General features: G+C 37.9%; 2 protein-coding genes and 1 pseudogene across 19 annotated transcripts in view; 1 reads left to right on the top strand and 2 right to left on the bottom strand.

Annotated features, from left to right (window-relative positions):
- LOC104610874 (protein Iojap, chloroplastic-like) overlaps window positions 1-155 on the bottom strand; it is a 4,053-nt gene extending 3,898 nt beyond the window's left edge. For 11 of the 17 annotated variants that reach the window (XM_088899738.1, XM_019196725.2, XM_088899736.1 and 8 more), the window contains exon 1: window positions 1-155. This exon is cut by the window's left edge and continues 581 nt beyond it. The gene's annotated coding sequence lies outside the window, so the exon portion shown is untranslated. The other 6 variants (XR_737536.2, XR_737533.2, XM_088899735.1 and 3 more) reach the window with 5 other exon arrangements.
- A 13,705-nt stretch (window positions 156-13,860) lies between these two features.
- LOC104594706 (plant UBX domain-containing protein 7 pseudogene) lies at window positions 13,861-15,475 on the top strand (annotated as a pseudogene). Its single transcript, XR_016084497.1, has one exon. The product of XR_016084497.1 is annotated as a plant UBX domain-containing protein 7 pseudogene (transcript).
- A 12,317-nt stretch (window positions 15,476-27,792) lies between these two features.
- LOC104594711 (uncharacterized) lies at window positions 27,793-32,204 on the bottom strand. The gene is made up of 2 exons (XM_010255146.2): window positions 29,046-32,204; window positions 27,793-28,442 (listed from the first exon to the last, which is right to left on the bottom strand). The coding sequence occupies exons 1-2, from the start codon at window positions 32,200-32,202 to the stop codon at window positions 28,066-28,068; spliced, it is 3,534 nt and encodes a 1,177-aa protein (XP_010253448.1). The 5' UTR covers window positions 32,203-32,204; the 3' UTR covers window positions 27,793-28,065.
- Between the last annotated feature and the right edge of the window lie 39,885 nt (window positions 32,205-72,089).

Genomic DNA, 72,089 nt, shown 5'->3' on the forward strand with positions numbered 1-72,089 from the left:
CCTATTTTCAGAGAGAGAGAGAGAGAATGAGAGATTGATCGTTCCCTTCGTCAAAACTAGGCAACACGAATTTTGTCGAATGCGGGAGTCCAGAGATCTTATGGAGTTTAGATCTCGCGAGTTATTTAAACCGGATAAAATCCGGTTCAAGCATAAAATCCGGCGTGCGAGTTATAAAGACCGCTGCTCAAGTTTTATTTTAATTTTCTTGGTACGTTAACTTTCTTTATAGCTTAGATCATTTTTCTTGTAGTGAAAAATGGTAATAAAATAATTTAAAAAAATAAAAAATATTATTTTTATCTTTTATTTACCCTTCAGCCAAGTGTTAGTTTTTAAGTATTTAATTTGCATATGTTAATACATTTTCCCTAATGTTTCTCCTGCATCTTAGAAATTCTAATGAAACTTCTCATTTTGAAGAATTAAAATTTTTCCTAAAATGGAAATTCCTCACCTTGTCAACCACAACTCATGTTGGATCTCACCTAAGTGGTGTAAGTGGCAGAAGTCCTATTTGTCCATTGGGCACAATGTAGGGACATATCTTCTATTAAATAATGAAAACAAAACACAACATCTATCAATTTTTTTTTCTCACTTCTAAAATCCAGATTTTTCTTAGCCTTCCCTAACCTTATTCATAATGCCAATCACCTTTTTTTCTCATTTCAAGGAAAAACAACATCTATCCATAGACCATGTGGACAACATGAAGACAATTGCAGTTGTTCTTTGATTATTCTTTCAAAACGTAAAGCTTCTCTGCTAATGTGATGAATCATGCTTGGTGATCCATGTTACAAATCTTTATATTGTAGGGTTGTCCTTCGAATAAGAGTTCTCTTCAAAGGATTTGATACCGACTTTTGGAATTGGAAAGGTGTTATTGTTTGTGCCTCTAGATGAAATGGTTTTAGAACTTGGAGACTCAAAGTTGTATTTCGGTGGGGGTGTTCGGGAGAAAAACCACAAGAGAAGATGAAGAATTGGAAAGAAAAAGAAATGGCGGTGGAAAAAGAGGGAGTAATACCACCGAAATCAATATCAACAACAGAAACAAAAGAAAAAGAAATAGCGAATAAAGCCTGGAGGAGCACTTCAGTGGTGGAGAGGTTAATGGTAAAATGCAGGGTTTCGATTGTGAATGTGAAACATAATACCAAAAATAAATTGTGGATAGGGCTCTTTCATGGCAAATACCCGTTGCTGCTGATATTTTAGAGTGTGGACAGAGCTGGTCTACGATATAGTATGAACTAATCCCATCCATGCCCAACTGAACTGCATATTCATCCCATGGCATGAACCAAACGGTCCAACCACGAGATGAATACACTACCGAACACTGCCAAAATTCTCCGCCAATAGAACAACCGAATCTCCTTCGATGATAATACCATTGAAAATTTGAAATCAAGTGATTGGTGAAGTCTGAAGCCATATTGTTCACATTATTTTAATTGAGTTTGGATCATTTAACCATAAAGCGCTGGTCACATCTGGTGCACAAGACACCATAGTCACACAGGATCTTGTAGCAAGAAGATTCACAGTCTCTTTAGCAAATTAAACAAAAGAAAAAGAAGAATAAGAAAAACAATCTAGTAACTTCCAAGACTTATCGGGGACAGGATGATGAACTGAAGACACATCATACACTTATAGTTTGTTTGGTTGCTACGACACAAATGAGAAATAAAGAATATTCGGGTTAGGTTCTTTGAAACTCGTGTTTGTTTGATGGAATAGTGTGAGAAATAATGGGACGTCACTTCATAAAAACAAGGATGAGTAAAGGTGTAAGTCAAGCCGGGGCCGCTCATGGCCCGGCATGACCTAACACAATTTTGGCCCAGTCTGGCACGAAGAACCACGGGTCGTGTTGGGCCTAGTATGGAGGTCTGTGCCATGTTGGGTTGGGGGTTTGAGGCCCATGGGCCAGTACGGCACGGCCCACCACGGGTCGACACGGCACAGCTTGCGGGGCGGCCCGCTCGGAATATAGTCGTTGCCCCCCAAAGGGGCCCAACGGCTAGTTTCGGCCTTTTAGAGGGTTTTTTTACAAAAATACCCCCTAATAGCTATAAACAAACATATTATGGGGGGTATTTATGTATTTTTCTTATGGGGGTTGAAAAAATGACATTAATGCCTACCAACAGCTATATAACAACTAGTTTAGAGGGCTTTTTGGGTAAAGTTATAAATAACTTTTCAAGAACCAAAATACCTCTCCTAACAACTAAATAACAGATAGTTTTTTAGGCATTTTAGACAATAGAATTATATTCAATTCCTATAAATAGCCCTATCCTCTACCATTCTCATCACACCAATTCAACAATTCTCTTAATCTCCTCTCTCTCTCTCTCTCTCTCTCTCTCTCTCTCATACTCATACATTCTCAATTCTCTGCAATCTAAGTAGTTCTGATTAGCTCATTGTCTGATTCTACATTCTCCAATTCTTAAGTCTCAACTTTATTAAAGTTTCGACTTTCAACAAGAAAAAGGCTTGCTCAACCAGCTCAAGTATCTCAATTTGGGAGGCTTGGACGTTGAAAGGCTTCAACCATTGAAATCAAGTTGGGATTTTGAACCGGCAATCCGAATAAGTCGAATTAGATTAATTTTTATTTTTTTAGAATTAAAAAATGGCTGACTCTTCTGAAAACCGGTTCCCCAACATATTTACCATGGATGATATTCAATCGCATCATGATAATGTTAGCACTGATGCGATTGATGTCGATGGAAGTGAAACTTTCACCCCCAATACTGATACTAGAGGGAATTTTCAAAGTAGAGGATAATGAGGGGAAGGGGAAAATGGTCATTTGCCAAAAATGTAAGGACTTTAGTTATTGTAGCAAGGGTGGTATGGGTCATTTGATCAGGCATCTTCTCACACATGAGTGAGATTAATATGAAGGGAGAAAAACAACCTGAACATAGATTGGGAGGGGGAGTAGTTTTGGTACTTTTAAATATTTACAAGAAAAAATGAGACGAGAAATTGCTATGTATATTGTACATGCAGAACAACCATTTATATTAGCTGAATATCCAAAGCTAGAAAAATGGTTGCGTAGTTTTGTAAACCCACAATATAAAAAAGTTTCTAGGAATAATATAAGAACTGATGCTTTAAAAAATTTTTATTCATATAAACAAAATTTAATTTCTTTGTTAGAAAATCTTAATTCTAAAGTTGCAATTACTTCGGATGTTTGGACATCCAAATTTAATTTTAGTTATATTTGTGTTACCGGCCATTTCATTGATGAAAATTGACTTTTGAATAAAAGAATTTTAAGTTTTACTAGGCTAGAATGGCCACATAGTGGCCCATCTATTACTACAAGTATTTTAAATACTTTGCATACTTATGGAATAGAGAATAAATTATTTTCTATTAGTTTTGATAATGCCAACAATAATGATTCTGCAAGAAATATTTTAAAATCTCAATTAAAATCATGCTTAAATGGTAAATTATTTCATATTAGATATGCATATCACATCTTAAATTTATGTATTCAAGATGCCTTGAATATTATTTCTACTCATATTTCAAAAATTACAAATTATATTACATATATATAAAAGTTTAGGGGCAAGAAAACAAGAATTTAAATATTTATGTCAAAATTGTGGTTTGAAATATAAACATTTTATTTTAGATGCAAAGCATAGTTGGAATTCTACCTATATTATGTTAGAAAGTTGTGTATCTCATTAGGGCTGTTCATAAGAAGGCCCAACCCGACCAAACCGATCAACCCGGACCGACCCAACCCAAGTCGGCCGGGTTTTCATCAACACGGGTTGGTTTTTGGTTGTGCAAATTCCTAAACCGATGATTCGGGTCGGTTTCGGTTTTCACACAATAAAACCGAAACCGACCCGAACCGAACCGATTTAGTTCCTAGTTCAAACATGAAGTTCCAAAGCCCATTAGGCCACCTAGTTTTTGAATAGTTGCAAGAAACTTTGGATTAGTGAATAGTGATTAATGAACAACTTTTGTGATTAACTTTTCATTTAAATTTTATCATAGGAGATGGCTGAAATGATGCTCAATTTATGATTATTTTTAAAATTAGCAAGGTTTTATCACAGGGATGAACTTAGAACCCAAACCGATCCAAACCGACCCAACCCGACTCAAACCGACCAGGTCGGTTTTGCTTAACACTGGGTCGGTTTCGGTTTCTATGTCAGGTAACCCGACCAGGTCGGGTCGGTTGAAAAAACCGCAATAAACCGACCCAACCCAACCCGTGAACAAACCTATATCTCATAAACAAATTATTTTTTATTTTTATAATTTAAAATGCCTAATGATATGATATTTTAGGAAGATTGGGAAATGATAGTCTATATAAGAGATTTTTTAAAATATTTTTATGATGCAACTAATGAATTATCTGGAATTTATTATCCAATTAGTTGTAATTTACCTTATCATTTAATGGTAATTAGTGATTGTTTTGTAAAATATAGAAATAACCCACAATTTTAATGTATTGTTGAAATTATGGAAAATAAATTAAAAAAAAATATTGGGATAACATTTTCTCCCCTTTATTGTTTAGCTACAATATTAGACCCTAGGATTAGGAAAGATGGTTTAGATATTTTACTTGAATCATATTGTGAAAAAATGAATATTGATATAGAAAATAAAAAAGAAGAAATTAATAATTTATTATTTGAAATGTACAGTTTGTATGAATTTGAAGTTGTAAGAAATATTCCTACAACTTGCTCATCATCTTCTTCTACTTCTGACCTTGAGCCCAGTAGTAGAAGAGAAAAACTTTTTTATTTAATAAGTAGAAGGTAGAAATCTGCTAATTTTACAACAAGTTCATTTACTGAACTTAATTTTTATTTACAAGCAAATTTTTCTAATTTAGGTGAAGGGTCAAATAATTTTGATATTTTAGCCTGGTAGAGTGAACATTCAAAAAATTATCTGGATCTTGCCGCCATAGCACGTGATCTACTAACCCCTCCAATGTCTACAGCTCCATCGATGTCTCGTTTTAGTGCAAGTACTAGGGTGCTGGATGACAAAAGAAGTTGTATGAACGATGAGAGTATAGAGATGTGCATTTGGTTCAAGGATTAACTAGATGCAGAAGATAGATTAAAAGACAAGGGAGGAAAGGATACTACACCAGATATTTCACCCAAAGCAAATGATGAAAGTCTTGAATGATGATTCCTGAATTTGACTACTTATATAGAAATTTTTATTTTTTCAAATTATTGTAATTTTATTTAATTTATTTTATATATATTTTAATTTTTTTAACAATGTAATTTTGTATTTTCAATTTGGAACCATATTTTATTAATTTATTCCATTTTCATATTGCATTCATCCAAGTATGCAATGATCCAATCATTGTATTTGTAATCTGACCTTTCAATTTTAAATGAAATAAAATTCCTATTTTTCTTCCAATTTGTTATTCCATCATTCTTATTTCAATTTGGTTAAGTATTTTTTTTATTTATGTGTTAGATAACTTAGATTTCTCATTTCTTAATTATTTAAATAGTTCATAATTCCCAAAGTTCAAGGGAAAGTTAAATATTTTAGTTTTACAATTTTACTTAGAAAAGAAATCAAAATTTTCAAAAAAAAAAAACAGTGCAGCCCGATTCGGCCTAGGCCCGAAGGCCTACCTCGTGGCCCAGCCTGGCACGGCCCAAGCCCACAGCACGGCCTACAACCCGGTCCGCAGCACGGCATGGAACGGCATGGGCCCGCCTGCGCCTTGGCTGTGGGCCGTGCCGGGTCGACCCCCAAAATTTCCATTGGGGAGGGCGGCATAGCACGACCTGCCTTTAGCACGGACCACCCATGGGCCATGTTGTGCCAGACCACTTTACACCTCTAGGGATGGGGGGTCTCACTAAAATGGTGAGACCCCGATGAGAAAAGAAAACCTCACGACTCAACACCTTGTGATGGCCGCCACTAAAACCAACCTGAACATGTCGCTGAACACCAATACTTGCCTAACCATCGAGAACAACGCCGGACTAAACTCCCGGCGACCACCATGACTCGCCCACCATTTCAATTGATGGCCTGGTTTTTGACCCCCAAAGGCATCTCGTTGAACACGATTCTGATGCCAAAACTGTTATGGGCCCAGGCGTAGGATCTCGTTACGAGGCGGTCCACGGGGAAAACTCCTAGCCTTCCTTTGCGCTTCCCTTTGCGTGCTGACCCTATGGTGGCGAACTAGGGGGGTGATTTGTCCAAGAGATCACCCGAACTCTCATTACACCTTTCTTGGTTGAAAACTGAATGAATTTATTTCCACTCATAGCTCCTTAAATAGGAGATTACAAAGGGAATTCCTTGTTGGATTTGGCTAGACTGGGGAATCCTTAACAAACTCAAACTCCTACTTCTAAACAGATTGCCTTCCTCTAATGATAACACGACTCCTACTAAGAACAGATAAGATAAGGATAAGGCAGGATGGAAAGTGTAGCTGCGGATGGCAAGCTGAGCTGTTGTGGTAGGATAAGGTAAGACCCACCCTGATGAGCTATCATGTGGGCCCCGCTCTACTGCTGCTGCCAATGGTGCGTGCGCTTCATGGTGCTGCTGCCGTGGGTGCGTGTTGCTGTCGTGCGGTGTGTGCTGCTGCCTAGTGCCACTGCCTATGACTGTGTCGTTGCGTGCCGTCGGGCGGTGCGTGCTGCCTATGACTGCGCCGCAGCGCGCTGCCGGGTGGTGTGTCCATAACATCACACCCCTCCTGGAGCTGATCGTAGGGTTGGAGCTTCAGCCAAGCGAACTGTCCCGGCTCGAAGGTGACTTCACGGTGGTGCTGATCGTAGGCGTGCTTCATGTGCGCCTATGCCTACTGTAGGCACAAGGAAACTTCGGCCAGGAGGGCGTCGCGATCTTGGAGGTTGTGATCCACTTCTTCCAGCCATGTTGAGCCAGGTTCGTAAGATAAGAGACGGGGAGGGTCTCTGCCATATACCACCCGGAAGGGAGTCATGCCAAGGGAGGAGTGGTAGGACGTGTTATAACAGTACTCGGCCCACGGAAGGCACTCCACCCAGCGCCTGGGTTGGTCTCCCACAAGGCAATGGAGGTACATCTCTATTGTCCGGTTCAGCACCTCTGTTTGGCCGTCAGTTTGTGGATGGTAGGCGGAGGAAAAGGCTAGGTCTGTTCCCTGCAGTCGGAAGAGCTCCTTCTAGAAGGCGCTGGTAAAGATTGGGTCTCTATCACTTACAATGGATTCGGGTAGCCCATGTAATCGGAAGATGTGGCCGAAGAAGGTGTGGGCCACTGAAACCGCGCTGTAGGGGTGAGATAAGGGGAGGAAGTGGGCATACTTCGAGAAGCGGTCCACCACCACAAATATCACCAATTTCCCTCACACCTTGGGAAAGCCTTCGATGAAGTCCATGGAAATATCTGCCCAGATCTGAGTGGGGAGGGAGAGGGGTTGGAGAAGGCTTGCTGGGTGCAAGTTTTCCCACTTCTGCTGCTGGCACGTTGAACAGTTCTGGATGAAGTCCCGTACCGAAGCCTTCATGCCCTGCCAGTGGAAATCTGCATGGATGCAGTGCAGTGTTTTCTGGATACCCTCATGCGTGGCGTTGTGTATGCTGGAGATAACGGAGGGAATTAAGGGGCAGTCGGTTGGAAGATAAATTCAGCCCTTGTACAGTGCCAACCCGTCCTGCATGTTCCAATTGGAATCAGTCGTTCCCGCCTGTATTTTCTTGAGCACATCGTTCCATTCGGGTGACTGTGGTAGTTCATTCCGAATGTCTTCCAGCAGGGAGGCTCGGGGCTGTGAATTTGCATGGAGTAGCATGTCGTCTTCTCGACGGGACAAGGCATCTGCGGCACGGTTCAAGGCCCCAGCCTTGTAGTCTACCCGAAAGTCGAATCCAAGGAGTTTGCTGACCCAATGCTGCTGTGGCGAGGTGGTGAGCCGTTGTTCCAGCAGATATTTGAGGCTGTAATGGTCCGTCTTGACTATGAAATATCTTCCCCATAGGTACGGCCTCCAGTGCTGCACTGCCTTAGCTAGGCCAATAAGTTCTCGTTCGTAGGCGGGCAACTTAAGGTGGCGATCGGCCAGCTTGCGACTGAAAAAGGCAGTTGGGTGCCCTTGTTGCTGTAGTATCGCGCCTATGCCAGTGCCGGATGCGTCACACTCCACTGTAAACTCAAGATCAAAGTTTGGCAACTATAGAACTGGTGTGGAGGAGAGGGCTTCCCTTAATTTTACAAAGGCTGCTTCAGCTGTACCGTCCCAGAGGAAGGCGTTTTTCTTGAGCAGACTTGTTAGTGGGGCTGCCAGCAGTCCGTAATTGTGAACGAACTTGCGGTAGTAGCCTGTCAGCCCTTAGAACTCGCGGAGGGCCTTGGTGGATTGCGGTCTGGGTCATTCTTTGATGGTCTGAATCTTGGAGTCATTCACAGTGACCCCTTGACCGATAATCACATGTCCTAAGTAAAGGACCTTGCATTCCCCAAAGGATCATTTTGACCGTCTGAGGAAGAGCTGATGTTGTTGCAGGAGTTCAAGAACAGTTCGCAGATGCTGCACGTTTTCTACCCACGATTTGCTATAGACTAGGATGTCGTCGAAAAATACCAAGACAAATCTGCGGAGATGGGAGTGAAACACCTCATTCATCAGGGCCTGGAATGTGGAGGGCGCGTTGCTAAGACCGAAGGGCATGACCAGGAACTCGAAGTGGCCATGGTGTGTTCTGAAGGCCATTTTCTCCACATCTTCTGGGGTCATTCGGACCTGAAAGTATCCTGATCGGAGGTCTAGCTTGGAGAAGTACTGTGCTCCATGGAGTTCGTCTAACAGCTCATCTACGATTGGGATGGGAAACTTATCGTTGACCATCCGACTGTTAAGCTCTCTGTAATCCACACAGAATCTCCAAGTCCCGTCTTGCTTGGGCACCAAAAGAACTAGGGAGGAGAAGGGGGAGCGGCTGGGGCGGATGATCCCTTGCTGTAACATGTCTGCGCACTGCCTTTCTATTTCATCTTTCTACCGATGTGGGTAGTGGTAGGGCCTGACAACAATGGGATCTGATCCAGTTATCAGAGGGATTCGGTGGTCGCAAGCTCTGGGAGGGGGAAGCCCTTGGGCTCCTTGAGTACTGCAGAGAAGTCCGTAAGGAGCCTTTCCATATCCGTTGCGCGTGAGTCCCCACCTTGGAGTGTATGTAGCTGCGCCCTTGTTCTTATTCTGGTTCCCTGCCATGTGACTGGTTTGCTATCCAAGTTGAAGGTCATGGTCAGGGCGGCGAAGTCCCATAGGATTGGTCCAAGCGTGATCAGCCATTTAACACCTAGGACGATGTCAAATTCGTCCAAGGATAGTACGAATAAATCTGCTTGGAAGGACTCTGTTCCGACCTGAATTCTGGTGTCCTTGCAAATTCCGGGGCAGTGAACTCTTTCCCCGTTTGCCACGGCCACCGGTAATTGTGGTCTTCTTTCCATGGGCAGTTCTAACTTGTGAGTCGCCTGTTCGCTGATGAAATTGTGGGTGCTACCCGAGTCCACCAAAATACGGACTGGCCGCTCTGCTATCAATGCTCTCAGTTGCATGGTTTGGGAAGTCTTGACCCCCGTGATGGCATGGAGGGAGATTTCTAGTTCTGATGTTGCAGGTTCGTCCTCTTCCTCTTCGGGTTCTTCTACTAGGAGACGGAACAACTTCTTACACTTGTAGCCCGCAGAATACAGGTCATCGCAGTTGAAGCACTGCCCCCTTGCGCGCTGTTCTGCCATTTCAGCTCGGGTCAGCCGCCTAATGGGGGGTGCAGACCTACTGCTTCCTATGCTTGATGCTAATCTGGAGGGGTTGCCCACAGGCAGCCTTGGTTCTCTACTGGTGATCGAAGAGGAAGTCACTCCTGCTGTCTTCAAAGGCGTCCAAGTTGATGTCGGTCGTCCTATACTGAAGCCCCCGTGGGAGATCTGCATCTTCCTTTCGAAGGCATGTGCGAGGTTCACAACTGTGACTAGATTAGGGGGGTGCTGCATCTCGACATCCACTCTTAGGGGTTCCACTCGCCCTGCTGTCAACATGTTGTCTTGCTGGTCTGGGCATACCGAGGCTACTCTGGTGAGAAGGGTTTGGAACTGGCGCTAATAATCCGCCACAGTCCCGGTTTGCTTGAGGTTGATTAGTTCGCCCAGCGGGTTACTTGTCAGCGGGGGTCAAAACCGGAGGAGGCAATAGGATTTAAATTGTTCCCAACTAAGCCCGGGTTCTTCCTGCTCTAGACGGTAGAACCAGAGCTGTGCCTCTTCGGTCAGGTGGAACGCGGCCAGGCTGACCTTGTCCTTCTCCTCCGTGCGTTGATTACGGAAGAATTGCTCACAGAGGTACAGCCATCCCAATGGGTCACCGCTGCCACTGTATGAGGGAAACTCCAGACGACTGTATTTGGGTATGACCACTGCAGCTGGGGTGGCGTCCTGTCGTTCACCGGAGCCCTCGGCCCGATCTGGGCGGCGGTTGTGGTTGGTGGCCGCCTCTTCAGGACTCCTTTCTCTGGTGGAGAAGTATAACTCCAGTAGGCGCCGAAGCTCCCTGACATCCTCCTTGACTTCTTTTACTTCAGCATGATTTTTCACGAGTCAGTGTTCCAGTTCGTGGACCTTGGATGATAGCTGCTCCATGTCGCCCATGACGTTAGGCTTTGATACCAAAATGTTATGGGCCCGGGCGTAGGATCTCTTCACGGGGCGGTCCACGGGGAAAACTCCTAACCTTCCCTTGCGCTTCCCTTTGCATGCTGACCCTATGGTGGCGAACTAGGGGGTGATTTGTCCAAGAGATCACCCGAACTCTCCTTACACCTTTCTTGGTTGAAAACTGAATGAATTTATTTCCACTCATAGCTCCTTAAATAGGAGATTACAAAGGGAATTCCTTATTGGATTCAGCTAGACTAGGGAATCCTTAACAAATTCAAACTCTTACATCTAAACAGATTGCCTTCCTCTAATGATAACACGACTCCTACTAAGAACAGATAAGATAAGGATAAGGCATGATGGAAAGTGTAGATGGTAGATGGCAAGTCGAGCTGTTGTGGTAGGATAAGGTGGGACCCACCTTGATGAGCTGTCATGTGGGCCCCGCTCTACTGCTGCTGCCGATGGTGCGTGCGCCTCACGGTGCTGCTGCCGTGTGGTGCGTGCTGCTGCCTAGTGCTGCTGTCGTGCGGTGCGTGTTGCTGCCTAGTGCTGCTGCCGTGCGGTGCGTGCTGCTGCCTATGACTGTGCCGCTGCGTGCCGCCGGGCGGTGCATGCTGCTGTGCGCGATATGATGCGTACTGCTGCCTATAACTGCGCCACAGCGCGATGCCGGGTGGTATGTCCATAACAAAAACCAATGGTCATGAATGTCATTAACCATTACAATCTCCTTGTACTATCTTGACGAACACCATTTTCTTCCCCTAAAGGCATCCCACCAAACACCATTTTGATTTGTTCGAATTCAAACATCATCACCACTGTTAGATACTACAACCTCCTTATACTCCTATTCTTCCGTCGTGTCATAGAAGGTCCCACCTTTGATCTCTAGCAAGCAAGCGATGAACAACCAATACCCAATTACCAACCCACCTCTGTTCTCCAGGAAGCATGCCATGAACAACCCACAACACCCAATTACCAAGCCAACTTCCTCCCAGTCGCCACCAACATCAGACTGAACACGCCACCGAACACCAACGCCTAATTCTTGTAGGATGCTGTAGATCTGAACATGTTGCTGAGCACTTGTGTCTGATCCTTGTAGGATGCTGTAGATTTGAACACACGGCCGGACACCCATGCCTGATCCTTGTAGGATGTTGTAGATCTTGGCATGCCGCTAAACACTTGTGCCTGATACTTTTGGTTCCCACCAATTATACACTTGAAAATTAATTTTCTCACATATTTGGTATCAACAACCTAACACTGAATTCAAAGTTAGAAAAATAAATTCTCCTTTCTCATCCCATCTCTTTTCATTTCATCTTTTCTTGTCCTGTTCTTTCTCAGCAATCAAACGGACCATTAATGCCCTTTTGGGAGAGCACATATCATCTGCCAACAAAGCACGTTACAACCCTCTATACCAACATAATCTCACACTGCACATTTCCTACATGGTGGGTCCCAATCTCATAGTGAGATGTCCAATGTTTGATCAAGTTGGTATAAAGTTGGAACATGTTTTGTTGGCAGAAGTTCTCAACATCTTTCGACAGAGTTGAATTAGTCCATATTTTCTCCTCACAGCATGTCCTAGCCACACATCGGGAACATCTCCTGTGCTTGTATTTATTATTCATAGGGAGATGATCCCAATATATGGTGGGATGTGGTGATATCAGAGTGAGGAGCACTCCGTGAGGAGTAGATCCCAATTCGGGCTGAAGTGTAGGAGTCTAGAACTACTCTTCACACGTCACACCAACCTCACATTGTTTCCTAGATGCACATTGGAAACCCCTCTTGTATTTTGTATTATTATTAATGCCTTCATGAAGAGATATTCCCAATGCATGGTGGAATGGCCTCTGAAAGTTTGCACTATATTAAGTGTGCAACCTGTGACGTGACGGTCGGGTCAAATGGGCCAACAATTGAACCATTCAGTTCAAATGGTTTTTGATTGAGAGATGGGTTTCAATAGAATCAAACCTAGAATGAAGGTCAGGTGACAATTCAAACATTGGTATTGTCGATTTGGGTTGGTTTTTGGTTTTGTTAGTCAGTTCAAAAGATTTAAACTTAAAAATTAAATTGAAATTTAAACATTTAAAACGATCAAATATAAAATAAAAAAAATTAAATTCATAATATAAAAATATTTTAGACTAAGAAATATGAAAAATTTACCACTTTTTTGTATTAAAAATTATATTTAAAATTTAAAATATTAATATATATCTATGATCAAGTCGGTTTGATTTTGTTTGGTTTACAAATGACCAAACCAAACTAACTTGACTTGATCAAGTTGGGAAATTGCTAAACCAAAACCAATTGGAAATACTAGACAACTGACCAATTCGGATCGTATTGGGTTGGATTGGTCAATTTCATTAATTTGATGAACAACCCTAATTGAAATTAATTATTATTTTTTTTATTGCAAAAATTCTTAAAAATAATATATAAAATATAAATAATTATTATTTATTTAAAATATTAAAATATAAAATAATTATCTATTCTTATATGCTTCTATTGTTTAATTTTTGTTTAACAAATTAAATTTGAATCCAATTTGATGAGATCCCTAAGCCCCATTGGGTTCAGATTTAATGGAAAGCTATTGATATGTGAAACAAAAATCTATAATTAAAAAATTCTCCAACTTAAACTCTACTCCCCGAATCCTCTTTAAAATCATTCAATTCTTACTTGATTACTCTTAAAAGTAGTGACTTTTTCAAACATCTAGTAGCATTCTATTATTATTAATATGGTATGGGAGAAAAAACTTGTCATTTATAAGTATGGATTTTGGACAACATATAAAATAATTTTTTTTTTATTTTTATTTACCCAACAAAAAATTGAATACAAAAATAGGATTTGTAATAGAGAAGCATTTTTTTTTTCAGAGAAAGAATGGAATTGAAATCTTACATTTTAGTAATTATCCTTACATTTTAAAATTTCGGAGTCGGGTTCAGACATGATTTTATCCGATCCGATTACAGCCCCACACGCAGAACGGCAAAGGGCAAACAAAAGTGAGTCAGTCCTCCCACACGCAGAACGGCAGAAGTGAGTTCCCAAATATCTTAGGAAACAAGAAAACATGCATAATGGAATGTTTTCCCACCGAGATACGAGCGATTTGCTCTCTTTCGGTTTTTTTTTTGGTAACTTCCTTATCCTTCTCCGTGTGGAATTATGAATTAGACTTGTTTTTATCTTTAAATTCCAAAGCCCAGATCGTTCCTGTGAATCAGAAACGCTGGTTTTGGTGACGTTCTCTTCTTCGGTTTACATACAAGAAGTTCAAATTCTTCGGTTTACATACATGGAGAACACTGTCGTTTCAGGCGAGAAAGACACACTGGTCTCGTCGTTCCTGGGAATTGTTGTGGGCCAATCAGCCCAAACAGCCATACAGTTCTTGGAAGCTACGGGTTGGAACCTTGAAGAAGCTATCCGGTTATTCTACGCTGGACTTCAAGATAACGTTCGTCCCCCTCTACCAGTGAAGAGAGAGAAACTGTGCGATGAATCTGATCATCCCATGCCCAGAAACCATTCGAATGTATGGGAATCTGGGAGAAGCCATTCATCTGATCTTGCTTCACTGTATCGTCCTCCTGTTGAGCTGCTGTACCAGGGAACCTTTCACGAAGCAAAAGGTGAAGCCTCTCTTCAGAATAAGTGGCTTCTAGTAAATGTTCAATCCGCTAAGGACTTCAGCTCACATCTGTTGAACCGTGATACCTGGGCAAATGAGTCTGTTGCTCAGATGATTACCATTAGCTTTGTGTTCTTACAGGTTTATGATGATTCGCATGAAGGGCTGAAGATTTGTAACTTTTATGCTTTGGGTTCTGTTCCTGCGGTTCTTGTGATTGACCCTATCACAGGACAGATGATGCGTTCATGGAGTGGAGTGGTTGAAGCAGAGACTTTATTGATGGATCTAGTTCACTTCATGGATTACGGTCCCAATAACTATCCACCTTCTCTTGTTTATAAACGTAAAGCGAGGAGTCATCAATCTCTGGTTTATAGTCAGGAAACCGAAGTTGCAAAACATGAGGAGATGATGTTGGCTTCTACGGAGACTGAAACCTCGTTGATTGAGAAAACTATCTATCCACCACTCCCCGGAGAACCCAAGTGTGAAAAGAGCCTTCTCTGCAGGGTGGCGGTTCGGTTTCCAGATGGACGTCGGGTTCAGCGGAATTTCCTTCGTAAGGATCCCATACAGTTGTTATGGTCATTCTGTTATTCTCAGCTTGAGGAAACAGGGGCAAGACCATTCCGCTTGGTACAAGCAATTCCAGGGGATTCAAAGCAGCTGGATTATGCCACGGAGCTCACGTTCGAGGAGTCAGGGATTAACAACTCAATGATATTAGTTGACTGGATTGAAAATTGAAATAGTTTGTTAGGCAATGGTATTTTAAGTTTCAGCTGTGACAGAAAAATTATTATTTTTGCTATCAGAACAAAATACATGCAATTTTATGTAAGTTTTTATGGATAGTTTGTTTTTTATTTTTACGTAAGAATGAGTCTTTCTCATGAGGCTTGACAGATTCCTCAACCATACATCCTCTGTGCTCGCAGAAGGGGTTGTTCCCTTAATTAATCAGAGCAGAGGACCCTTGAAAATTTATTCACATTGAAATCGTATTAATTAGTCTTTCTTTTCCATTTTATTGCATCCTCACCGGATTTGGAAAGCCAGTCTATACCAATCTTCTCAGCCATTACTGAACCTTGTTTTAATCCATGTGTTCATAGGTAGTTCTCAGTCATTCAAATAAATAAATAAAGTTAAAAAAAAAAAGAAAAAAGGGTTCTGAAAATTCCATTTGTAAGGGTTGGATTTTCCTGTTACTGGCCAAGGGCCTAACAATAAGATTCTGGAAAGAAAATCATCTATAATGAGTTTGCCTAATCCTAAGAAAATGTTTTGAATGCTGAGTGGTTTTGCAGATTCCACTCCTGGTGTTTTCTAATTGTTTTGACAACAAGGGTTTGTTTTGGGTCTAATCAGGATATTATATCATATGCTATAGGAACCCAATTCTCTTTCAATGTTATTTGAGACGGATGTGCTACTTTATCAAATTGGATATTACTTTTTCTCCAATTTTCATTCTTTGTCTCATATTTATCAGTGGACTAGGCCTATACAACCTACTTCAATGGTACTGCCACATGATAAATGCATTTTCCCCCAGAATTAATATATAGATTAACAATAAACATCAACAGTGAAAGTTGGTGGTCATTGGGTAGCATCCTTCTATGAATAACAGATAAGGTATCATGCATTTGTATCATGTTATGACATAAGAGAATAAGCTGATAGATAATGGTTACCGATGCTCTATTTGCTGCAGGATTGGAGTAAACATTTATGGTTTTAGGTCATTTCTCAAAGAAATGTTGTGACATCTAACAGAAGATTTCAATTGTGATTAGTTCATAGATTTCATCTTGCTCAAGTATGCTTGATGGGCCAAGATGAATTTATATTTAAATACTGATCTTATTCTTGAATGAATTACTTATCTTCATTGATACTTTCCATGTGAGTTGTTTCTTTGCTGTCATTTTCCTTTGAATTTTATGCATTTCTCCATTTTCTTGTAGTTTTAGGTGGTCTTTGATGCTTGTTGCAGGACAATCACAGAATTGTGGTATACCTAAATGTGCAACATATTTTATACTATACATAATTGGTATTTATAGTTCTGCACTTGACTGTGAAGCACTATCTATCATACCTGACCTGAAATCTTCTATTTAAAGCTTCTCTGGCATACTTCAATTCTGTGTTGCAGGACAGAACACAGAATTGTGGCATACCTAAATGTGGAACATATTTTATGCTATACATAGTTGGTATTTATATTGCTGCATTTAACTGTTAAGCACTGGCATGCCTAACCTGAAATTCTCTATTTGAAACTTCTTTGGCCCCTGTTTTCTCCTATTTTTTGTTTAATCCATTGCATTTTGTTTAGAGAGTCTGGAAGTTTGTTTTTAAGAAAGAGTGGGGTGCTTCAAATAGAGGATTTGAAACCCTCTATCTTAAGGCCCTGTTTGCTTTTTAGTAAGTTATTTACCTGGGTAAGTTTTTCTTGGGAAACACTTACCCGGGTAGGTGCATTTACCCATGTTCTTTTATTTCCCCGGTAAATAAGGCAATGACCATTTTAGCCATAAAAATCCGTTATTAAAAGGGGAATTTTTGTTCCGTTCAAGTGTTGGCAATTTTCCCCCAGGTGGGAAAGTTATTTACCTACCTAGGAGATGGGTGTCACTTGCCACTTACCCAGAAAAATAAAGTTTCTCTGATCCTCACATAAATATGAAAAAAGAACATGGGATTCTTGGTCAATGGAAACCAAAATCCCATTAACAAACTTCTCCCCCCCCCCCTCAAAATCCAAAAAAAGAATGCCCCCTTAAAATAGAGAGTCGGGTGCTTCCTTCCCCCTTTTTGAAGTTTGAAACTGCAAACTTACCCCTTCTTTGGTAAACCAATTCAATGGAGCTCTAGCTTGTGTGTTCTAGTAATCCAAAACTTACTCATATTTCTATATAAAAAGCTACAACTCCATTTCCCAGTCTAGATTAAATCCAACGATTTGACCTTAGCATATAGCCCTTTACCATATATATCACCTTGGACTCTGTTGTGATTCACAACATGTCAATGCCTGAACTCTTGAACCTTGGACTTATCCCATAGTTTCACTTGTCGGCTAGATCAATTTTCTTTTGACATATGTAGAATGTTAGTGGGTTGGATCTCAGCTCAAGTTTTTCTACATCTTGCATAAGCCGTATCCAGATCCCGGCCTGTTACTAGCTTATGATACAGGTTTTTGGCTGAGGTAAGCCCGACAGAAGTTTCTCATCCTAAGGGCCTTGATGCATGTTACATACTACTGTTTTTAGCAGTGTCCCTCATATGTTTGTTGTACTGAGATGTGTACATGCCTTTGATTATTCTGTCCAGCAATAGCTAGCCAAACCATTGGCCTTGGGTTAGCCCTAAATATTACTATTCAAAATATGGGCTTAGTGCTCATAAAGTCCTAATTTAACAATGGATATCGAGGTCTTTAAAACCAAATTGGGCAACGAATCGGTCAGGAGTTCGGTTTTCATGTTGAACGGTCCGATCATTTGAAACGAACGAATAATCTGTTCTGATAAAAAAATTTAAAAATGGCCAAAACCATTAAACGGTTCGAACGATTAATATGAAACCATGAAACTAAAATTACAAAATCACTCACATGGTTACTATTTAATATTTTTAGAAGGCAACAGTCTAGCTCTTGCATGGTAATTGTAGTACGAATGTTAATATAAAAATGGATAGAGGATAGGGCTGCATCTTATATATTAATAAGTTATATGGTTGCGTACCCTTCACTCGCAGTGCATGTTGAGATTCTTGTGAATGAAAACATACAAGAACAAGACACACTATATCCAGATTAAGCTTGTTGATACGTTTCAAGTGTTTAGGATTGACAGAACCATCAATGGTCAGTCTAATTGTTTTGAGAGTTTGGATCTGCTGGAGAGATCTTGGTCACAATTGACACTATATCCACACATTAATCGGGAATACTTCCCATAATTAAGTTACAACATAAAGTATGGTAAATATTCCCAATCGAGTTGTAGCCTTAGGATCTTGTGACCAGCATATTTTGGTCAGCAGATCTAGGCTCTTGTTTTAGCAAATCAAGATCATTTCAAGCTTCATCTTGATTATATGGGGTTGGGTACATAATCCTGTTTTGCCATGCATTCTGTTTTATTTAATGGGTATCGACTCATCTTCATCTACCCCTTGGCCCACCTCTGCCCCTTTAAAAAGCTTTCAAGGTTCTGTAGGTGCTAGATACATGAATATTGCCCGTGCAAAGTTTCAGAGCTTGAAATGTTCAATATTGTTTTGGATTTTATTCATCATGGTTTAAGTTTAATTTCAAACATTTTTTCCCTTATTCAAATTTTCTTAGCCTTTAGAAATTAAAGAGCAATGTTGTTCTGGGATGTTTGTCCCCTCATGTAGCCCTGCATCTTAGATCGTGTACACCTTAACCTTGTGTTTGGTTTGAAAGAAAAGGTAGACCTTTTGTTTCGAACCAAACAGAAAGCCAGGACTAATAATATAGGATGACACTATAATGTTACTGTTGTATCAGAGGTTTGATTTTCCAATTTCACAATCAGGTATAGACATTTTTACCTATAAAAAAAATGTGTCCAAGTCGAGGCTAGAAATCAATCCGGGCTGGGGCAGAGGTGAATGCCCATCTAATCTGATCAGAATTGGGATTAGTTGAACAGTATGTCTGTACAGCCATATGGCGTTCAGCTGAACTTTGCTACTTTTCCTTTTGAATTTGCTGACTACTTATTGAATTAGGTGGCTACTCCTCCTTCGGGAATCAATATAATAATAAAAGAAAAACTTAATTTGAAATTTTAGTTTAGAGGTGACACACACCGACATGGCAATGGACCATGGGCTCATTGGGCTGGTGGCAGGTCAGGCCGCTGTCTTCCGAATTTGGATCCGATCCCAACACGAACACACCGTTCGATCTTCGAACAGTCGCCCTGGCCGTACTAGACATTACCTTGTCTACCATAATTCGGGCCTAGCGGCAAGCCAGTATCAGGCTGCTCATCATTTCCACTCCTTCCGGGCAAATAAGCAATGGGAGCTGGTGGAGAATTCATCCCTGTAGTAGGATAGCGGCCAGCGTAGGCGAAAGTTGTAGGATGCACACTCCTTATCAAATTTACCCTGCAAGGAAGAAAAGAATTTTATCCTATTTATCATCATTGGTGAAAGAGACATTGGTAGTGTCTCGGCCGGCTGATGACATTTTCCGAAAAATGGTGACACATCTGTGCTATGTCCAGTATTTAATTTGTGGTTTGAAGTCAGGTTCTTTGTTTGGTTGGGTGCTTTTGTGGAAAGCATTGAATTGAAATGGCCACACTTAGGAAGTTGGACAAACATCTCTCATTTTTCATACTGTTGTTAGCAGCGGATACATGATGTGGTAAACCTTGAATTCCACTAATTAGGGCTTTCTGATTTTTCATTGCCAATATTGCTCATCTCCGAGGCCTTACCAACTGACCCAGTTGGCACTTTTAGTAGATTTTTCAATTTTGAGTTGAGTGAGAACTGAGGATGGCCCAAGTTAAAATGGTTGATGGTTGTCCAAAAAACAACCCCATAGAACCATTTACCCCCTCGATCCCTCCATGGTACCAGCCCAACAATACTTGAGGAAAATCAAAGTAGCATCATATATCTAACCATATATATATATATATATATATATATATATTGCCCATGGAAGCCTAGATGCTTTCCCCATAAGGATGGTTCATACTGCTCACCTGATTTCCGGTCCTTTGACCAAACATAATAAAAAAGGTTAGAAAATAAGTAAGGAATGAATAGATCTTGGGTGGAAATTCTACAAAGTAAATTAGAAATTCTCTCATGGATGAATTTTCCATTAAAGAACACATTGGCCTTGCCATTATGAATGAGAAAAGGAGAACAAGGTATGTACATACCTTTGAAAGACTGGCCAGAATAGAATGACCAGAAAGCTTAAGCGCATAAGAGTAAGTAACCCAATTTTCTGTGCTACTCTGGTGCAAATTAAGCATAAATGATATTCTACCCCATACTGCAATTTATAGGTAGGAGGGATGCCTTTAGCCTTAGGTTATGTTTGGTTTGAAGGAAAATGCAGGTTCCCTACCTTTCCCTTCAAACCAAACATAGCCTTACAAGGCATCATTCAAAACCAATCAGCATTGCCTCATCATTTGACGCAAGCTCCACAAGAGTGAAAAAAAAAAACTACTTTAAGTGGATTTTATTGCTGCCACCTTAATTGCTACCACTGTTTTCAAAACCGGACCAGACCGGACTGGATGGATGGACCGAAAAACCGGGAACCAGTCACCTGATCAGTTCTGTTTTCCTCCAAAACTGTTAATTTTGGTCAACAAACCGCTGAACTAACCAGTTAACCGTTCAAACCATTTGAATGACTTTGACCATTTTTTAATTTTTTAATTTTTTAATTTCTTTTGTCAGAACGGACCGATTGTTCAGGTCGAACGATCAAACCATTCGAACTGATAACCAAACCCCTGACTGGTTCGTTTTTAAAAACCATAATTGCTACTCACTTTATAATTGCATTCTTTTTATTAATTATTTGGTGGATTAGTGATTTACGCACAACAAACCTAGCTATCCTACAATCCCAATGTGTAGATAATTAAATATGCTTGACTAAGTTGAGGGTTGCACTTCTTTTAAAGCTGATTTTATTGCTGCCATCTTAATTGCTACTCACTTTTTTCTTGCATTCTTTTTATTAATTATTTGGTGGGTTAGTGATTTACGCACAACAAACCTAGCTATCCTACAATCCCAATGTGCAGATAATTAAATATACTTAACAGACTAAGTTGAGGGTTGCACTTCTTTTAAAGTTGATTTTATTGCTGCCATCTTAATTGCTACTCACTTTTTTCTTGCATTCTTTTTTTTAATTATTTGGTGGGTTAGTGATTTACACACAACAAACTTAGCTATCCTACAATCCTAATGTGCAGATAATTAAATATGCTTCAACTGAGTAAGTTGAAGGTTGCACTTCTAAATGAAGAATAAAAGGGCAAGAAACAAATTTGTGTAATTAAAAATAATATTATAGTTATGTTTGGAAATGATGCAAATAAATAGGGGTGTAAATGGTATTTGAAAATTCAATTTCGAATTTGATATTCGACATAATCAAATTGAATTTAGATAATTTGAGTATTTAATTGGTTGAATTTCGATATGACCTGATTCGATTCGATAAATATCCGAATTTAACTGATTATTTAATTCTTATATATAGTATATAAAATATTTTATATAATTTATATATAATAATTATGTTATATAAATAGTTTATATATTTATATACTTTATATCAATAAAATATTTATTTTATATATTTATTAATTATCTAAAATAATTAATTAATCGAATCGAATATTCGAATATTTAATCGGATTCAAATTTGGATATTGCCTGATCCAATTCGAATTCGATCCGTTTACACCCCTACAAATAAGTGTAAATGCAAATATGTAGAGTGTAAAATGGTCCATATAAATTGCAAAATTGGGTTAGTTTTGTACTAACAAATTTACCTTTAGCAAACAAGTTTTTTAGCTGCAATAGATGCAAACAAGAATTCCAATAAAGCACATGCCTTTCTTTTTATCAAAAACCCACTTGAATGCAAATTTACTTCTTTTTTATGTACTTTTACATCTTATTATCAATGTAAATATGCATTGGAAAATGTGTTCTTTCATTTGTCAATGCATAAATATAATGTTGCCAAACATAAGAAGAAGTGAACTAGAGTGCAAATTTACCCTGAACCGGGATTTACACTCCATTTGCATCGTTTCCAAACGCAGCCTATAGGATTGAAATAATCTCTTTGCCATATATGGTGTTATATTTTTTCCGGTGTAATTATAAAATTCAGTTTAATTTGTTCCAAATGCATATTTGATCATTGTCTATATGTCCTGAATGGTGAGAGTTTCATTGTATTATTATCTCTTAACTTAGAAGATATTTTAATTATTGGAAATGATCTAAAACCAATAAAAATAAATAAAAAATTGCCCAAAATCTTAGTCTGAAATGAAAGACCTATAAGATGCCTCTTTTGCCATGGTATAAAAATAGAAAGAGAAAGAAAATCTGGAATCCTATCATTTTCCCAAAAAGGATATATAGAAACTATTCCAAATAGATTTAGGATGAAATGAATTTAATCGTGGACAACAATAATTCAGTCAACTAAATTAATAAGAGATGTGTTAAGAAAAAGCGAATGAAAAAGCAAAAAAAAAAAAAAAACTGCAAGCAGTGGGTAGTTTAAAGTATATTATGCTTTGTTCTAGGCCTGACTTGAGTTTTGTATTAAGTTTATTTAGCCGATATCAAAGTAATCCGTGAGAACTTATTAGGGGTGCTAGAAGTTCTGAGCTAACTTACTGTTGTAATGTTTACCAAAAAAAATACTCTTGTAATAATTTAAATTTAATAGGATAAAATGATGCTGACTTTGCAAGAGGTGTTGATGGTTAAAAATCAAAAAGTTTTGACAGCCTAGATGGTCCTTTGGGCTCTTTTATTTTCGATCTTTTTTCTTAATTAAAATACCCTTGTTTTTGAATCATTCACGATTGTTGTGGTAGATAACATAATATGAATACTACTTTTTTAGTCCATTCTATTCCCTCTTATGAAGTCCCATATTTATGGTATTTTTGTTTCTCATTATTAAATTCAATTAGTTAAATTCATACATCATGATTTTAATAGTATAAAAATCTATATTTCAAAACTAACCTAGAAGCAAAGTTTTTTTTTTTTTTTCTGTCCAAGTGGTCACAAGCAATTGAACAGCCATTTTGGTCAAATAAGTTAATCCATGATTTTATTATTAAATAATAAAAATTATAAAATAGATAAAATTATAAAAAAATGTAAAAAAAAAATTGGGCACATCTTTAATATTATATATTCATCATGTTAAATAAAGATAAGTACTATAAAGAACTAGTGTAAAAGCATGTGTTATTCATGTCTGAGCAAGTAAGTATTAACCATATAAACGTGTGGTATTTCAATTCAACTTTTATGACCTACATGGAACTCAAGGCAAATATCTGTTTTATGGATTATAGATAAGCATTCTTATTAATGTTGGAAAATCAAATAAAAAAATTTAATGTTGGCCCAGAAATGAATCCATTTTCCCATTTGGGTGGAATGCTTATAGTTCAACCATTTGGGTTAAATTAGTCAACCCATGATGTCATAGTGAAATAAATTTTTAAAAATAAAAAGTTAACGAATTACAAAATACAAATAAATATAAAAGATTGGAGACATCTTTAATATTATTTATTAATCATATTAGACAAAACTAACAAATTTCTTAAAGCACTCTAAGAAATTAACCAACTCTACTGTTTACATATTATCTTAAAGTACCCCTACATTTTCTGACAATTGACTAAATCCTCCCTTCCATTAACTTCTATTAGAGAAATGATGAAAAAGACTATTTTAGTCATCATTCTTCTTTAAATTTTCAAAATAAAACATTTGACATTTTGTTGGAATTCCTAAATAGGTTTAGTAGTTGAGATGGGATTTTCATGTTGGTTGGAAAGGAAGGAATGTAAGGACACAATGACCACAGAGATGAGCTTTGTTTGTTTTTTCCAAAAGACTATTCAAACCTGCATCAGTGGATGACAATTTATAACACAAATTACAACTTTAGAACTTGCACAACCCACTCTCTGAATTACACTACAGAAATTGGCACCCTGGAGGTGCTTTAAATCTAAAGATATTTTGGAAGCTGTCCAAGCTAGGCCTTAATTGAAAAGCTTTAACGCCCAGTCCTCAAAAAATGTGGAGTATTAGATTTTCCTAACCCTAACTGGGTTTCTTTCAATTAAGTTTGAAAACTTCCGTTAAATATCTATACTATATATAAAAGTGTGAATGCAATGTGAAAGATTACTCTATACTTCTTTGTTTGAGAAAGGGTATAAAAGTTATTTTATTACATCTTTAATGCATGTTTTAACTGCTACTAAAATGCCCATAATTGTGTATTTAGTCCATCACTAATGGTAAGGTTGAAAATCTAGCCAAGCAAGTAAGCATATCAATGATACTAAAAACTTTACAAATCAATCCGGTTATCACATATTTGGATGAGATGTTTATGTAATCAGATTTGGATTTGCAAATCGCATCCAATTAATAATAAAAACAAAAAATATAAAAAAATAAAAAAAGTATATAGAATTTGTAGAAAATTTGGATACATTATTACTATCATTATCATCATCTAGAATTACCATGTGCAAAACACATGCACACTTACTAGTGGTATAGAAATATTGATCTAGATCTCCGAGTGCATAGAAAAGAATATGTCAGAATCCTTTATGGCATCAATTAATGGTAACACAACCATGGAAGGTAAGCGTTGACCATGGTTATAATTTCCACCACTAAAAAAATGTCAATAAGCAAAATTATTTGAACGGGTCTTATTTTGAAACAATGATAATAGAGAATTGTCAATGAATTTTATTTTGAAAATTTAAAGAACAGTAAAGGGCAAAATTGATCACAAGAACATTGTTTATAATATTAGAAACATAAACGTCGACTTGTTGAAGCACAAAATTTCTACAAAAATATGGCAAAGTATAGAAATTTTGTAAAAAACATTTGGACACATTTATAATAGTATAATTTTTTACAAATAAATAACAAAGTTTACTAATTTGACAAAATCATTAATGTTTTGAAAAACTTGCTTCCTCTAGGATACTTAAAAGTCAGGCCCAAAATGGCCCATGGCATGGGCCCAGGCAGACTTAGGTCGGGCCAGGCTAGGCCATTTCATGTCGTGGATCGAGCTAGGCCATGAGAGGTATATTTAAAAAAGTAAAAAATGAAAAATAAATTAACAAAATAGACAAAAATTAAAAAAATCTTAAAATTTTATTTTATAAGAACTTTGATGTATACAATTGTTTATATATGAAATAATAAAATGAAGTTCAAAAATTTACAACACAATTCAAAAAAATAGTATAATAAAATTGAATATATATATATATATATATATGCACCTTGTTGTGTATGCATGTGGACCTGAAAATCCAAACTCGACACAACCCATAACCCCATGCACGACCCGATTTATAATTCTTACTTTATATTGCCCACTTGCTACTCTAGGGACCCACTAACCTCTCAAAAGACCTATGTTTCTTTTTCTCCCTAAGATTTTCATTGATTTGTCTTGCTAAATAAAGCATAAGGCTCAGTTTTGGAAGGAATACAAATACAAATATGTAGAGTGTAAGTAGCATATATATATTTTTCTTGCATTAATTGTAATTTTTAGGCCCTGTTTACATCAATTCTAGAGGTTTTCATTCTCAAAATCCTTTCATAAAAGAGAATTTTTATCTTGAGAATCACCAGTCTTTTTGGCATAGTTATCCCGATTCTTGTTTCTCAAAAAATAGAATCACATTTGGCATCAATTTATTTTCTTGATTAATATTTTGATTCAGAAAATATTTTATTGTCATGGAATTTAAAAATAAGTGTTTTCATAAATTTATTTTAATCTTGTTGTTTGGGAACTAAACTTGGAAAATAAACACTAAAGGTAAAACTTCCAAAATGGATCTGATGAAGCAATGAAACTACTACATGGTGGGGTTTACCTGAACATCTTGTTGTAGTAAAGTAGAGGAAGAGTGAAGGTCTTTGGGTTAAAGTAAATTTAACTCTTGAATGAGATGGTAGGTCTTACTCATGACTACCATATTACAGATTCTCTCTATTAGATCTCAGAGAAGACCAATAAAACATTGCATTGCATTACTTGAATATAGTAATTACATCATATTTATAGACTAAAATGGACCAAACCTATTTAAACTCAAATTCAAACTCTTAGACTCTATGCAGTCTATCTCAATCCATTTCAAACTCTACCATAACATAACAAACTCAATCTATATCCTTAATATGCCCCCTCAAACACATGGGGATCAATGATCATCATGTGTTTGACAAAAAAACAATTATAAGTTGATGATGATAGCTTCCAACCCTTCAAGTCCTGATGTGATTCAAAGGATGTTTAAAAATATGACATTACTTTAACCTTGCTGCAATGATGGTGATGTGTTCACATCTCCCAACTACGGTATGATGTGGTAAGGAGGTGATGATGTACATATATCCAAAACTTGAAGTTGTGTTGATGATAGTGTGGCAAGCGGTTCAGCTATAAAGATGGTGTGGCAAGTAATGGATGCCTAGTTTTGACAATCACATATCATAATGACAATAACCTGTAGCTTCTTCAAAAAGAAAAGAGCCTTTATGGGTTTGTACTGGAATGAAATTGGGCCAATAGGGCCAGATTGAAGTTAGACCACCAATAGACCTTATTGGGTCAACTAAGATGCCTCAATAGGCTTGCTTTTGGAGCCTATCTAAAATGGGCCAACAATGGCCATATACGAATAGAAATAGAGAGGGAGACAAGTAGAAGAGAGAAAAGAGCGAGGTAAAGAAGATAAGTTGTGTAGCAAGAAGTCCAACAAGAGGGCAGATGAGAGGAATATACACGAGGACGAATCATCAATGAAGCAACAGGGTAAGAAAAGGCGGGAAGGGGTACATCTATTTCTGAGGATGATATATATGAATGAAGATCCGAACAATAAGAAGTCGATGAGGGTAATGTCAGATGCAGAAGGTGTTTGAACCAATAGGATCCAAAGTTATATTGGTATAGGGGCTTGGAATATGATCTCTGGAAGCCAATAAATAGAAGATGGGAGAAACTGAAAGTAAAACTAAAAATAAAACTAGAATAATAAAAATAGCAATAATATTAGGAACAAAGGAAACTAAAAAAAAAGTGATTGAATGGGAAACATAACAAGTAAACGGAGAGAGCAAACCTAGCAAGTGGCTAAATTGGTGAAGAGAAACAAGTGACTAAATGGGAAATCTAATAGGTAAATAGAGACAGCGGACCCAGCAGGTGGCTAGGATTCCGGCCACCCGCCAAAAACACGGGAAGCACAGTGGGAGGGCTCTAGGTTCAGACCTTTGGCTCTGATACCATGTTAGATTTCAGAGAAGGCTAATAAAATATTGCACTGCATTATTTGAATATAGTAATTACATCATATTTATAGACTAAAACAGACCAAACCTATTTAAATTCAAACTCAAACTCTTAGGCTCTATTTAGTCTATTTCAATATATCTCAAACTCTATCTTAACATAACAAATTCAATCCATATCCTTAATATTCTCACACCCAACAAGTATCATAAATGCCCAATCCAGCCATGTCCCCATTTTCCATTTTTCTGTCAAAGTTTACAATCAAACACTAAAGAATCTGATAAAATTACACATACAATATTAAAGACACATCAAACCTCAAAAGTCAAAACTTTTTTTTTTTTTTTTTTCTGCAGAAACCTCAAAACTTTTCTAATACAACGCTCTGAAATTCCTTCCTATGACAACTCCATGCTCTGGTTGCCAGGCTTTAGTATATGGTCTATTTGTTTTAGTGAATTATTCCTCGCGCAAGATGTTTCAAATGCTGTAGTGTGAGCATATGAAGAGGCTCGGAATAGGACGGACTCAGATTGGCCGACAACCGGCGGGACACCTCAAGTATTGTGGGTCGAGTATCAGGATTTACATGTATGCACGTCAAGGCAATGGCCACCGCCAATATCAATTCATGCACAATCGTAATACCAACTGGAGGTGGTAGTCGCTGGTCTATTAATGCACTTGCAAAGTTGAGGTCGTATCTTTCATCTAATTGTATGCATGAAAGGAGTTCTCCTGGGTGCTTTCCCATGATTACTTCTAAGGCCACCACTCCAAAACTGTACACGTCGCACTTCTCTCTCACCTTCATTGTAGTAGCGACTTCTGCATTCATAAGATACAATACAATGAAAGAAACTAAAGAAGACGAAGAAGTAGGCCTGCTGCAAATCATCAAATGGACGATATACTTAATTTATTAGTTCTAGTTTCATGAAATTTATTCAAACCCAAACATAGACAAATCAAATTCAGATATACAGTTAATTTACATCTGATCCCTTTACAGCTCTATATAAGAAGGAGAAGAAAGATCAAGCAAAAGCAAGCCAAATTAGTATATACGATGGATTAGATTAAGGCCCCGTTTGCCCTTTGGGAAGTTATTTATCCAGGAAAATGTTTATCGGAAATATTTATTTAGATAAGTGCATTTACCTATATTCTTTTATTTTCTAGTAAATATAAAAATTATGGTTTTAATAATAAAAAAAATCATTATTAAAAGGGGTAATTTTGTCTTATCCAATTGTTGGGACTTTCCCAGTTGGAAAAAGTTACTTATCCACATATGTGTATTTGATACCCTTGAAAAATAAATTTAAAAAACATAGATATCTTGGTCAATAGTAATGTTTCCCCTACTCAAAATCATAAAAAGAAAAGAAAAAAAAGAAGGGACCATGAATTTACAAAAGACAAATTTACCTGGAGCAATGTAGCCATATGAACCAGCTGGTACAGTCCAGTTAGACTCCCCGGCTCTGAGCATCCTCGCCGTCCCAAAATCAGAGAGCTTGGGCTCAAACTCTGAACCCAATAAAATGTTATTCCCTGATACATCCCGGTGCACAATGGGTGGCAAGCAGTCATGGTGCAAGTAGGACAAAGCATGAGCCAACCCTTTAATAACATTCACCCTCTTCTCCCAGTCCAAGAGCCTTGCTTCTTTCTCATCATTTAGGAAACTGCCCAAGCTTCCCCTCTCCAGGTACTCGTACACTATAAACATAAACCCCTTGTTTAAGCAGAATCCATGCATCTTTATAATGTTTCGATGTCGAATTTCTGTTAGAGCTCGTATTTCAGACTCAAAATTCTTTTTCCAGTCATCACCTTGAGATGTATTTTCATCAGATACGGATGAATGCAGACGCTTTACGGCAACAACATCTCCACTGGGAAGCTTTACTTTATATACACTTCCTTGTCCTCCCTTCCCTATACAGTATGTCTCATTGAAATTTTCAGTGGCCATTACTATATCCTTGAAAGCCAATTTCCCATCGTAGTTCCATACTGAAAATGATTTTTTTCCCACTAAACCAAGGCCTTCTTCTTCTTCATCATCATCATATTTGTCCTTGGATGTATAATGGCGGATGAAAATTCCAAATAAAATCAACAGAATTATGATAACTACAGCGAGAGGTATGGTTATCGACAATATCAGTTTCTTCTGTCCACTGCTTTTGTTCTTGTTTGTAGAAGTATTACTACTACTACAAGGTGGCAAACCTTGTGCTTTTGTGCCGCATAAACCAGAATTACCTGCCAATGCCTTGGGAGGAGCATTTTGAAAGGCCTTAATGTTGGGAAGTGGACCCTCAAGATTGTTATTTGATATATCAACAAATTGAAGACTCCTCAAATCTTGCAGGGCTGAAGGTATGGAACCAGAAAGCCTATTATTAGAAAGATTGAGATTTTCTAAAGATGTTAGGCTTCCAAGCTGTGGTGGTATCTCTCCAGTGAGTAAATTCTGGCTGAGGTCAAGCATAGATTGTAAGGTTACTAGCTTCCCAAGCCGGAGTGGAATCGTCCCATTCAACTTGTTAACACCGAGTTTTAGAGATATTAATTTTTGACAATTTCCAAGTTCCTCTGGGATTGGCCCACTTAAGTTGTTCTGTGACAAATCCAGAATTTGTAGAACTGACAGCCTTTCTATCTCTGCTGGTATCTTCCCAGAAAACTGATTGTTACTCAAGTTCAGTTTGTATAGAAATGAAGCCGAACTAAAAAGTTCCACAGGAATGTTTCCTTCTAGTTGATTTGAAGAGAGATGAAGCTCTTGCAAATATTTCAACCTTCCAATCTCTCCTGGGATTTGACCTGATATCATGTTACCAGACACACGGAAGAACCAGAGACTAGAACACTCTACCCAATTGTTTGATAAGACGCCAGACAATCGGTTATCACCCAAATCAATATATGTGAGCTCTGGATAAACACCAAATATATCATTTATGGATCCATCAAGAAGGTTATGCTCAAGACGGACTCTAGTTAAGCCAGTACAGTTGTTAAGGCATTGGGGGATGGATCCAACAAATCTGTTTGCACTAGCTGTGAAGTATTTAAGCTGCCCTCCTCTACAAATTTGAGGAGGGAGCTTGCCTGTGAAATTATTGTAAGAGAAGCTCACATTCCTTAGAGATATGGGTCCAAAATCTTCAGATATACTACCAGAGAAGTTGTTAGAATGAACATAGAAGTAAACCAGGTTCTTCAAACGGGTTATGGTGGGAGGCAAGTTTCCTTGCAGCTGGTTTGCACTCAGATCAAGAAGCTGTAGACTTTCCAACTTGCCTATTTCATGGGGAAGGGTTCCAGTGAACTGGTTCTTGGAGAGACTTATGTTGACAAGCTGAGATAAGTTTCCTATGCTGGAAGGAATTGGGCCAGTAAAAAAGTTGCCAGACAAAAAAAGATTGCTCAAATTCAACAAGTTCCCAATTTCCCAAGGAAGGGTGCCTGAAAATCTGTTACTGAACATGGACAAGAAATTTAGCTTACGGAGTGATCCAATTTGAGAAGGGATTACTCCACTGAAGCAGTTATTATGGATTTGAAAAGATACGAGTTCTGTCCAATTGGTTAGGAAATATGGATGGAGTTCACCTGATAACATGTTGCTGGATATTCCGAGCTCTGTAATTCTGGTTAAGGAGGTCATTGAAAGAGGCAAGGTACCTCTAAGGTTGTTTTCTGAGAAATCAATGAAAGTAAGGTTGGTGCAATAGCCAAGCTCATTTGGTATTGTACCATTCAGCTTGTTTAGTCCTAGATTCAATTCTTGAAGGTGTTTAAGGTTCTTGATTTCTGCTGGAATCGGCCCTTCAAATGCATTTTTAGTCAGGTTCAGGAATTCAAGATTCTTAAGACTCATGAGTTGCACAGGAATCGAACCAGTGAATTGATTACTTGACAAGTCCAGAAAAATGAGCTCCGAACATTCAAAAATAAATGGGGGAACATCTAGGATAAGATTGTTGGTATCGAGCCTCAGTTCAGTTAATGATACGATGCTCTTAAACTGAACAGGATCTGGATTCTCTAGGAAGTTTCCACCAAGATGGAGTTGCCATACCTTTTGTAAATTGCTAAGCTGATAAGGAATTGGACCCATGAGTGAATTGTTGTAGAGGCGAAGCACCCTTAGCTCTGAGAGATTCCCAATCTCCGATGGAAGTGCATGTGTGAAATTGTTGCTACCCAGATCAAGAAATGTGAGCTTTGCAAGTGATCCAATTTGCTTTGGGATTGAGCCAACAAGATCGTTGAGGTTGAGGTTGAGAGAGGTAAGATTGGGGAATGCAGAGAAGTTGAACTGGTCCAAAGTGCCACTGAGACTAGAGTTGGCAAGGTTTATGTTGACAATGCTCCCAACTTTGTTGCATTGAATTCCAATCCAGTTGCAAGGATTCCTGCCATTGGTTAGGGACCATGAGGTGAGAGAATGAGAATAAGTTAAACTGTTTTTCCATTTCAGCAAAGCTTCTGCTTCTTTCTGTGCGGCAGTTTCAAGGGAAACAAGAGATAGAATTAGAAGGCAGAGAACAAATGATGCTTCTCTCATGGCTGAAATGGAAATGGTTTGCAATTTCAGAGTTGTTCCACTCTACTTAAATAAGAAAGATCCGTGGAAAAGAAGGTAGAAAGATTGGCAAGTGATACTACTCTCTTGCACTTTTGACTATTCTTCTGATTGTACTCAACTTGAAAATATTTCAAACCTTCATGCGTTGATTTCATCCAATGTGAACTTGCACTAATATTTCCCTTTTTGTGGCCTCACACTTATTCTAGGTCCCACAAATGAAATTTATAATGAACAAGTTTCAGCTTAAGTTGACCTACTAATGACCATTCAGATCTTGTGGAGGCCAGTAGGTCGGACCTGTGAGGAGAGAGAGAGAAAGAGAGGACGTCAAAAAGTGGACGAGGTCTGAGTAAGGAGTGCTCAGACAAGGTCACACGAAAAGCTGTAGGGTTCTTAGTAGTTTAGAGTCTAGATGTTTATCTTGAGAGGGTTACCCCCTATTTATGGTTGAGGCCGCTGAAGGTAGGTGGACCCTAAACCCCAAAATCCGCCATACATGTCTATGCAATTGGTTCAGGCCATGCGCGCCTACATCACAATGTATCGATACATACAAATAAAAATATTGATTCAATGCTAAATTCCATTATATCTATAGCCCCATTCTTTTATTGGTATTTGGTGGGGTAAGTTGGTCAATCGGATAATTGACAAATTTTCCCACATTCAAATACCGGTTCACAAAAAGATTATTTTTTAGAGAAAATCGGTTTTTGCAAATAACCGATACTTTTCGGGGGGTGGATAAGTTGTTTAGTTACCCACCCAAAATATTAATATCTTCCACCAAAAGTAGGCATAAAGAACGAGGCATATGTATAATGAGGGATATACTTTTCATGTGGATGAATCTTTCCTTTCAGATTTGATTTTCAATCCCTTTTTAATTAGGGTTAGTTTAATTAATATGGTAGGTTTTAACTCAATAAATGATGGTTTTTCTCCTTGACCCGATTAAGATCCGAAACAATTATATATTTATTATTTTATCACATGACAAAGATGCCCTAAAAATTTTTGTTCATGTTTCCCATGGTTTAATTGTATTAGCTCCATAAATGATGTCTAAAGCTTTTATAAAGAAAAGCTAGATAAATAGCATATTTATGATCGAGTTACCCGGTTAAAGCATTGTCGGTTGCAATGGGTCTTACATCAGGTCAGATCCAATAAGGCCGATTAATTCCAGGTCAGAAACCTAGGTAGGGGATGTGAAAAGGTTGGTTCAACCCGAACACAACCCAAAAGCCACTCCGATCCCAACCCATGTAAAGGAAATGGATTCTTAAACCCGATCCTATTCCATAAATAAATAGGACTTCTATGCTGAAACAAGGTTATATGTACAAACGTTCAATGCCATTATATGTCAATGGGTCGGACGGGCTCTTCTCAACCTAAAACTTACAAAGTACCAAGGATTTTAAAACTGATTTGGACAACGAATCGATCAGGGTCTAGTTCTTGGGTCGAATGGTCTGATCATTTGAATTGAACAGTCAGTTCATTCTAACAAAAAAATAAAAAAATAAAAAAATGGTCAAAACCATCAAATAATTCAAAAGGTTAATCATCGGGTCAACAGTTTGTCGACCATAATCAACAATTTTTAGCAAAAATTTGATTTTGGAGAAAAACAGAACCAGTCACCCGACTGGTTTTCGGTTTTTCCGGTCCGACCATCCAGTCCAGTCCAGTTTTGAAAACCGTGCATAGTACTTCTCACATTCATATGAAGACATAATCCTTCGTATAGATAAGGGTAAAAGACCTTCAAATTTGTTGTAAAATACAAAAACATCCTCTCATTTTTCAAATTGGATAAAAATCACCCTTAACGGCTGATGTAATCAAACAAAGACCTCCCCTCTTTAATAATCTATCAAAATTAAGATTGTCAATAGGTCAGGTCTACCTTATAGACCGGAACCATCCGAGCCATTTATAACGGTTCTGATCCCGTGATTTGAACTAACAGAGTAACAGGTAGGTTAGTTCTAGTTTTAATTTTTGTGTCCCGATAATTATTGGTTCGAGACCGATTTTGGCTGTCTCAAACCGATTAGACCTGAACTGATTATACCTATTTACTATTATATTTATATTTTAGTATTATATATATATACTTCACAGTTTTAAACTTTAATTTGGTATTTCATATATATAGGTAATTTAAAAGTTTTACATGTCTAAAATCGAAATTTTTTGGTTTAAAACCTAAAACTCCCAAATCCTTTTATCATTCTGTTTGTCACTTTCTCACTTTCTCTGAGAAAGTTCCACAGAAATTACATGTTTGGTGTTCACAGTTCACCCCCAACCCCAAACCCTCTATTTGTTACTTTTATTCTTTTCATTTTGTGTTCACAGTTCACTTGTTCAGTGTTATTTTTGTTCTTTTCATTCTGAGAAAGTCTTTCTCAGAAATCACCGTTCAACGACCGGCGTTCACTTGTTCGATGTTACTTTTGATCCTCAAATCATCACTTTGTTCGGAAAAGGAAGGTGAAGTCTACATCTTATCTTTTAATTTTTGTTTTTTTTCTCCTTTTTTTTTATTGTAAAGAATAGATGGGGTTTGGTATGTTGACGTGAGAGAGATGCCCATTCTTTGTTTTTGGTAAGTATGACTTTTTTTTTATTTAATTGGGCCTAATCGAGTAGACAACCAATCGGGTCTGATTTGGTTCCCGCATTATCGGTTTCAATAGTCAGTTTGGAACGGTTCTGTACGAGTTGTGGTTGAGCTGGCTCAGGATGCCACCTGATACCTTTGGGGCCACCTTATCACCTTGGCCTTGTCAACATTATATCATGTGGATAAGTTATTCAGCCACATTGATACCTACATCACGTAGATATGCATGACCAAGACAGGAGAGCATTGTATGGATGAGGATAATTCCACTGGGGATTAGGTCTTATCCCAAAGACCTCGGCGTGCAACCTCATCCCGACAACCTCGGAAGCCTCGCCCGATCAGGATACTAACCTTCGGCTATAAAAAGGTACCTCCCGCTCATGGTAAGGTATCCAACTTTTGACTTTCGTACTGTTATTTTGCTCGAACCAACACCGTTCTCTAACTGCTCGGCCCAACCACCCATCTTCCTTGACTAACTTGAGTGTCAGAGTATCTACCCGAGGATAACTCCTTGGGCCTCTGATCACTTTCTTGGTTTTCAGATCTTGAAGTGCAGTTTCGTCTTTCCACCTCGGCTCCGCCCAGTTGACAGGATTATTTGACTGCGACTCCAGTTCAAAAACCACATCGAATCGAGCAGTATCAGTTTGTACCCTATCCCAAACTAGACCCAAATTGTTGACAACCCTAATCAAGATCCATATAAATAGTGACATTAAATTTTCTTAAAACCTGACTTCGCCCCTTTATGATCCTTTGGTCATGACTAATGACGGTATCCAAAAAACAAAGATATCTGGCACTAAATAAGAGAGATATCTGAATAAACACATGCCCACTCCAATCAATATGTTTTCACGATTATGACTTGCAGCCAGAACCAAATGTACATGTACCACACTGCAGAATTCTGAATTCCACTACAATACTATACAATTTAAAATGACAAATACCCTCATCCTACCAAATATCTATCCGTGTATTGGCATCAATTCTGAGCTGATACCTACCCCAACTATATGGTGGGGTTAAGAATTCTTAAAGTGTGCTGAACAGCCATTCTCCTCTTTTTTTAGAATGATAGCAATTTGTTATCAAAATAAAAATCCAAAAAAAAAGCATGCCTGAAAAGTTGTGATAGGGTGAGGGTAGGGATGTTTTGGGGAGGGGGGGGGGGGGGGGGAGAGAAGATCATTAAAAATGCGATGATGCGCAATGAAAGAAGATGAGATCTTAGGAGAAGCAATGACATATCGGAAATTTAGAGAAATTTAATAACCTTGCAAATTGTTTGATTTTGGATTTATGTGGGAATCTTTTCTCCAAGATTTTAATCCATTTGAAGTGGGGTTCATTCACTATCATGTAATGAATATTGGGCACACGTTTCTCTTTTATCTTGTTTGAATGTGTTGTTCAAGAGGATTCCATTATTTTAAAAATTTGATGAGTTAATAAGGATAAAAGAGACTTTTAACCTTGACAAGGGAGGACTTGGTCCAATTTAAAAAAAAAGGGGGAGATTTCATAGAGGTTTAAGCCTTTTACCCTATATAATATAAATAAAGAGAATACATTTGGTTATAGAAGTCAATCAAGTAATGCATTAATTCCCATCTTTGAATGCTTGACCTTGACCCATATGAATTCATCAATTTGACAAAGATAATAAACGATTGAAAACACATTTTGGACCAATTAAACTAACTTTCGATACTTGACCTTGATCTAGTAATCCCACTAACTGGTCTAGCATATAGCACCCCACCCCTATGGCGAAAAAATTGGCCATCTACACCCACAGTTTATGTTGGAAATGGTATTAAAAGGCCTTATCTTCAATCTTAATTAATTGGAATCATGCCCACTTAAATGTGTCAATATGGGTCGAGTAAGTAATTTGATAGGTGCAAACGTTAAAATGGATTGGGTTAATGACCTCATTGGGTTATAATGTGTTTATTCTAATTTTACGGCACCACTGCTGGATTTGAAATGGAAATCAGCTGTAAAGATGCAAAAAGATTCAAGTAGACAAATTTAATTCAATAATCCTATATTCATCAAGCAAATCCTTTGTTTTTTATCTGATCTGATTTATAAATTCGATAATAGGACATTCAAGCTCAGCAAAATAAGAATTGATTTGAATTCAAATTAGATCGTAATTCGATCCATTTGCGCCCCTAGCCCTAAAAAGAATCGACACCTTTAATTATTTGAGCATAGACGTGAACAGCAGTACTCAATTGTCGGGTTGAAACATGAGTCATGTTCAATTGGATGGGATTATGATAGGTCCCGGTCAAAGCTAGAAAGAAAAAGGGTTATTCTTCTTAAGGTGAGAATAAAACCATAAAGATTTATTAACTTCCAACTGCCCTCCCATATTAGATGGGTGGTGTTTAAATACAAGAAAATTCTCAATTTCCTTCCACTAACATAGCTACTGATTAAGGGATTAACTTCTCTAGTAGTTAGTCTATCCCTAAGCCATAGGAACATAACTACTTAACCACTAACAACTTGACATATTCTTAGGTAATAACTACTTAACCAAATTGACTACTTCCTAAGGCCAACACCTTGGCTTTATTGACCTATTCCTACCTACAAGTTACAAGGAAATAGAACAGAAATAAACTAACAAGAAAATGAAGAGAAAAGGGAGGAACATAACTACTTAACCACTAACAACTTGACCTATTTTTAGGTAATAACTACTTAACCAAATTGACTACTTCCTAAGGCCAACACCTTAGCTTTATTGACCTATTCCTACCTACAAGTTACAAGGAAATAGAACAGAAATAAACTAACAAGAATGAAGAGAAAATGGAGGAATATAACTACTTAACCACTAACAACTTGACATATTCTTAGGTAATAACTACTTAATCGAATTGACTATTTCCTAAAGCCAACACCTTGGCTTTATTGACATATTCCTACCTATAGGTTACAAGGAAATAGAACAGAAATAAACTAACAAGAAAATAAAGAGAAAATGGAGGAAATTTGTTGCTCTTCTCCCTATGCCACGTCACACACCTGCATGGGCCATGCGTCTATCAGATTATGGGAACGCTCAGGACTGATGAAACAGCTGAAACAGGGAATAGACGGGAATGCAGGGAGCTGTCTACCACCCTACTCTATCAATCTACCTGAACTTTGTAATAAATTTAGAGCACAAGAGAATTTCATGGAAAGACTCAAAGTTGTCAGCGCATAAGATTGACGATTGAGATTTGAGAGGATGCCAGTCTTTCAATCTCCACTTTACTTGACTTGACTGGGTTCATGTGCACCGGTAGAGAGAGAATCTCCCGACCTTTTCTTTTAAACCAAACACAACTTTATTTTGCAATTCGCACATACAACACCTCCTCCCCGTTTGGATCATGACCATTGCTATTAGAAACCACATGTATTTATTGTTGGTTTCACGGTCAATCTTATTCGGTGGTGGTCCGGAATGAATGGCAACCAAACGGGGCACACCTCTTCGGTCTAGAGGGGTAAAGTGGGTCGCACGGCATGTGGGTGGCTTGCACAAAAGACGGGCCATGCCATACTAGCCCGTAGGCCGTTATGGGCTTTGCCACCCTCTTTGATGGAAATTTTGGGGGTCGGTCCAGCATAGCCCACGGCCCAAGCCCATGTGGGCCTATATTGTGCCATGTCGTGTTGTGGGCCTGGGCCAGGCCGGGCTTCAAGCTGTGTCGTGGCCTTGGGCCATGCTAGGTTGGGCCACAGAGCAAGCCTTGGGCCTATGCCAAACTGGACTACACTTTTTTTTTTTGTTTTAAATTTTGATTTCTTTTCTAAGTAAAATTGTAAAACTAAAATATTGAATGCTCCTTTAAACTTTGGGACTTAGGAACTATTTAAAAATTAAGAAATGAGAAATTTAAGTTATGTAACATATAAATTAAAAAAGGATACTTAACCAAATTGAAATAAGAATGATGGAATAACAAATTGGAAGAAAAATAGGAATTTTATTTTATTTAAATTTGAATGGTACAAATTACAAATACAATGATTGGATCATTGGATACTTGGATGAATGAAATATGAAAATAGAATAAATTAATAAAATATCAAAAATACAATATAGTTATAAATTAAAAATACAAAATTACATCGTTAAAAAATTAAAAAATATATATCAAATAAATTAAATAAAATAAAAAAATTATAAGAACTTGAAAAAATACAAAATTCTATACTAGTAGTCAACTTCATGAATCATCACTTTCATCATTAGTTTCAGGTGAAATATCCGGTATATTATCATTTCCTCCTTTGTCTTTTAATCTATCTTCTACATCTTGCCAATCCTTGAAGTAGATATCTCTATGCTTTTATCATTCATGCAGCTTTTCTTGTCATTCAGCACCCTGATACTTGCACCAAAACAAGACTCCGATGGAATTGTAGACACCGGAGGGGTTAGTAGATCATGTGCCATGGTGGTGAGAAGTAGATAATTTTTTTAACGTTCACTCCACCAAGCTAAAATATCAAAATTATTTGATCATTTACCTAAATTAAAAAAAATGCTTATAAATAAAAATTAAGTTTAGTAAATGAGCATATTGTAGAACTAGCAGATTTTTGCCTTCTACTTATTAAATAAAAAAGTTTATCTCTTCTACTACTGGGCTTAAGGTCAAAAGTAGAAGATAATGTACAAGTTGTAGGAATTTCCTACAACTTCAGATTCATATCAACTGTACATTTCAAATAACAAATTATTAATTTCTTCTTTTTTATTTCCTATCTCGATATTCATATTTTCACAATATGATTCAAGTAAAATATCTAAACCATCTTTCCTAATCCTATGGTCTAATATTGTAGCTAAACAATTAAAGGGCAGAAATGTTCTCCCAATATTTTTTAAATTTATTTTCCATTATTTCAACAATAAATTGAAATTATGGTTTATTTCTATATTTTGCAAAATAATCACTAATTATCATTAATTAATAAGGTAAATTACAACTAGTTGGATAACAAATTCCTAATAATTCATTTGTTGCATCATAAAAATGTTTAAAAAAAATCTCTTATATAGACTGCCATTTCCAAGTCTTCCTCAAATATCATATCATTAGGCAATTTTGAATTATAAGAATCAGTAATAATTTGTTTATGAGAAATACAACTTTCTAACGGAGCAAAGGTAGAATTCCACCTATGTTTTACATCCAATATAAAATGTTTATATTTTAAACCATAATTTTGACATAAATAATTAAATTCTTATTTTCTTGCCCCTAAACTTTTAATATATATAATACAATTTCGAATTTTAGAAATATGAGTAGAAATAATATTCAAGGAATCTTGAATACATAAATTTAAGATGTGACATGCACATCTAATATGAAATAATTTACCATTTAAGCATGGTTTTAATTGAGATTTTAAAATATTTATTATAGAATCATTATTATCGGCGTTATCAAAACTAATAAAAATTATTTTCTATTTCATAAGTATGCAAAGTATTTAAAATAGTTGCAACAATAGCTGGGCCAGTATGTGCTATTCAAGCCTAGTAAAACTTAAAATTCTTTTATTCAAAAGCCAATTTTCATCAATGAAATGGCCGGTAACAAAAATATAACTTATATTAAATTTGGATGTCCAAACATCCGAAGTAATTGCAACTTTGGAATTAAGATTTGATAACAAAAAAATTAAATTTTGTTTATACGAATAAAAAATTTTTAAAGCATTCAACCTAATAGTATTCCTAGAAACTTTATTAAATTGTGGGTTTACAGAATTATGCAATCATTTTTCAAGTTTTGAATCCTCAGCTAACATAAATAGTTGTTCTGCATGTACAATATACTTAGCTAATTCTTGTCTCATTTTTTCTTGTGAATATTTAAAAGTACCAAAACTACTCCCCCTCCCAATTTGTGTTTGAGTTGTTTCTCTCCCTTCATTTTCTTCCTTCTCATGTGTGAGCAAATGTCTACTCAAATGACCCATATATACCACCCTTGCTGCAATAACTAAAGTCCTTTCTACATTTTTGGTAAGTTGCAATTTTCCCCTTCCCTTCAATATCCTCTACTTTGAAAATTTTCCAAACCGGGCTACTCAACTTAGAGGCCCTCCTTTTTCCCCTAGTATCTGTATCGAAGGTGAAAGTTCTACTTCCATCGATACCAAATAGTATCAATGCTAACACTATCATGATGCAATTGAAATATCATTAATGGTGAACATATTGGAGAATCAATTTTTGAAAGAGCTGGCCATCTTTTTTAATTCTAAAAAGATAAAAATTAATTTAATTTGACTTACCCGGATTGCTGATTCAAAACCCCAACTTGATTTCAATGGCTGAAGCCTTTCAACGTTCGAGCCTCCCAAATTGAGATACTCGAACTGGCTGAGCAAGCATTCTTCTTGTTGAAAGTTGAAACTTCAATAAATTTAAGACTTGAGAATTGGAGAATGCATAACCTGACAATCAGTTAATCAAAATTACTCAAATTGTAGAGAATTGAGAATGTATGAGTATGAGAAAGAGAAAGAGAAGAGATTAAGACAATTGTTGAATTGGTGTAATGGGATTGGTGGAGGATAGGGCTATTTATAGGAATTGAACATATAATTAAATTGCCCAAAATACCAAAAAGAACTAACTGTTATTTTGTTGTTGGGAGGAGTATTTTGGTTATTTTAAAGTTATTTATAACTTTGCCCAAAAATCTCCCTTATACTAGTTGTTATATAGCTGTTGGGGGGCATATATGTCATTTTTTCAACCCCCATAAGAAAAATACACAAATACCCCCCCCCCAATATGGTTGTTTATAGATGTTGGGGGGTATTTCTATAAAAACTCCCCCTAAAAGTTGAAACTAGCCATTGGGGGGTGTAATAGCTATATTCCAAATGGGTTGTGCTTGGCCCGCTATAAGCCCCGCAGGCCGTGCCATGCCGGCCTGTGATAGGTCGTGCCAACTTCAGATTAAAAATATCTGATGATATGCTTATTGCAGCAAGAGAAATATATGAGATCAACAAATTAAAAACAAAGTTGAGTGATGAGTTTGAAATGAAATATTTGGGTGCAACAAAGAAAATTCTTGGCATTAAGATTAAGAGGGACCAAAAAGTAGGGAAGTTGTATTTAACACAATAGAAATATGTTGAGAAAGTCTTGGAGCATTTTGAAATGAAAGATTCTAAACTAGTAAGTATTCTTCTTGTAGCCAACTTTAGACTTTCAACAAATTTACCACTACAGAGACATATGAAGAAAGATACGTCACATGTTTCTTATTCTAGTGTAGTTGGGTGTATTATGTATGCCAAGGTTTGCACACGATTTGACATTTTACATGCAGTTAGTGTGTGAGCAGAAGCAGTGAAATGGATTTAGAAACTTGAAAGGAGTATTATATGCTTGTTTGGAATTTGAGAGGAGTTGTGATAGTTTGATGAGTTATTGATTCAAATTATGCAGGTGATCTTGATAGGAGAAGATCACTTACAGGTTATGTATTTTGTATTGGTGGTTGTATTGTTACTGAAGCAGAGTATATGGTAGTGATTGAGGCAGCTAAAAAAGCTATTTGGTTGAGAGGTTTGTTTGGTGAATTCGGTTTGCGCCTAAAGGTGACTATTGTCTACTATGATAGTCAAAGTGTTATTCATCTAACCAATGATCAAATGTACTATGAAAGGATGAAACACATTGATTGGACTTGATTGGTGTTTGAAACATTTGAGTTTGTCCATTGGGGCTTTTGTTGGAGAAGGTGGAGAAGGAGACTACAATTCTGTGATGCTTGAGAGAATTCAAGCCAAGATGGAAATTTGTTATGTTTGTGCCTTGAATTTTTTGTGGTGACCCGCTTTATGAATATGCTCTGAATTAATTTGAGAAAAACCTGAAGGCAAAATTTCATTGTGGTTTGTGGTGGATGTAAAAGGCTTGGGCCGCTAGGTTTTTCATCTTATAGGCCCAAACCGAATACAAAGAGTTATGTATTTTGGGGTTTTTCTTTCTTGTACACAGAGTTTTAGTCTTGTGGGGGATGAATGAGACATTTGAGTGTATTTTGGGGCTTAGGGTTTTTCCTATGTGGGGGCACAACTCTGTATTTCTTCTCCATTGCCAACTTCATAGTAGATTTTTTTTCCTCTTTTGCTCGTGGACGTAGGCTATAACCGAATCACATAAATCTATGTGTATTCTTTATGCTTGTTTCTCTTTATCTCTACTTTTACTTTCAATTTGAGTGCCATTCGAATTTGTTTTCTTAGGTTTTTTCACAACACAGGTTATTTTAGTTCAGTTGGTATAGGAGAAAACCAGTAGATTAGGGTTTAGGGAAGGGAGGGTAAGGAAAAGAGATGAAGAGTGAAAATAGGAAGAGAATAAAAAAACGTGCAATTTTTGGGTTCATGAATTATGAGCTACATAAATGAAAAAAAAGCAATAAAAGCAATTAAATATTGATGTTAGACTAACAGTGGGTTATGTTAAGCATAAAGAACAGGTGGTATTCATTCATTCGATCTACACAGGTGGTATTCATTAATTCGATCTACAGAACAGAGATTTACAACAAATATAACTTCTTTCTAAAGCCCCTCATCCCATTTAAGATTGGAGAAAACCTGCTCCATTCAATGGTGGAGGAAGCAATGTTAGAAGATTGGGCATCACAGTCAGATTCTTCTAAAGATTAATTATAAGAATGCCCTAACAAAGCAATGTACATAGTATTTACATTCTAAAAAGAAAATATGACTTGCAGACAGACTTTGAACTGAAGCACCGATCAATCTTCTAACATTCTTGGTCTCCACGCGATTCCAGTCACAATATGATGGGAAAGAGACAAACAGAGACACCAGCGACTGGACCGAGTGGTGACTATGGTGTGGGAACTCAAAATGTCCTAACCCGTGAAGGACTTTTGGTTCCCATTCAATTAATCCACCTTAATTAACAAACGTTTTTTTTTCATTATTAACCTCCATGGTTCATATACATTCCATATGTGAATTGAAAGAAAGTAAAAGCTGCAATGGACCAAATTCTACCGGTCTCCCTTTAGTTTTTATTGTGATTTTTTTATTTCTTTTCGAAAAACTAGAATGGCCACTCTAGTTTGAAAAACAAAACAAGGACTGTAATTCTCCATTTTGCCAAAACAAATTTAGTGGATGTCAACAAACTTGGTCTAAAATCTAAATATTTGAATACAAAGGGATCTAGACTAGTTTAATGTAAATAAACCCATTTCCATGTCAAAATCCCAATACAAGTCAATAAACCATAACAATTCATTTAGATGCCATACAAACATGTATAAGCAATTCTTGTTATACTTCAATGCACCATCTAAATGGCAATAAACATCAGATAGCAATGCTTAAAAAAATGATCTGGAAATGAAATCGTTCTGGCCACTGGTTTTTGGGTTGATGATCTATTGTTTGGTTTTAACGGGCGGCCCACTCTTATAAATAAATTAAAAATGTTAAAAATAATTAAAATTTAAAAAACAAGGTCAAAAATCATTGAGCGCATCAATAGGTCAACAGTTCAACCACCTAGATCAACAATTTGTTTATATTTTTAATAGTTTTTGGCCAAATACCAGATTTGGAGTAAAAGGAAACCGATTGCCTAGGCGATTCCCGGAATGAACAATCTAACCATCCAAATCAACAACTGACGTAGCGTGGAAGCAATGAGAAGCCGGGCTGGCTATGCAAGCACCGGGCGATCGCTAGCTTCTAGCGAAGAACACCGAATTCTCTAGGAGAGAGAAAAGGTGGCGAAAATAGGAAGAACAGAACTTGAAGAAATTCTGAAAATATGAAGTGTGAATTGATGAATAATTTTGGGAAAATAACAGTATTTATAATACATTTGGAAATTATAAAAGAGCTAGGAAATAACAACTAGGATAGATCCAAATATCTAATCTGATAGGATCGAACTCTCCTTGGTTTGATCTCCACCGTCCGATCTCCCTAGATGCATGAATTTTGGATTATCTTGCTAATCTTGATGCTTCTTGGAGTCTTTCTTGATAATCTTGGAAGAGTCTCACTTTATCTTGCTAATCTTGGAAGAGTCTTGGAAGAGTCTTGCTTTATCTTGCTAATCTTGGAAGAGTCTTGCTAATCTTGGATTCTTGGATCCCTTGCTTATCTTGAATTCTTGGATCTTAGTTAGACTTATCCTCATCCTAGGAACTGCCGCCCCTAGGGGTGAGATGGGCCTTGTGATGGGCCTCCATCATTCTCCCCCACTTGGAGAGAACTCAACCCCGAGTCGTGACTAAGATAGGCAAGTGTTATTTCCGACAGGTACCAATGAAGGTCAGCAACGTTGAAGGTCTTGGATATACCCATATGATCTGGTAATCCACTACATAGGCATTGTCATTAATCTTCATCACGATCTTATATGGACCATACTTCCGAGGCTTCAACTTGTTGTAAGTACCTACGGGAATCCTTTCCTTCCTTAAGAAGATCATAACCTCTTCACCTACATCAAACACTTAAGGTCGGCGGTGCTTGTCTGCGGACATCTTGTACTTGGCGTTGGATTGCTCTAGCTTCTGCTTCACGACCTCTTGGACGGACTGGATTTGTTCTGCCATCTGTTCTGCTGAGATACTGGCGCTGGGTACTCTGGGTAGCTTCACTAAATCCAGTGCATGGTTAGGGACCTTCATGTATACGATGGAGAATGAGGATCTGCCTGTAGAACTGTGCACTACATTGTTATAGACGAACTCAGCCTGGGCAATGGCGAAGTCCCACTGTTTTGGCTTCTCCCGGCATATGCTGCGAATTAAATTCCCTAAGGTCTGGTTTACCACTTCTGTCTGTCCATCTGTCTATGGATGGGCTGTACTGCTGAAATTAAGTGATGAATCAAACAACCTCCACAGGGTCATCCAAAAGTGACTGAGGAACCGTGTGTCACGATTTGATGTGATGGTCTTGGGTACCCCATGCAAGCAGACAATCTCCCTGAAAAATAATTTCGCTGTTGCGGATGCATCTGTTGTTTTCTTGTAGGGGAGGAAGTGAGCCATTTTTGAGAATCTATCAACCACCACGAAGACGGAGTCCATGTTCCTCTGAGTCTTTGGCAAGCCTAGCACAAAATCCATGGACAAGTCTTCCCATATAGCAGTAGGAACGAGTAGGGGCATGTAGAGACCAGTATTTTGGGTTTATCCCTTAGTTGTCTGACAAATATAACATCTGCTTACAATAGTGGACACATCCCTTCTTAATTTCGGCCAATAATATCGCCCCTTAACTGCTTCTACCGTTTTATCCCTTCCCAAGTGTCCTGCTAATCCACCCCCATGCAAATCCCTAATGATCTTTTCGCGAAGGGAAGTGCAAGGGATACACAGTTGTTCCCCTTTCATAAGGAACCCATCATAAATAAAGAAGTCCTCTGCTGGCTGCTTATTCACACATTTCTCCCATACCTGTTGGAAGTTTTCATCCTGGGCATATAAGTCTTTTAGGCACTCAAAACTCACAATCTCAACACTGAGGGTCTTGATGAGAGCCACACGCCTGTTAAGTGCATCAGCCACTTTATTTTGTTGTCCTGTCTTATACACAATTTTATATGGGAACTTGTCTAGGAAAGCAGACCATCTAGCATGTAAATCACTTCTTAATTGCTTTTGCCCACTAAGATATTTTAGGGCCTGGTGGTCAGTATAGAGAACAAATTATTTTGCAATTAAATAGTGTTCCCATGTCTTCAGGGCTCTAACTACAGCATAGAACTCCTTGTCATAAGTAGACCACTTTCTCCTGGCTTCACATAATTTTTCACTGAAGAAAGCAATGGGTCTTTTCTCTTGAGACAATACAGCTCCTATGCCAACTCCACTGGCATCACATTCAACTTCAAATAATTTATTAAAGTCTGGCAAGGCAAGAACAGGAGCAGTACATAATTTTTCTTTTATGAGAGCAAAACTTTGCTCTTGTTCTTCTCCCCATTGAAATTTACTGTTTTTCAAACATTCAGTAATGGAAGCCATGATACTACTATAATTCTTAATAAAGCGCCTATAGAAGGTTGCCAACCCATGAAATCGCCTGACATCTATGACAGTGGATGGGGTCGGCCACTCTCTAATGGCTTTCACTTTTTCCTCATCTACTTTCACACCATCCTTGCTTATAATAAATCCTATGAATAATAAATTATCATTCATAAAGATGCATTTCTTCAAATTAGCATATAATTTATTTTCCCTCAATGTTTTCAGGACCTCCCTAATATGTTCACATGCTCAGTGATAGATTTGTTGTATATCAAAATATCATCAAAATAGACTACCACAAATTTACCAATGAAGGGGCGCAATACCTGGTTCATCAGCCTCATGAATGTGTTGGGTGCGTTGGTTAGTCCAAAGGGCATGACTAACCACTCGAACAAGCCATCTCTAGTCTTGAAGGTTGTCTTCCATTCATCTCCGGGACGGATCCTGATTTGATGATATCCACTCCTGATATCTATTTTTGAAAAAACTACAACTTCGCTCAGTTGGTCTAGCATGTTGTCCAGCCTAGGAATGGGAAATTTGTACCCAATAGTAATCTTATTAATGGCCCTGTTGTCGACACACATTCTCCAACCGCCATCCTTCTTAGGTACTGCACAAGGACTCATGCTGATTTGAATGTGTCCCTTTTTCAATAATTCTTCTACCTTTTCCCGTAAGATTTCATTCTCCTTAGGACTCATCCTGTAATGTGGGAGGTTAGATAGACTAGCACCTGGAACAAAATCAATATGGTGTTGTATATCTCTCATGGGAGGGAGTTCATTTGGTAACTCCTCTGGAACTACATCATTGAATTCATCCAGTAGTCCCTGTACTTTAGCTGGAATTTTATTTTCATCATTAACATCTTCTCCTTTTACTACTAACAAATGTATTTCATGAGTGTCCTTACATTCTTTAACAAATTCAGCATGATGATGGGTGATGGTAAGGAAATTCTTCTCATGTGTTTTTGGAACATTTGTAATATTTTTTTCTGCTATGGGTAACAAAGTATAACGTGTACCCTCTTTTTCAAGTTGGTAGGTATTCTTCCTACCCATGTGCCTTGCATCTGTATCAAACTGCCAAGGCCTCCCTAACAAAATATGGCAAACATCCATATCTACAATATCACAATATACTTTATCATGGTACTTACCAATCGAAAAAGGTACCCTGCAACGTTCTTCCACTCATACGCCGCCTCCTTCCTTGATCCACCCAATTGTGTATGGGTTGGGATGTTTTTCAGGAATCAGCTGTAATTGTTGGATGACATCCCTGCAAATAATATTTTCTTGACTGCCACTATCAATAATTAAATTAAATAATTTTCCCTTGACAGTACATCTGGTACGAAATAATTTGTGCCTTTGAGAAGTATCCTTATTTTTCTGGGACAACATTAATTTTCTTACCACACAAGTATACTTCTCATGTTCATATGGACCCTCTTCATCCTCCCCATCAGGTCCACAGTATACTTCCTCCTCAATATCTTCTTCCTCCTCCCTTTCTACCATATTAATTGCCTTCCTCCTGGGACAGTCACTGGATCTATGTCCCACCTCATTACATTTAAAACATTTAATAGGAATAGGCCTTGCATAAGGGTTACTGGGTTTAGGAGGGTTGGAAGGATTACCTCGAGTATGTCCTCTTGTAATAGCCTTACTAGCGTTACTTGTGCTTGCCGGGTGAGAAGGTTGTACTATCGGGACTGATTTGTTCCTGTCAACAGTTGTCGGTCTGTTGTCGCTCTCATTGTACCGGCGGTAATTATCACTGCGTGCCTTGTCTTGGAACATTAATTATGCTTTCAAGGCTAGGTTCCTTGCTTCCTGCACACTAAGAACCATCTGTACACCAATTTTGTCCCTGATGGACGGTCTCAACCCGCTCAGATAACGGGCTACCTGCTGGTTATCGCTTTCAGACAATTGGTTTTTTTCTGCTAATCTTAAAAATTCTGATGTGTACTCATTAACACTACATGAACCCTGCGCACACCTCTGATAAGATTCAAACATATATTGTTTATAGTCAGGAGGTAAAAATCTACCTCTGATTAATTGTTTCATGCGCCTCCAGGTTCGGACAGGACCCCTTCCTTCTCTCATCCGGGTCTCTCTCATCTGTTCCCACCAAATAGATGTGCCTCCCTTTAATCGGAAAGCTACCAGTTTTACCCTTCGTTCCTCTGGTATCTCCATGTAATCAAAGAACCTATCGACTTCTGTGATCCAATCCAAAAGACCCTTTATGCCAAGATCTCCACTAAAAGTAGGAATATATACCTTGAGTTTAAATTCATCATTATTCCTACGGGGATTGAAATTACCTTGATTGTGCCAATTTCTACCGTTTCTGTCGTTGCCGGGAAGAACTGGAGCACCACCAAATTCCAGATCATCATCACTGACGTCGTAGCGTAGTATGGACGGGTGGTCTGTCGTGGTCGTCTCCCTCGATTTGCTGTGGATGTTCTCGGTTCCGTGGAGCAACCTCCCGTAACAAGGTTCGCAGTTGTTCAACCATCTCTGCCAACTGCTGCTCGATGTTACGTGTGGTTGTACGCTGTTCTTCGATTGCTCTCTAAACAGCTGGAAACCCCTGATCTCCGTCACGGGGTGGGTTGCGACTGCTACCGTCTGGGTAACATGACTGGGCGAATTCCCTGCTCTGATACCACCTGACGCAGCGTGGAAGCAATGAGAAACCGGGCTGGCTATGCAAGCACCGGGCGATCGCTAGCTTCTAGCGAAGAACATTGAATTCTCTAGGAGAGAGAAAAGGTGGCAAAAATAGGAAGAAGAGAACTTGAAGAAATTCTGAAAATATGAAGTGTGAATTGATGAATAATTTTGGGAAAATAGCAGTATTTGTAATACATTTGGAAATTGTAAAAGAGCTAGGAAATAACAACTAGGATAGATCCAAATATCTAATCTGATAGGATCGAACTCTCCTTGGTTTGATCTCCACCGTCCGATCTCCCTAGATGCAGGAATTTTGGATTATCTTGCTAATCTTGATGCTTCTTGGAGTCTTTCTTGATAATCTTGGAAGAGTCTCGATTTATCTTGCTAATCTTGGAAGAGTCTTGCTTTATCTTGCTAATCTTGGAAGAGTCTTGCTAATCTTGGATTCTTGGATCCCTTGCTTATCTTGAATTCTTGGATCTTAGTTAGACTTATCCTCATCCTAGGAGCTGCCACCCCTAGGGGTGAGATGGGCCTTGTGATGGGCCTCCATCAACAACAGTTCTAAAGCCTTGTCAAATAGTGATTAACTACCTAAATTAACCATGTTGTCAAACACTCCTTAAATAAATTCATTTACATCACAAACTCCCATATTGCTGACATGTTTAAATGTTCTAATTGAAGTCCTTTTATCATAGGGTCTGGATAAATTGCCATTAGAAGCAACATATCCTTGTCTAGTTCGTTTCATTCTAATGGAGTTATTCCTAGGCTTTAGTTTTGTATTACACAACACACATTTTAGGGGGTTCATGGGGAGGGGAACAAATTAAGGTTAACATGCAGATGCAGTCAGCTGCCTTGCTTTGATGTCATACCTCCAAGATTCAAAGAATTGATACAATATGTCCTAATAAAATTAAGAATTTTAACACTTTTGCATGTTTGAATAATTAATCAACAGTGTAAGCAAGGTGGGATCCTTGCATTTGGAGGTGATCAAAGGATCTATGGACCTTCTCTCTTTCAGATGTTGAAGTTGGTCAACTCTCTCTCACTCTCTACCTCTACCACTCAAATCTCCGATTTCAATTAAGCACCGCACAACCACTATCTCTTCCTCACTTATTGTCTGAGAAAATTTGCTTCAATATTCGTTCGATGCATTGTTTAATTTGTTTTTGAAAATGTTGGCTGCCGCTGTGTGTGAGAGTGGAAGAAGATGAGGGAGAGAAAGAAAAAGAAAGACGTACAGACTAGAGGCCGGATGATTTATCTCTAACCGCCGGTGGCTTTGTCGTTCACAGGAGCGCCGGTGTAGAGTGAAGGCGCTGATGAACTACGTACGACTATTGGAGGTGCTAGGGTTCAAATGAGTACAGGGAGGGGGAGTTGAACTCGAGTGAAATGAAAATGAAATTTTGTTTTTCTGCCTGGCCGGTTGAACTAGATGAAATTAATTGACTGCCAAAACCACGTTACCGTTATACAAAACACGCTCAATGGACATGAATCACGTGATCGAACGTGATTAGTAGATGCACTCGTCGAATGCACCAATGCGGTCTCCGGAAAATGGGCATTATTGAAATAGTTTAATTCATCGGTTGAACTTGATTAGACATCCATTCATTCATGCGAGACCTAATCAGCCCCCCACAAAATTGCCCCCTACAATGTCACACAGCACATTTCCAATGTGTATTAGGAACATCTCTCGATGATGATATCATCATTTCGAATATTTTTATCCAAAGATGTTTCTAATACAAGGTAGGTGATGGTGCGAGATCTGGTCACTCCTAATTGGCAGTGGTTGTGTTTCTATCTGGCGATGGACAAGGTACCTGCGAGGAAGAAGATGAAAGATCCCCGAGGAGCTCTCCCGGCGGGAACACTCCGATGCTTAAGTCAGTGACTGGGTTGGAAGCTGATAGAGAGAGAGAGAGAGTTGCAGAGAAATCAGAGAGCTAAAGTGAAGATCACGCAATACCTTTGCCCCTAGGGGTTGGGGTCCTTATATACTAGTGTCCTAACACGTCAGGTGCAACTGCCTCCGAATCTCTGTTGCGTCAATCTACTATCAGATAACGGCTTGGAGTGGCGGGCCATTATTTGTTAGAGTTGAGCTGGTGATGAAGGTGATCGTTGTAGAGTACGGTCATGCTAGACAAGAAACAACCTCCAAGGTTCGGCAGGCACAACGCCGCCAAGTGAGAGACGTGGGTAGAGTCTCTAGGTTTGGAAGGTACGGTTGTCAGGCAAGAAACCCCCTGCGATACGCCGAGCTATTCTACAGCGAGCTACCTTATTCCGAGCTGTTGGTGATGTGCCGAGGTGCTTCTACCCGAGGCATGTCTCCGAGGTGACCTACTTAGGTTTGGACAGGAGTGAGCTTATTGACGAGCTTACCCAAAGTGTCTTCAATTCGGGATGCTCCTTACCTGAGAATCTTAGCTCGGGGTGCTCCCTTCTGGGGAGAGACTTAGCTCAGGGCGCTCCCTAATTGGGAGAGTCTTAGCTCGGGGTTCTCCCTACTCAAGGGTCTTTAGCTCGGGGTAACGGAGTATTTTTTTATAGCGAGCTGCCATTCGTGGCGAATTCACTACGCTGAATTGTAACGAATTCATTATGCTGAGTTGTCACTTATGTTGAGTCACATCAACATGTCCCCCAATTACGAGATCGGGCCAAATCACCCTCCATCAACAGGGATGTAGACGTTGTGAGGGGCTGATTTGAACTCCATTCATAGCACCAAAATGTAGATAAAATGGATCGGACTAATCGAGATTCTTTTCACAGTTGGTCAAATAAATATATACTTATAAATGGATCGGGCTCTACTGGGAGCGATAAACAAAGATGGGGTCGTTGGTTGTTTTACGCCTGTGCTTTATTGTTCTTGTATTTTCTCCACTGTATCTGAGGTATATTATTTACCTTAATGGATGTCTAGATATATGCTCAAGTTTTGCTTCATTTATAATCGACACGTTTTTCTATGATTGACGGGAATCACAGTCACAGCACAAAAAGATGTTCCTCCCTCGGGTGAGTCCCGGTTCACTCTTATCCCAGAAGGGGTACGCATGCCAACTCGTAGAGGATACATTTCAAAGATAACCTAAGTAATTAAAATAACAGAGATTAAGAGGTAGGCCTTTGACGAAAGGTTTGGCTCTACTTCCATTGTCATCTGGGTGATCAAGGTTCAAATCTCCAAAACAGCTCTGTATATACAGGGGTAGGTAGAAGGAGATTTGTGGGAATCTTGCTGCTAGAGTTGGACTGTTTTTGTTTTTGATTAAGCTGTTTAGTTTGAATTACAATGAAGGGTCATAAAGTGTTGCATAAAAAGGGTTTGGATCTCTCTCTTGTTATTCGATCTCACAGATTTATGTTTAGTTTATTTTCTATAAGGAAAGAGAGTGTGTGTGGAAAAGTTTTATGTTTAGTTTATTTTCTATGAGCTATGTATGATGTTGGACAAACATGTATACCCGTAAGTGAAGAGTTCCTTATTTTGTTTCTTGTGCACCTACCCATTGTTTTTGGGTGAAATCTTTCTTAATTTCTCTATATTTACTTTTATTTGCTTATATACTTGATCTTCTATATGGCTTGGAAAATTCAAGCAAAGAGTGGCCGCCGGTGTGTTCTGGTCAGAGAATGTAGCGCCAGTGTGAGCTGTGAGGTTCGGGTCACCTTCGATCTGTTCAAAACAGAAAATAAGCCCCAACTTTGTAAGAAGGAGGAGGAGGAGGAGGAGGCCATACCACGTATTAGTGCCGGAGTTTCGCCGCCGATGGACAATGGCCAGTGTAGTGTGTTCGATGGGGTAGGAGGGTTCAGTGGAGGAGAAGAGAAAATGAGAGATGGGGCTCTGGGGTTCTTTTCCTACAGAGGGTTTGATCGGATATTTTTGTCGTGTTTTGCTTGAGTCAACCACGGATGCATGTTAACGTCCATCAATGGCGGAATTTGAAAGGGACAACGTGGTCGTCACTCATTGACAGATTCACTCGTTCAGTGAATCCGTGTGTGCACAGAACGCAAATTCCATCTTCCGAAGCTTGACCTTGACCCGTTTGGAGTGACCATACACTAATATTCGACAAAACTAAAAAATCAAATCAGATTGCTCTCCGCAAGTTGGTAGGTTTTCTGACTCGTTGGAGTAGAGACTGGGATTAAATACCGCTGCCACCGGGATGGGCTACCCCTGTGCATTGAAAATATCTCTTGATGATAATGTTTCTAATACATGATGGCAATATACTAATTTGAACTCCAAAAATAATAATAAAAAAAAGTATAAATCTCTTAAATTATCAATTGTTTACCAAATTGACAAATTGCACGCGTTATATAATGTCTTATACTACCCTTCAATTTTTTTATGGTATCCTTCTTAAATTTTCTGATAATTACCCAAAATCTCCCTTGTCGTTAATTTTCTATCGCTCCGTTTATATGTTACATCACGTGAGTAATAATTCTTTTTTTAAATTCTTTAAATGCCTTTATTGTTCACCGCAGCAGTGACGGTGATTTTGATATCGTCACCTGACGGTGGCCATTGCAACTTCCGAACGATAAAAGTTTGGTGAGAAGGAGGTAAAGAATGAATTGAGCCGGAAAGCCATCGCCACTTCTGAAAAGCCATCACCATTCATGGCTCCCGTCTTCATACACTTCTGAAAAGCCATCACCACTCATGGCTCCAGAATCAAAGGTTTCTCGAATTAGTTGCTGAAGGATATAGCCATCACCACTCCTTCTAAAAAGCCATCACCTCTCTTGCCTTTGACCTCCCGGAATTCGGTTTTAACAGAAGCCTCGTCACCTCCTTAGAAGTCGGTTCAATGAACTCCCGGTGTGGCGACCAGAAGTGCGTGTACTGTGGGGATTGTAAAATGGTTTTACAAAATTTACAGAGAGCTTTCAGTTGCATATCCAAACTGAGGACTTCTCCCATTGTTGGTAGATTTACAGAGTTTTGGAATCGCCCGCAAAAACCAGACAGAAGATGATCGTGTTGCAGTGGTCTTGTTGTAGGGTTCGTCTTTGAGCTCTGTATTTTCTAAGTTGAAGAAGAGAAAAAGAAGGGGAACGACCGTTCATATTCAGGGATGTGACGATTCCGTCACTTGAGGTTTAACAGATTCAGCGATGATTTCATCTTCGGGTACGGCCGTTGCAAAGCCATGTGCATAGACGGCACCAAGCACCTCTTCACGTACCAAAAACACCACCGTCACTGCCAATTAGAGAGGATCAGAGAGATTTTGAGGCAATTCGGACCGTTTATATTCAAATAATAGCTGATCTGTACATTTGACAAGTGGGTTCCCTCTCACAGCAACCAAATTGATGATTTAACAAGTGCCTCAAAACTCGTCGAACGTCAGAGACCCCAAACGAGTTGTGCTTCCATGGCTGCATTGAGTCCTGCGGAAGCATTGGCAATTGCTGCGGCTGTTGGCTCCGGAAACCCCAAACTGTGACCAACCCTTGTGAAAATTTCGTAATTTTGGAACTGACAACACGGAACAGAAAACCCCCATGCCATTAGCTCTGCAGCCGTCTTGGTAAAAATGCTGAATATAGCAAGCATGGTGTTCGTTGCTGCTAGTTTTGACTCGGCTTCGAGCTTCTTGAGATCACAGTAGCTTGAACGACCGGCAGCCCCAACCTTGATTGTGTTTACACCCCGCCAAGTTCATCTCATCCCCACCGGAAGCTTCCACTGCTCCGGTTAGACCGCCTACGTCCCAATTACGAAATCATACGATGCCCCTTTGAACAACGTGGCTTTACCGTTTCTCTTGCCTTAAAATCCAACGGCGGCCATGACAGAAGCCTCTCGTGGGTTTGGCATATCTAGGTTTTGCATGAATGGACAAAATACGTATTCGTTGATTCATCTCATCCACAGCTGCAATGAGTAGAGATGTAAATCGGGCTGTGCCACCCGCGGCCCAGCACGAACTTGAACCGGCCCGACACAATGATTTGCGGGTCGTGCCAGATCCAGCACGACCATGCGGGCCGTGCTAAGCTTGGGATTTTAGGTCTATGGGCTGGCACGACACGGCATGACTGAGTGGGCCGTGCTAGTCCGTGGGCACGGCCCAGCCTATATCCTAGCCCAGCACGGCTCATATATATTTTATATATATTATAATTATATAATAATATATTGTATATAATATATTAATAAAATAAATATTTTTTAATTTTATTATATTAATTTATTTAATTATTGCATATATAAGCAATTTTATACACAAAATTCATATAAAATTAAAATTTTAATCTTTTTTATCAATTTTTTTTAAATAAATAGCTTTGGCATACACGGCCCGACCTGGCCCAAGGATTAGCCCATAGGCCAACACGGCACGGCCCACACAAAGTGTGGGCTGCCCATGGGCCATGCCGTGCTGGCCCGACATGGCCCTATATATAGATGCCAATAAGTTTGTGGGTCCGAGAATCATTAACACAAAGGCACCACCATTGTTGCACCCTATTTATTACGTGTTCAGTTAAAATAAAAAAGATAATACTATAAAGATAGCTGATTAAAGTAAGACTATATCTTTTGGCCTTTGGATCAGGGGTGGTCAAGAGTTGAGCTTTTTATTAGTTATTGGAGCTCAATTCGATTCTGTTTAATGAGCTTTGAGTCGAATTTGAGCCCGATATATAGACTCTTTTTTAATTAAGCTAAGCTTGAGCCTAGAGAAGCTCGGCTCGCAAGCCCATAATTAAATAAATAATTATATACACATATACATAATAAATAATTTTGTTATACATAATAATATTTTTATTTTTATGTATAATAGTAAATAGCTTTTATAATTCTTAATTTTTTGTTTGAAAAATATATATAATTTTTATTTTTCAAAAAATTCTTAATTTATAGTTGAGCTTGAATAGCTAAGTATTCAGCTTGGCTCCGCTCAAATTCAACCCTACTTGGGACCATTTGACTGTCTCAACGCTATATTGCCCACAACAAACACACTTAGAAGCAAGTGAAACACCTCCTAATTAACCCTATAATTAGGAGTTGGTTCTGTAATATTATTTCCAGTACTAAAGCATATGTGGTAGGCCAACCCTAAACCTCGCATATGGTATGATTATCTGATTATGTGTGGCAACAAAACACATTCCAACCCTCTGTAAATTATCATCTCACACTAGCGGGTCCCAATTCCCAAATGTGTATTATGGTATAAGTAACCAATCACGAATAAATACATTTTCTTTCTCTATGTATGTATGAAAACCCATACTCTTGTGTCATTAATTCCAAGCATAAGCATTGAGAGAGAAGAAAATAAATTCAGTTTTAATGTACGCAATTAATCAGTTTATCTCCTTAATGTAGGAGATCAATCACTTACATGTTGAATGCATTGTTGGAGCCCCAAATATAGGAGAAAAACTTTTATCCAAACCCTTTTTATACAACACTTAAAAGAAGACTCTAACAACAAGATCCCCACAAATCTCAATCTACCACTTCTCCCACTTCATCCGTCATTTTACTTAGGGTTTCGTTGGATTAAATGATACACGAGGTGGCTTCTGTATCACTGTTCGCACATCGCTGTACCTACCCGGAACTTGTCCAGGGATTGCTAAGATTATTACCCTGTCAATGATAGAAAAATCTGTCGATTATGTAGATAGAAAACTGCAATACACATCTATTAAGGTAAATAGTAATATTACCTTACATACAGCAGAGAAAACAGAAGAACAAGAAAGCACAGGCGTAAGACAACCAACCACCTCATTTTTTGTTTATCACTCACTCTCATTTTCCCCTCCCTTTATAATGATATATGTATTTGATGGTGGCTTAGTTGATTGGTTCTCTGTCTAGCTGTATTAGAGACTTGTGATCAAATCTCGCTAACACCAACGTTAAGGGATGGACTTACATTTTATGGTTGAATCAGAACAATCCATGAAACAAATCTATATTAAATTAATAAAAAAATAGAGAAAAACTTGACAAAGTATCAAAATAGCAATGGAACGATCCTTTCATATTTTTGCCTTATCAAAAGAGCGAAAGAGCAATGGAACAATCTATATTAAATTAATAAAATAAATAAAGACACATGAGGGTTTTAATTTTGCCTTATCATGTTTTTAATCATTTCATTTAAAAAATATATATATGCACATATGTGAAAAATGAGAAAGGAGAGGAGGAGGCACACCTGAACTTTGTGGTGAGAGGACTCCTCACCTTCCCTCTTTCCTCTTTTATTATCTAGCTATGGAACAATCCAACTGTAGCGCCAAATCCACCTCTTAATCTGCTATTTTACGTAGGTGGAGTTTGATAAATCTGAAAATTCAGATATGAAAAGTTAAAATGTTATTAAAAGTGTCTGAAATCTGAAAAGATGCACAGTTGCTTTTCTACTTTTTAGAGGATCTGAATCCATATGTTTGTTTGTATTGGATGGACCCTTTACCATCTAAAATGTACTGATTTTACTATTTACCCCCAGATCATACTATTTGGAAATATTGAGTTCAATTTACATTATCTCATAAAAAATAATTTTCAACCTCAAAATAATATTAAAATAATAAAAATAATAAATAATAAATTATTAATTGTTAATTAATAAATGAAACGATTAAAATTAAAAATAAGTAATGCCTATAAAAATATTAAAATAATTAATAATTAATAATTTACACAAATAAAAAGTAAAATCATTTTTAAAAATTAATAAAATAATTAAAATTTACTAATTAATAAATAACACAAATAAATTTAATAAAAAATAAATAATGGTTAATAAAAATAATAAAATAATAAAATAATTAATAATTAATAAAAAATTGCGGTGGAAGGCAAGTAGAGAGAGGGAGGGAGGAGAGAGAGCGAGAGAGAAAAGACAAAGGGAAGAGAGTCGCCGCTGCAAGTTGCAACGATAGTGACGGCGGTGGGAAGATAGGGGACGGAGGGATGGAGAGAGAGAGAGAACCACTGCGGTGATGGTTCTTCTTTGGCGGTGGTGGCTGAAAGACAGGGCAAAGAGAGAGAGAGAAATAGAGAGAACCGCAGCGGCGGTGGCAGAAGACAGGGCAGAGAGAGCGTGAGTGAGAGAAAAGAACCACCGTTGCGGTGGTGGAAGACAAGGTGGAGAGAAAGAGAGAGCAAGAGAGAAGAACCACCACCGCCATTGTAGCAACGGTGGCGGGAAGACAAGATGGAGAGAGAGAGAGAGAGAGACAGAGAGAGAGAGAGAGACAGAGAGAGAAAGAGAGAGAGAGAGAGAGAGACAGAGAGAGAGAGACAGAGAGAGAGAGAGAGAGAGAGAGAGAGAGAGAGAGAGAAAGAGAGAGAGAGAGAGACAGAGACAGAGAGAGAAAGAAAGAGAGAGAGAGAGAGAGAGAGACAGAGAGACAGAGAGAGAAAGAGAGAGAGAGAGAGAGAGAGAGAGAGAAAGAGAGAGAGAGAGACAGAGACAGAGAGAGAAAGAAAGAGAGAGAGAGAGAGAGAGAGAGTGCAGCGACGGTGGTGGCACTAGAGCTTTGTTAGTTCACAGTGAGGGTTCGATTCGATTTACATGAAGGACAAAAATATGTAATATTAAAATTTCTTTGATGGTAATTATGTCTTTTAAGTACCTCTGAATTAGGTCTAAGCACATTAAGCAGCTTCTCCACCTCTTAGAAATTAAAATCTGAAATCCAATTACAGATCTGTAATAATACCAAACAAAGCAAGGTGTGCAAGGTGTCTGAAAAGCAAACTTTTCATATTCAAAAATCTAAAAAGTGCAATCAAACGCCACCTTACCTAAATATCTATGGACGATATGTTTCAGGAAATGCCATCTTTAGCCTTTTGGGTGAATAGCGTACTCACCTGAAGGACCCAAGGGAGGAACTGCTCCACGTGCTGTGGAAAATAGAAGAACAAGAAAGTACAGGCGTAAAACAACCAACCACCTCATCTTCTTTTATCACTCCCAGGCCCAAAGATATAACCAATCAACTCACTACTCACTTCATTTTTCCCACCATTTATGAGGATATATATGTATTCGACCAAGTCAAGAGAATGCTCGGTGGGTTTCTAGAAACAATACTACTTTGACAAGGTGTGTATAGGAGAACCTTTTATTATACGAAGAAGACATAACCATTACAGGCTTATAAAATCATTTCTTCTGGTCATTAATGGAAATTGCATTTGAGTATTCTTGACAATAAACAAAGACAAAATTGGAATGATATATTCTCATAGTCAGTTTGGTTTATAGTCAGAATCGAAATGATATATTCTCATAGTCAGTTTGGTTTAAAATTGGAATTGGAATAAGCTGCAACGGAATTATTCCCAAAGAAGAGGGAGGGAATGGTTATTCTTTCAAATAAGGGATCCCATTCGATCAGGCTCAGGTTTGTGGTTTATGTATGCATGCATAAAAATAACTTGTCCGTATGTGCATGTGTGTATATAGTTGGGCTCTGATTTGCATAAGGTTGGGCTAGGTTCATGTCAGGCTCAGGTTGTTCACGGATTAGGCCTGACCCCGGCCTAAAAATTAATAAAACCTGAACTTTTGGGTCCAGACTCAATCCGAGGATAAAAAATCTAAGCCTAACCCATGTAAAATTGTAAACTGAACTGGTCCGGGCTTCAATTGGGTCTGCCCAAATTGCACCCCTATAAAGGGTCTAGAAAAGGATTGCAACTGAAAGTTTTCTTATCCATTCTGGACCAGGCCTAGCCCAACCAGAGGCAAATCCAACCAGTTAACAGACCGAGGTCCGAAGATGACTGCGATTCTCTAGTTTTTCTATTATGCGTATTAGAGGGGCTTGGATCTGCTACCCACTGCTTGTTTCCACATCTCTACACGTGGGACATAACAATTGCTCACAGTTGTTCATTGGGAATATCTTTTTTCATTTATAGGGAGATGTTTCCATACACGGCAACATTATTGGATGAATATAGATGTAGAACAAATAGTAGGTAGCAGATCCGAAGGCATATGAAACTGCATAGCGCATACTATTAGAAAAAGCATATTGCTTGCAGCCTATAAATTAATACATTGCATTTGGTCATGAATGGATAACTGCATATGCATATTTTTTGTGCTTGGAATGGAAGTCTACGTCAATGTCAATTGATCCATCCAATTAGCTAATTTCGGTGACTTTTCCATCTGTTTATTTCTTTTTTGTCACAAAATTTGTAACGAAAGGGCCAAAATTTTGACAGGGATAATAAAAGACCACCAAAAACAACTTCGAGTGCTACAAATTCAAATAAGCTCTTAATCGAGCCCTAGCAAACTCAACCTGACCTACATTGTTTCCCTATGTGATGAGTTCACATCTCCGACCTACAAGGAGCTGCCCCACAGCACGTCCTGTCATGTATTGTGAATAGACCTGTTCATAGGCTGGGTGGCCTGACGGGTCGGCCCGGCCCGGCCTGGCCCCCGGACGGGCTTGAACAGGTATATAGGCCCGCGGGCTTAACCTCGGGCCAAAAAGTCCGGCCTGCAATAAATTCGAGCTGGGCTCGGGATTTGCCAAAATAGCTCGGCCCGAGCCCGGCCCAGCCCGACCTATAAATAAACCTAAAACCCCTAATTGAATACCCCTCTTTTTTTCACCCCTTTCCCTTCTTTTTCCAACCGAATTCTTCTTCTCCACATCCTCTTTCCCTTCTTTATATATATATTTTTAATATAAATAAATTTTGAATTTATATATTTTTTAATGTAAATAAATTCTGATTTATATTGATTATTGAATAGGAAAATTTTCTAATTTTTTTATTAGGTCGGGCTTCTGGCTCGGGCTCGGGCTTCAGGCTTTTTATTAGGGCCGGGCTCGGGCCCATGTTGTAGGCCCATTGGACGGGTTGGGCTCGGGCTCGGGCCTAACATATTTTTATTAATGAAGAGTAAAAGCCCGGCCTGAGCCCGGCCCGGCCCGGCCCATGAACAGGTCTAATTGTGAATATCTTCCAATGATAGTATTAATTCCGATGATGTGATCATCAGGAGATGTTCACAATATACGGCGGGATGTGTTGTGGGGCATTTGTGGGGCTGAGATGTGATCTCCTATGTGATATACGAGTTCAGATTAAAGTCCATTGTCATTGGAAACTATGGGTGAGCATGAGCCAGTTTGGTTCGATTCTATGGAAGAGTTCTAAGTTTTGGAATCGGAACCTACCCTATGAAAGTCGGTCTGGCCTTGTGGTTATGGGGTTGGTTTCAGGGTCTACACATTGAACCTGTTTTTTCTTTATTATCCCACTTCAAAATAAAAAAAATAATAATAAAAAGAAAGAAAGAAACATATTCTTATAAAAACTTGACTTTAAGTAAATATAATATATAATTTAAAACTTACACTATCTTTATTTATGAAATTGAGTAATTTAATATATAAATTATAATGATATATTAATGTATTGTTTATAATTTAAATTATAATATATATATATATATATATATATATATATATATATATATATTATGATCCGATCCATTTGCACCCGTACTTTTAGAGGGCTAAGAGAAAAAAATGTGGATCGTTAATTATGGAAAAGTCATCTACAACTTTCGGAGACATGGTTAATTAAATTGAGCTTTTGGATGCCTTGAACTTGATCCAATAAGTCTACCCAGATTATGATTTGAGAAAGAGTTAAAAACTTACTAGCGTTGCTTAGTGATCATTGTACAGTTACCAAAAGGAAATAATGATAATGATAATTTCAGATTGATGTTTTGGGGCTTGGATTCCTTACTTGATTTAACCCTTTATCATTTGGGGCTTGAGATTTAGAAAAAAATCATGCAATTGTTTAAAGAGATATTATCTAAAACTCAACATCATTTTTTCACTTTCTTTTTTTTTTTAACTTACAATGAATTCAAAACCTCCAAAGAGCCCCCTGTTATTGTGCTTTATCATCCAAAATTCATCTTTCATTAAGATTTCTGTTAAATTATTGTTAGTGATCATTAATAAAAGTTGTCAGCACTTGAATATCTTACATAACCAAACTACCCCGAATGGCCTATCAAACTTTTAAATACTTTTGTGACAAAATTACACCCAACCTGAGCCTAAACCCATAATAGACCTTCAAATTTTAGAGTCAGGCCTGGGCCTATTAATATGGAAAGCTTATATTAATGGTCACTAACAGTGATCTAAGGGAGGCCTTAATGGAAGGTGAGTTTTGAACAATAAATTAAACTCACTACAAGTGCATTCTCTAAATTAGAACCTTGAAAAGTCATGGTGAGTTAAGTTTTTAGATTGTATCCCTTACTTAAATCTTAAATGAAGTCTTAGTAGAGGAGGTTGTGTGTCCTCTACCAACACTTGCTCCAATTTTCCAAACCGTCTAGAATATCAATTATATAAACAAATAAAAAAGTAAATTTAGAAAAAACAAACTAAACATAGAACTTTTTCGAACACCACAGCTTAGAGAAAACAAGCTAAACATAGAACATAGAACTTTTCCTCCCTCCTCTTCTTCCTTTTGCGAAGGTTAACAGGACATTTAATTCTAACTAAACAGCTTAATAAAAAAAAATCTAACTAATTTAAAAGCATATTTAATTCAGATATTTTCAAGATAAAAAAAAAAGAAAAAAATGAAGCAACCTTAGACAGACCAGTTAACCATAGAAAAATGTGTCAATTGTATATTATTAAAAAAACCAACCACCCCATCTTTCGATCTTTCACTCCCAGAGTCCAAAGATATTATAATGATTTATAGCTACTTCATTTTCCCCACCATTTATAATGATTTATAGCTACATTTGACCAAATGCTAAGTGGGTTTTTAAATTAAAACCGAAGGCTACGTTTGACAAGGCATGTACAGAAAGTTACATCTTGACACAAATTAAATATTATAAGGACAACTGACTGATGATCTAAGTGTCATCCATCTTTATCTACAATTTGGTGCTCCCAGTGGAAATCTAAACCAAACTCAATTGACCAATCAACTAATGCACTAATGCCCATCTAAAACCTTGACCCATTTTTTCTACCAACCATGCTCCAAGATTTTAAAAAAGATAGTAAAAGGATAGAAAGCACTTTTGGACCAACTAAATCAACTTTGGATGACCTTGATCCAAATAGGGTCTAGCATATAACACCCCCAACCCTACCGAAGAAAAATTGTCTATCTATAACATCCAACAGTTTATACATTCCACAGGTCGGTGGAACACTGCAAAGTCACAAATACTAAGCCACATCTTTAATATGAATTAGTCGATCAAAAATAATCCAATCTACTAGTTAACCCGATTGAGTCTCACCACCCCATCCTAACTCTATAGAGTTAGGTCCATGAAAGTTTACAACTTGACCCGACCCACGCTATACAAGGTCTACAACACGCACACGCCAGTATCAAATATTGTATATACGCCAGTATCAAATATTGTATATTCAGGCCTAAAGTATTAGTGTTAACATCTTGACGCCAATAAAATGCAAACACAGTATTTTTACAATAATTTTGTTGATGTGATATTATGTATTTTTTAAAGGGCAAATATTATATAGATTAATATGGGTAGAGGCAATTATCCCCCAAACTTTCATTTGTTACCAGTTTGGTCGATATGATTGAATGTTATGTTTATTTCGATTTTAGGTTTCCATAGAATTTTTATTTTTTTTGTTTTAATTTCCATTTTATTGGAGTTTCTTGAATGAATAATGATGAGGGGTAATTGGGCCCGACCTGTTAGCACGTGAACACGTAAAACAACTTGATGATTAGGTGGCAATTCAGCACTTTTCGACACCTCAAATGGCCAATTTAGCTTGGGTATCTCAAGTACCTCGACCAAGACCAAGGTCCGAGCAACTTGTAGTGTCCCAACCTGCCAAGGTGCCACATAGCCCACTTTCAGAAGCTAGTTAGCTATCTCCAACCTTTCTAGGATCACGGTGCACGTCTGCAAGCCTTATCCTTATCCTATCCGGATTGGATGGACTTGATAAGTCTTATCGGCTTGTACGAAGTTCATATCTAGGTGTGAAATGGACTCTAGGTAATGCAGGTCGGGGATCTCAGATATGTACCGTGAGGCCTATGGCAACTCCCCTACATAACGATATTACTTCCACACGTGTAAGGTACATACGATATTAGCTCTCTTACTTACAAAGCTCTCCAACTTGTAACTACACTCATCGCTAACTTAAGTATCAAAGTGCCCACACTAAGTAAACACCCCAAGTTCTCTAATTGTGTTTTCTTGCTTTTCAACCAGCCACTTAAGTAGACTGTGTCCAAATTGCCATCTAGTTAGGAATGACTAGATCATGCACTATCAATTGGCACCATCTATGAGAATCAACAATAAAAAGCCAATTTTTCATTTTCTTTCTTTACTTGTATCATATAAAATACAAGATTTTAATTTGCACTCTACAAACTAAGCCTTAATGGACCTGACAATCAATACAGGCCACGATGTACAATATTGTTACCAAGTTTCATCAATTCAATATTCAATGGACTTCGAGTTTGTGTTCTGTGAATCCCTAGGCCAAGGAAAAGCGACTACGTCGGTTGGGTGACAATAAATGTAATGTTAACGGGCCTTTGGTTGTTAATTGGAGTGGTCGGTTGAATCTGACACAAAAATAACAAAAAAATGCATCTATCCTCTCAGTTCGAACTCCAACTCCTCTCTCCCATTTTTTTTTTTTTCTCCTCCACCAAACCCTACCCCACAAGCACCGGCATTCCGTCAGTGCGAAAACCACTGGCGGCAAGAGAGAATCATCTGGTGGTATGTTCTCTAGCTGCTGTTCTTCTTCTTCTTCCTACAATCCTAATGTTCTTTCTGGTTTCTATTTTCAACAAATCGAAGAACCGTAGCTCACATCAGCGGTTAGTTTTCATCCGAGCGAAGGTGAGTTACCCCAAACCCTAGTTATTAGTAATTTTTTCCCCTGTTTGTTATTTCAGAAGATGAAAAAACAAAAGTAACACTTTGTGTGTTGGTTTAATAGCTTAACCAAGATTACTTGGTTTAGTAACTAAACCCAACAATTTCAATCACTGAATGAGGATAGGCCACTCCACCCAATCGCAGGCCTTTGAAAGGTCCACCTTTAATAAAAAGAAACCTTCTGGGCAATTACTCTTATTCATTGAGTGAATTAATTTGCGAACTACCACGACATTATCAATTATTCGTCTCCCAGGTTTGTTGACAGCATAACTGAGGAGCGTGCATAGCCACATCTTTCTCCACTTGACTTCCGACTTTTAACGCTGAACGTAATTAATGGGATTAATGGGTCATGGCCAAGCATACATTTGTTTTGTTTGATTTTCGTGTTTTGTTATATCCCTGTCAAAACTTTGGTCTTGACTTGTTGAGTCTTCACTTGTACCATTTTCCTTGACTTTCCTAACTGATACCGATGCATTCATCTTCGATTCCTCACCCTCCACTGCCACTGACTCTGACTGAAAACTCGGCTCGAAATGGGTCTGTGGGATAATCTTTTAGTTAGGGTAATTTTAGTCCTGAAAAAAAAAACAAAACTTCTCCAACTCACTGTTTTGGTTATCTTTTTCTGATTTCATCATTTTCTTTTTTTATGTAATTACTATATATAAATGTAAAGCATGTACAATAATAAAACAATTTTAATGAGCTAGCCACAAACTATTTTAATTAACAAGACTTGTCCAAGTCTTCTTTTTTTTTTTTCTTTTAAGAAATCCATTGAGCATTTCTATTGACTTTGGTCAAATACATATATCATTATAAATGGAGGGGAAAATGAGTGAATTGATATCGGCCGGAGTGATAAACAAAAATGAGGTGGTTGGTTGTTTTACGCCTGTGCTTTCTTGTTCTTCTATTTCCTCTACTATATCTAAGGTATACTACTACTTACCTTAATACATGTCTATTGCGGTTTTCTATCTTATATAAGAGACACACTTTTCTATCATTGACAGGGGAATCACAGAACAACTTGGACATGTTCCTCAGATAGGTAACTCCGGTAACTCGGGTAACTCCGGTAACTCCGGTACCGCGGGTAGGTACGTTAGTATTCCCCAAATGAATCCATCTCCTGCAGCATTTATTCCAACGAGACCTTAAGCAAAATGACAGATGAGATGAAGTGGGAGAAGAGGTAGATTGAGATTTGTGGGGATGTTGTTAGAGTCTTCTTTAATTAACTGGTCTTTAAGATCCTTTTATTTATCTTATTTTTTCTATTGAAAAAACCGAAAATTAATAAATATGCTCTTGTTTTATTAAGCTGTTCACTAGTTGGAGAATCCCTCAATTCATTGAAGGGTAATGAAGTGTTTTATAAAAAGGGTTTGGATCTCTCTCCTGTCATTCGCGAGCTCACACATTTTCCAAAAGCTTACTGTCAAGCTTTGCAAAAGGAAGAATAGGAGAGTGAGGAAAAGTTTTATGTTTAGTTTGTTTTCTGTAAGCTGTATATGATGTTTATTTTGCACCTATACAATGTTTTTGGCTGAAATCTTTGTCAACTTCTCTAAATTTATTTTTTTATTTTCTTATATATTTGATGGTTTAGAAAATTCAAGCAATCATGTTGGTAGAATCACCAAATAACAAGCGTAAAATCAAAAAATGAAACCAAGCCCCAAAAAATCAATCTGATTATCATATTTTTTCGGTAATTGGATAATGATCACGAACCAACACTAAGGGTCCATTTGGTTCATTCCCAGAATCCAGGTCTCCTGACCACACAAACTCTGCCCATGGCTACCTACATAACATCGCAGCCGCACATGGAGAATATATAATCCTCCTGCATAGTATTATTCCGGGGGAGATGTTCCCAATTTATGGGGGGTAGTGTACTGTGGGTAGATGTGGGCAGAGTTCTCATGGGCAGGAGATCTGGAGTCCCATTCCCATAGTCTCCTTGGTTCAAACAACAATGGGAATGGGATTTCATTCCCCAGAGAGGGACAGGGAATGGCCATGGGATTCCAATTATGCCCAACCAAACAGTTGGAAATAACTAATTCATTCCAATTCCGATTCCAAACCCCTATTCCTGTGAACCAAATGGGGCCTAAGTTTTTAACTCTCTAGCAATAGCAACATGAAAAGAAAAGCACCACACATATTTTTTCCATAGCACAATCAATTCTTCCTCGAATGATAAACTGGGTAGATTTACTGGATCAAGTGTAAGACCATCATAGCCAATAAGGTCCAAAAGCTCAATTAAACTAACCATGTGTCTAAGTCTAAGAGTTGTAGTTGTCTTTGACTCTTTTCCATAATTAACCATCCATATTTTTCACCTATATTTGGGGCTCCAACAGTGCATCCAAGATAAGTAATAGATCTCCTAAAGAGATAAACCGATTGCGTACATTAAAACTGAATGCTTGGATGGGCGCAAGGGAATGGGTCTTATACATACAGAAAATGTATTTATAGGTGATTGGTTACTTAGCCCGTAATACACATTTGTGTTGTATCAGATTGGAGTCCTGTTGAGCTAGCTGTGGTTATAGAATCTACTTCCATTCAACACACATGGCAAATGAGTACCCAGTTACTTATTGGGATTGGGTATGTTATGATAAAAGGAAATAGGCATAATGTTACAGAACCAACTCCTAGTTGTAGGGTTAATTGCACCATTGGATTACTTTTCATAAACTAGAAAACTTTGCTCAAATGATTTAATGAACGATCGATTTAACAGTTTTGCATTATACATGGCTAGTATTCCTAGCTATTCCTATAAAAAAAATTAAAAAAAAAGGTATATTTACAAGGGCAAATGTCTAAAGAACCCTCCACTTCCAATTAATCTACAAAAGTACCCTCCGTTTCCAATTAATGTTGCCCAAGCATGTTTCAATGACCATACAGTACTCATTGATAAAGTGAATCATACTGTTTTTTTGGGCTCTTATAACTAACAAGAAAGAGATGGAGACAGCGACTGATCTCAGGCCTATTGGGCTTTGTAATGTCATACACAAGAAGATTAACACTAAAGGAAAGGTAATTAATTACTTATGGACTGAAGCCCATGTTATCCAAGTCTATCAACCCTCGTCAATCAGCTTTTCTATCAGGTAGAAAAAGTATTGATAATTGGGTGTTATAGGTCATGAATTCTCGCCTTTATCAATGCAAATTTCTATTACAAGATATTCATGGCTTCAAATGCAAAAGAAGTGCAGCTTCCCTATATATAATAAAATCATCTCATGTATGGCAGATGACCTACTGGTAGTGGGCAAGGCCTCTCTACACCAAGGATACACTTGAGCTATATAGTCTTTGGTCGGAACAGGCTTTCAATACCATACCTCAAGTCAGTCATATAGTTTAGCAAAAATGTTCATAAAAGACATAGGAGAGTACTTCTCCCTTGCTTTCAGGTGCACCACCTTCTTTTCTTCAAAAGAAGGACAACCATTTGGGCAATCCACTGCTATTTGGTGCATCAAAAACCAAATATACTAAATTATTGGGTGGTCTCCTTGGTGTATAGAGGCTTTGCCCTGTTCTCATAGTTTCTACTTTGCAAACAACCCCCTCATTTATCACATGTCCAACCAAATCATTGGGTGGTTTGGGCTTCAGGGATTTGCATGTACCTCCTGAACACTTGTATTAATTATGAAATTGTTCTGGCACTTTCTCGTTACATCAAATACCATATGAAGCTCTTTGTTATTAAGCAAATAGCTCCCTAATAGCTCCCTATCAAGTCTTACACTACGTAATTCTTGCTCTTCAATCTGGAGAAGTCTCATGAAAAGTTGATGTAGAGATGTAGAGCAGTAATGTGTTTTGTTATATCGTTATCAATTATTTGCTGTGGTCCCCACTGCTGCTATTACTTGCTTGTTGCTTGTTGTTAGTGATGTTAGTTTTGTTAGTTATTTGCTAGCTTATGTAAACAGTAGGGGCATTACTATAATTGTTGCCTTATTTATGATGTTAATATAAATAGTTGAGTGGGGCGGCAATTCTAGTCAACCCGCACTCTTTCTCTCATCTCTTTCTTTTTTTCTTCTCTCTTCTCTTCTTTTTCTTCTTTTCTGTTATTTTTTTTCTCATTAAATCACATCAAGAATTGAATTGATTACAGTCCTCATTGTCCAACTTGGTATCAAAGTCAATCTAGGGTTTTTCATGTGTCTCATTTAGTCGAGTGCATGCGAACTTATTAGGTCCAAAAGTTTAGCAAGATCCATCCAACGGCTGATTCTTGGAGGTTACTAAAAGGGTTTAGCAGATGTCCACTGATTTGTAGAGTCTTAGAGAGTGTTTGGTAATGAGGAAGAATCAAAGTAGAACAAGAAAGATCAAGATTAGGGTTCAAACTAGGATTGGAAGAGGCAACATGTTTTTTTCTAGGTAAGTTTTTATTTTTCCTTCAGATTGACACCAATCAGAAATGGATCAAACCTATCTGGAAGAGCGTCTAAGAATTTGTTTCGTTTTCTCAAGAGTTTTCTTTAGGGTTTTTCTTAACCCTATGATCAGACCTGACTGTTAACAATTTTTTGGGTGATTTCCAAATTGGTTTCAGCATCCCAAACTGTTTTTTCGGTGATTTCTATACTAGTTTCAACATTCCAAACTATTTTTCTAGGAAACATAACCTTTTCCAGGTGATTACCAAATCCGTTCTAACATAAAAGCTTCTCTTTTTTTTTTGTTTTTTGGGTGGGGGGAGGGGTCTTGCAAAGAACTAGTTTCTTCTAATAAGCCTCTTATAGAAATGGTAGGAACCCAAGGGGAATGTGTTTTAGGATTTGGAAACATGGTAGAAAATAGTTAGCCATGATGGCAATTGGGGGCAAGCGAAGTTCGGCTATGTAAATGAGGATGTAAAGAAACCAACCAAGGAAGATCCTTTATATGATAAATGTGTTTAGGAAAACTATTTGGTCATGACTTAGCTGTGTAATTCTATGCAACCTTACATTAGCCCAAATTACTTTTGAACAAAAACAGCTAAGGAGATTTGAGAAGTGATGAAGGAGACATACTCTCAACCACTCAATATTGCCAAGGCCTATAAATTGAAATGTAGAGTAAATAATCTCAAGAAAGGGGAGAAGCTAGTCTCAGTTTACTTTTCCACTCTAAAATCTTTATGGCATGAAATTGAACACCTATAAACTATTGAGTAAGAAAGTTAAAATGATGCAAAAACCTATAGAAAATAGGTTGAGACTAAAGGGGTTTTTGAATTCCTACCTGGTCTGAATTCAGAGTATGATATTGTGAGACAACAACTACTCACCAGGGAGAGTGTGACCTTATCTCAAGCCTATTCTCCAGTGCATAATGAATAAAGTAGGAGAAATGTTATGTTGCAGCGTTAGCCTATGAATAAGCTCTAGCAGCAATGAAACCAAAATTTTAGGGTGACAAGGAAAGGAACATAAAGAAGGAGGATAATAAGGAGTTAGTTTGTGACAATTGCAAGAAGTTGAAACATACCAGAGACACTTGTTAGAAGTTATATCCACATCTAATTCTAGTAAAGCTCAAAACAAAAAAGGAAATGCCAATGTGGCTATCACTACTAATGGTGCATCTTCATCCAACACAAGAGCCACATCCATAGACACTTTAGATGTTGTTTGAGCTACTCTAACTAAGTTGGAAAGTGAAGTTGGCACTTCAACCCCCTCGTTTTAACCATCAGTTACATCTGCTACTCCTTAGCATTTACTCATCCAGGTACAAGGGCATCAACATATCATATTTCATGTCTAAATAACAATAGACATTGTTGGGTCATAGATTCAGGTGCATCTAACCATATGATAGGCTTATCTTCTCTGTTTACCATTTATTGCTTATCTTCTAATAGAGACAAAATATTCATTACTTATAGATCCCTTGTCCCATCTCTGAGAAGGGAGACATTAGATTGTTTGATGCCATCTCATTGTCCTTAGTTTTGCATGTTCATAAACTTGGTACTAATCTATTGTCAGATAATAGCATCACTAAAAATTAAAATTATCCAATGATTTTTTCCCTGATCAGTGTATTTTTCAAGATCTGGAGACAATGAAGGTGATTGGGATTGGCCATGAGACGTATGAAATCTACCTGATTGGATGGCATCTACATGGAAAAGATAAAGAAGTTGGAAGGTCTCTTGTTTCTCAGTCTGTAAGTCAAATTATGCTTTTGTATAATTCGTTAGGGCATTTGTCTTTTAGGTTTTTAAGGAGTTTGCTTCCCAATTTGTTTGAGTCAATTCAAATGTCTAACTTAAAATGTGAGAGTTATAAATTGCAAAGCATTATAG

The sequence above is a fragment of the Nelumbo nucifera genome, chromosome 3 (genome assembly GCF_055504915.1).
Source record: "Nelumbo nucifera cultivar China Antique chromosome 3, China Antique-T2T, whole genome shotgun sequence".
NCBI lineage: Eukaryota > Viridiplantae > Streptophyta > Magnoliopsida > Proteales > Nelumbonaceae > Nelumbo > Nelumbo nucifera.

What these genes read in the sequence shown, in the direction of transcription:
- LOC104594711 (XM_010255146.2), bottom strand. Translation starts at nt 32,202, where the DNA reads ATGAGAGAAGCATCATTTGTTCTCTGCCTTCTAATTCTATCTCTTGTT. An exon ending in ATATGGCTACATTGCTCCAG is followed by an intron (nt 28,443 to 29,045) that starts GTAAATTTGTCT and finishes TTATGAATGCAG; the next exon opens with AAGTCGCTACTACAATGAAG.